This window comes from Cynocephalus volans, chromosome 9 (genome assembly GCF_027409185.1).
Source record: "Cynocephalus volans isolate mCynVol1 chromosome 9, mCynVol1.pri, whole genome shotgun sequence".
NCBI classification, from domain to species: domain Eukaryota; kingdom Metazoa; phylum Chordata; class Mammalia; order Dermoptera; family Cynocephalidae; genus Cynocephalus; species Cynocephalus volans.
In genome coordinates, this window is record NC_084468.1 from 26,608,667 (window position 1) to 26,680,755 (window position 72,089).

Below are 72,089 nucleotides of genomic sequence, written 5' to 3' on the forward strand. Positions count from 1 at the left end.
TCTCAGCCTTATCACCAGGCTAGCTGTGTGTACTTGACTAAATTGGTTACTTTTCTGAATCTTTATTTACTCCTCATTGAAAGAAATGAGTTTGTTTATAAACATCTAAGTATTTTTCAGTTCTTCCTGATCAATTCTAAGAATCATTTACATTCAAAAAATGTGTATTGTACAAGAATAATTCAGCTAGTTTCAGAGCTTTGTCTAGTTTTTTTTTTTTCCTATGGTATGTACCACTTTTAAAAAAAAATTTTGGAAAATATCGTAGTTGGTAAACAATTACTCTCCAGCAAAAAACAAATTTGAGTTTTGCAGTATAATATTTTCCATGGACTGGACGTTACATTTCTAACAGAATATTTTTATGTTGTCACTGTTATTCCTGGTACTGTAGTAAACTGGGAATTCATAGACTTTCAGTCACTATCTAAATGTGGCCTGGTCAGTAAAGTTACGCAGCACTGTGATACGGCAGAGCTGACTCGCAGGAAGTTCTGCACCTGGTCCTCACTTTAAAAAGCAACCTTCAATACCATATTGCCAGCTGCATTGGCTGGACTTTTTTATGGCAGGAAACATTTATCAATAATTTATTTTCTGGATTTATCATTCTGTATTTTATCATGAGGACTAACTGTCTTTGTCATTCCTTCTTATCGTTATAATAGCTATCATTAACGTACACATTTTCTCTTGCATAGGAATTACTCTAACCTACATCAGACCAAATACCAATTTTCTATTCATTTAAGAAGGAAAGAAATTCCTAGAGAGATTGTAAGTTGGCCAAAGCCACACAGCCCAACTCAGAGTCAAAATGACAACTGCCCATCTTCAGTGATTTCATGTGGGTTTTCAGTTATATACTGAGCCCACTTTCTAGGCCTTTTTCTTTCTCTTTCTTTCTTTCCTTCCTTCCTTCCTTCCTTCCTTCCTTCCTTCTTTTAGTGCTTTGCTACTTCCTATTGTAAAAGTATCTTTTGTAAATATGAAACTGTGATAAACTACAAAAATGGCCAAAATTCTTTATTCTTCCTTATATCTGCCCACTTTGAAATGTGACTTTAAAACTCCTTCCATTACAAGGGAGAACCTTGCACTTGAATCTAGTCTGGCCTTGTGATTGGCTCAGGCCAACAGAATTTGAAGGAAGGAATGTCATGCTCTTTCCGAGGACTCAAAGTACTTATATGCTTCTGCTCAGTATCTTGAACCCTAAGGAGCTACCATGAGAACAAACTCGAACAAGCCTGTTGGAGGGTGCAATCCCTGTTAAAGTGGAAATGAGCCATCCCAGAGTAAACCAAGCTAAACCAGCCAGCACCCAGCCCACCTAGCTAAATGAAGATTAATAGATATGCCTAGCTGCCTGCTGTTCCCACCACTACCACAAAATTGTCAACCCTTAGAATGTTAGTTGTTTTAAGTCACCAAGGATTGGGGGTGGCATATTACATATCCAGCACAAACTGGCTCTGGTTCAAGAGCATAAGTCACTCCATTGGAAAACTTTGGGGGATAATTTACATGTTGTGGAATATACTAAAAAGCATATGTACTTCACAGGGCCTGGTTTTCCAGAGACTTGAAGTTTCAAATATTGACCTTGCGCAGGACAGGAAATTTCCCTCAGGGTATAAGTCTTGGTTGCAAGATAAGAATTGTGGCACAGCAGGTTGCTGGCTCAAAGACAGACTAGTTACTGATTGTTGTGTAAAGATGCTGAGAAATTGCTATAGGAAGGAATGTTTGCTAAGATCAAACTGTTGTTGATAGGACCACTTAATTGCCTTACTGGAATGTCATCTGGCTTGTTTCACTGAAAGTTACCAGCCTATACTGTTAAACTATAACCCCACCTTTGTTCTTTTCCTGTAACTTCCTGGTCTGGAAAATAAATGCAGGAAGAGATCCCCAATTTGGCATTAATTTCCCAAGGAAGGAATGCCTCTCTCTTGAGGGTTCCAGGAGATTAACCACTTCGGGTCCTCTCACTGCTCAGTAGAGATGGGCTTTGAGTAATCCTTTGCGTCTCCATCACCCAGGGGAAGTGGGGTGACAAATCCGTGGGGGGCAAAGCAACACAAAGCAACAGGATGCATGATTTTATCTTGTTTAATACCTTAAAATCTCTAATTTTGACTGAACCATGCTGTAGGAAGTAGTCAAATAAGATGCCAGGGTAAAAACTCTGTGTACTGAAATGAGTGAAAATAATCAAAATTGCTTTAGAAGGATTTCATTCATAGCCATATTGCCTTTAATGATAGCATTAGATAGCTTCAGTAGCTGTGTAAGCTCTTTTTAAGAGGAAGGGAAAGTTATTCCAAGTCTAGAGAATATGCTTATGAGCTTCCAGTTTACAGAATAGAAAGAAAATAAAAAAAGATGACTGGTGCAGTATTCCTGACATTCAAGAGAGTAATGGATCAATACTCATCAATACAGGGAGATTTGTCAGGAATTTTGAAGGTTCTAAGGGGATCTTTGTAATGCCTCTATAAATCCCTACCAAAAAGTCTATCTTATTTTCTGCAAGACCTGTGGTAGGTTCCCACAATGCTCTTAAACTTCAATTTGGCATTGGAAACTGCTGTTTCACAGCAGAGATTGAAAGCGACCATCATAGTTATGTTGAGAAAAGTAATAATTTGCAATTCAGAGGAAGCTTAGACTTAAAAAAAAATAACTGACTTTCTCATGAGGTTTTAATTCAGATATCATTATCAAGGAGAACAGAGTACATGTTACAATAGAATTCAACAGCTTTCACACTGAGTACTGCTTTCAAGTTCTCTAGCAAATTGATACAGTCATCATTCTATCAAAATAAACATTCATTGACTAATTATACATTTCAGGACTTCACCTCAAGCTACTTTGCATAGCATAAAGTTTCCTTCTTTGAATTCTCAGAAATATTTGCTTTGTTTCATGCCTTCTGTATTCATGTCAGAGAGCTGCTAACTTTGTCTCTGGCTAAACCTGATACATCACTTGGATGTTCTTTCGTGCCTTTTGTGACACTAGAAGCATTACTGTTATTACCATATTTCTTGTGTCAGTTTCTCAGAAATTTTGAAGCCCCAAAATAATTGCCCATAAATGATATCAAATGAGTATTTTATTCCTAACTTCTGGGTTACATTTGGGACTGATCTATTTCAGAGAAAACATTTATGGATCATTAATTTACATTATATTTTGTTCATTAAGAATTTACTCATATTACAATACTGAGCACCTTAAAATAATGAAAATTCCCCTTGGAGAAAAAAAAATGTTTATAAATAAAATGAGCTCTCAAGTTATCGATGGAATTAATTCCAATTTTTTTATAATTTGATTCTGTAAAACATTGCTGGGGTGATTTATTAACTTTTTAATGATTTTCTTGGAGAAGATTGGCATTTATTTTCATGTAAAATAAGATTATTATGGCATAAATACTTATATATTAAAATAAACATGCAAAATCCACATTTTTCAGGAACAAGATAGTTCTGAAATAGTCTTTATGATGGTGTGAAATATTAGTATCATCCTTGGTAAAGTAAATTAGTTCAGTACTTTGGGCCAAATTTTGTTTATGAATATATAAGTAGAACAATTCACATGGCACCTCCTCATATTAAATTGGCTTCTCCTATTATAATTTTTATATGATATTCTTAGCATTTTAATCAACTCTTATTTTTAACTTTATCAGCCATCTTGTAGAAAATGTTTACTTCTTTTAAAATCAACTATGAATCCTTCTACTATGTTAGCTATCAGTAAAATTAAAACAAACACACACGCATAAGTGAAATATTCAAGTCATTGTTCTTTAATAGTTCAGCCTGTTTCACCCATAGTATCTGGAAAAGTGAGTTTGATGTACCAAGGTAACTTCCATCATATTCCTATTTTATAGTTAGAATTTTGGGGTCTTAGATGGGCATCCAAAGACTGTGATATTTCAAAATGACTTGGGAAAAAGAACAAATGCAAAAAAAGGGGGGGGGGACCAGAAATGGTGACTGTGTTAACTAAAGACTACATTAGCAAGGCTTGCAGAGAGCTTCAACAATGAAGACTAAGTCATTTGGTGAGAAAGCAGAACAAAGGATGACAATGAAAGGGAGAAATGCATTTGGTGCCAAAGAGAAAGACAAAAAACAGCTTCCTCATTCACTTAACATCTTGTAGGATCAAGCTCTTCTTTCCATAAGGGCCAGCTATGTTATATTACCATTAAGACCTCCTGAAGACTTCCAACAAACCCCAGTTTAAGTGAGTTCACGCAATGAACTTCTATCTCCAGGAACCAAAACCTTCTAGTGTTAAAAAAAAAAAAAATTGGCAGTATTTACTTGGGTCAGGTATTCTTATGGTAATTGGGTCATGTTGTTGAAAAGTGATTGGTTTAAAAGATAAAAAAATTATGCAGACACACACACACACACACGCACACACACAAGGGGTCTTCAAAAAGTTTGTGGAAAGATTTATGTTATCTTTTAGTTCTATTTTTCCAGGAAGTTTTTGAAGTACCCACACATGTATACATGAGTATATATATATATATGTATATGTGCATATTTACAAACAAAAAATGATTGATCTGGTGTTTCTTCGTATATTTGAGCTATCTATAACAATACCCCCTACTTTAAAGTTACTTATTGAGCATTGATTCTGTTTTCAAATACTAAACAATTTGATAATGTTGAAATAAATCAATAATTTTCATAGAAAAAAATCTCTTTCTTAGCAAAACAAGCCTGTTAAACCAAAGCAATTTTTGAAAAATGCTAACATTGCCAGCTAGAACCTCTTGTAAAATTGGAAACAGACTGGTTATAGATATATAAGTCAGTGGTGCGGTGTCAGCATTTTCTAAATCTGTATTTGTGCTTTCATTTCAAGTATAATCAAGGCCAATCCAATACCAGCCAACACATCTCGGAAATGTTGTACAAAAAACTTATGAGTATATCGATAATGCTTTTTGCCCATGCCCTTTACAGTACAAAGAATCTCTTAGGAAGCAAAATTTACAGCTGCCTCAGTGAGAGCATATAAGATTATTCAATACGAATTATGCATTTAAAAATGTGATTCTAGTTTGAAGGTGTAGATAAAAAGGGAGCAGTCATGTAGTTGTATAATAATTTATTTATTTTTGTAGTCATTGTTAAGAAAAACATATATTTATCAAGTATCTTAATCTGAGTAGTGTATTCTAAAAAGCAAATCCTGTTACTAAAACTTTTAAATCTAGTAGGAGAAACCTTTAAATACATGATGCATTGCAATTTATTTTAGAAAGTCTGAAATTACCTAAGAGAGGTACAGGCAAATAAATAGTCATGTTAGTTTAGGTAATGTTGTGATTTAAAAAAAAAAAAAACATTTAAAATATATCTGTTCTGTGAAACTCTAAAGGCTCTCAGGACCCTGTGACAGAGAAGCCACTCTTAGCACTACAGTACTATTATTTGTCATGGCAGGAAAAATAAAAAGAAAAAATTATGGAAATTCTTGAATTCTCGGACAGGTAATATGACCCAGCCAGAAAGAGGCATGGGTGTCTTCTGTGCGCATTGTGTGCAAATAGTCACATGGACCCTCCCAACTATAAGAGAGGCAGAAGCAGGAAGTTAAAGCTTGAGTGTACCCAGGAGGAAAGTGGGATTAATAACTAAGGATGAATAACTAAACAGTTAACTACAGGTAGTTGCATTGGATCTGATCTTCAAAGGTAAACAAGTATTTGTGCATGTGGACTTAGAGGAAATGTTTTTCCAGAGAGAAGGCATATCATGAATCAAAGCACAGAACGGGCATACTGCGTAGCTCTGTATAGATAACTGACTGCTAGGAGTGTCACTCAACCAGACACATGTCTGATGTCAAAGAAAAACAGAACTGGATACTTGTTGAAGGCAGCAAGACAGATTTTATTCAGACTACTGCAGTCTGGGAAAGAATCCACTGTAAACTTACCTCAATCTAAGGTAACTCCATCTAAGACAAAGGTGACTGAGGTTTTCAAAGGGAAAGCAGAGAGGAAACAAAAACGATCTACAGAAAAGTGAAAAGGAGGAAACAAGCAGGGGTGAGGGGGCTATTGGGAAATGGAAAAATACAAAATTATACAAGGTGTCAAGTGGAGAATTACTGAAAATGGTTTGGAATTGTGGTTTGGGACAACGTACACTTTGCGAATTGGCAGTATTGTATTTATTTTTTTTTTAAGCAAAACCTAAGTATTAGGGCCTGGGTCACCTTTAGGGACATGGTCTGATGCAGGTGGAAGCCAGGCTGAAGTTCTGTCAAATTTCTTGGCACAGTGTTGGGGCAAGAGCTTAGTGTCATGAGGAAGTCCATAGTTCACACTGATGAGAATTAAAAGACTACAAAAGATAGAAATCAGTTCATAAAGTGATTGTGACTAGTTACTAAAACCAGACTTTTATAAAATTTGAAGGATAGCGTAGTGGTGTGATCAGAGTTGGGATTTAGGAAAGCTGATAGGCAGACAATGGTACAATGAGAGAAATAAAACTAAAAGGAGAATGACCAATTTCGATGTTCATAAGAAAAAACATGTGAAACTATTAGGGAGTGAATGAAGTATAAACTGAGATATTATATTATTAATATGAATACGATTTGGAAGGGCAAGGAAGAGGAGAAAAACAAGGAAGACTTAAGGTTTTGGAGCCTGCAAAACTGTTAGAAATGGTTATGATATCACTGGGAGCAAAAAGGAAAGAGCAAGAAGAGCAAGGGTGATCATATTCATTCAACACTCTCTTTTTTCCCTGGTTTGTGTATGAACAGACCCACCCTTTGCCATTTTCTTGCTTTGGGTAGTTTCACAGAGAGCTGACTCTCATTTAGGCAGAGAGAGCTCTTATCTTCAGGTCTTCAGACACTGTCTCCAGTTATACCTCTTCTTGTAGCTTCGGCCCCCATCTGAAAGACCTGGAGGGTTACAGCTTTGGGTGGGTGATCCTGTCCCCCGGGCTCTGGTACTACTGCTTCTTGCTTTTGTCCTTCCAGCCTAGTGGTCAAAGCGGCTTCCTGGGATAAGTAGGTAATCAGCACATTACCTCCTTGTTGGCCTCTGAGCTTTATCAAGAGCTATGTGAACAATTCACTTCATTAAATTCTCTCAGCTTGAAATGGGTCAGACTGGTTTCTGTTTTCCTAATTGGACTATGGCTGGTACAACCTCTAAAAACAAACTCATAGGAGGCATAGATCATAAAGTGATTCATAATTTATATCTGCAGGGGTGGGGAGTAGGGTGGAATGAGTGTGTAGAGGAGATAACAGAGCCATTTTGAAGTTTAAGGACAGCTATGTACCCCTCCTACAATATATAACATGGGATGCCTGCACATACACATACATAAACACACACACACACGCATACGCATAGACTGAGAGATACATACACCAATTTCAATATAGTCAGAAAGTCTCACTAAAACAAGATCCTGGACCTTTACTTAATATTCCTTGATATAGAAGGTTTAAATGTGTTGAAGATAAGTTGGTATTTTATTTCTTATGTGTTGAATATATTACAAAATCAATATGAACTTATGTTTTATTTATATTTATTATAAAACCTGGAAGAATTTGATATTACTATTATATGATCATAGGATCAAAATGTTAGAAAGTAGAAGGAAAATTAGAGATCACCCAATTCAGGTTCACTTTCCAGAAGAGAAAATGATGTCCACACTTGTGAAGTGACACGACTTAGAACTGAGTTAGTAAGTTATTGGCAGAAATAGAGCTCATGCCAGGGTCTTCACATTTCTAGCACAAATGTCCTTGTCAAAATGTGGCATCTAACAGTGCCATGTTTTAGGAATACAATAGTGCAAAGAGTGTTCCATTATTCTGGAAGATTTCATGGGAACACAAAAGGATATGAAGGAATCCTCGACATTCTGCAGATTCATAGGTCAGGATAACAGTGTACACCTATAGCAAAACGTCATCTCATGCTTCCCCAGTGTGAGTACACTTACTCTTCACTGTATTAAATTATCTCCTCAAAGGTTATTTTGTCTCCAGTCTGGCACAAAAAGAGTGAAAGGACAACTGATTCAGTGTATGAAGATGGGTGGGTGAGGGGAGAGAAGAAAAAGAAATGTACAGAGGGAATAGATTTGTCACGTGTCTCCTATGCACAAAGGAAAAAATCAAAATATGCATCGACCTATTACCAGTTTTATTCATGATTTATTCAATTCAATATCTGCATTAATTACCTACACCGTTTAAATTTATTAGTTAGATGTGCTATAGAGGGCATCACACTGGACCAGAAGTCAAAATATCTGTGTTGTAATTAAGATAATTGGGCTGCTCAATCATTCCAGGTTATATTCATGCTGTTACTACAGACTAGGGCTCCTCTTGACCTTATCTTGGTGAACTCTTACTCAGCCTTTCAAACCTACCTTAACTCAGCTCCACTGGGAAGCATTTCTTCACCTTTCATGCTGAATCCTCCTCCCTTCCTTACATCCTCTTGACACATTGTGTGCACCTCTGTTCTTGTACTCATGAAACAGTTTTGTAGTCATCACTTTCTTGTTTGTTTTCTTACCATGATGTAAGTTATGCCAGTTCAAGAATAAGTTTTGTTCATATCTGCATTGCCAACACATTGCACTGTGCTTTCACACACAGAACTTCAGTAAGTGTATCCTAAGTGACTCAATAAATAAATAAAATGATAAAATAAAAGATTTTGAGTATGGGGACAGAATGATCTGTCCTAGTTCAATTTTATGGTTATTGAATTTAAACCTACCATTTACTTTGACGATGTACATTTACACTGAACATTTCCCCCCCCTTAATGTAGGGCCCATCTACATTTTCCATTATATAGGAGGTCTATCATAGGTAATTATTTAATTTCCTGGAAGACCCTAACTCGATTTTGTAAATTTTACCCCCAAATATCCGATCATACTTTTATATCCTTCTTACAATTTGTTTAATTCGGATTGATCCCAGGAAATATCTTGATTATTGTAAGGGCTAAAATTAATAATGTAGAAAATAGTTTTATGTGGGCAAAGGGGCATTTTTCTCAGAATGATTTTTTTTTTTTTTTTTTTACTTCAAGAGCTAATCACGTAGTTTGTTTTTGAAGATTTTTCTGTTGTTTTCTTCTTCAAGACTTCAATACTTCATGTCAGCCCTAAATACTAAAGGTGCACTTTTACACATATGCAAAGCTGCCTTGCATCTATTTATTTGTCTGCCTCTTCTGTTCTCACTAAAACTGGATCTTTGACCAGTATGTCTGTGTCTCCTGGCTTTAATCTCTCTCTCTCTCTCTCTCACTCTCTCTCTCTCTCTCTCTCTCTCTCTCTCTCTCTCTCTCTCTGTCCCTTTCTCTCCCCTATTTCTGTAGTTCTATCTTTATCTCTTTTATTTCAGGAAAGAGAGATATGCATGTATAAATACTGTTAAAAAAAGATGTAGTCAAGAAGAGGCTGATTATATGGGAAGCAGCAGGTATATCTTTCATGAAAAGTAAGTGAGAGAGTGAAAGAAATAAGTGAAAGAAACAAGACTGGAGATAGAGCCTTGGTCAGGAAAAGGGATATTTCTGACATTGAAATGAAGGAAGGAAAGAAATATGGGGATTCAGGTAAATTCGCAGATATAATGGCATAAATTTGTGGTGGCAGGGTGCATTTGAGGACGTGTGTGTGTGTGTGTGTGTGTGTGTGTGTGTGTGTGTGTGTGTGTGTGCGTGCACGTGCATGGGCATGTGTGCGTGTCCTCTCTGCCACGATGACGATCTTCTATAGAAAAAGATATGGGAAAATACTCTGTAAGAAATGCAGCAGTTGAGCATCATGTTATATAGGAGAGATTCACCCAAAATCTCTAGCTGGAAGAATTTTTGCATCATGCTCCATCACTTTTCTCTTGATTCCTCTTTACACTGTCTGTGATCACTGGGCTTCTAGGGCAGAGATGCTGAATGTTGAAATTTTTCTGCCAGTTCAATCACCCTTTAGGAAATCACAGATACCCATGACGATGCAGATTGTGGCTTAAGTATATTGTTATACATGAATTAATTTTATGGGCTTTCTGGAAAGTGTGAATATTGTGAATTCTATGGAGGTTTAAATTACTTATAGATCCTTTACCACAGTCAGGACATTAATAGGACTATTCATTGTCATAGTTTCACTAAGTAAACTTAACATAAAGCCATCTGGCTTTCACCTGTTGGGTGAAAGTTGGGGCATGATTAAAAATAACTAGGAAACATCAATATACATGTTACTTTTTTTCTTAGAATAAAACAAACTTTCAGTCACCTTTGTACGGTCAATCCAAAGGGCAGGCCAATGGAACTGAAGTACTGCATTCCCCTAGGAAGACAGTTTCTGGAAAATTTTGCCCTAACGTTTGGTTAATACTCAGAAACGAGGAATTACAGAGAATGATTTTATCATCCATGAACATCCTCAGCATTTCTGGTTTGCTAAGTTAGAATCCAGTTTTTAGCAAGCGTTCTGATTCCCATGGCATACTATTTGTCTGGAACAAAGGAATAAATATTATTGTCCTGTAACTGTTTACCTAATACAATGTTAGCTCTCAATTGTCTTCAGCGTGTTCACTGTGATACAATCAAGATTATTTTCCTTTACTCAGACTGGTTTACTCTCTGCATGCTCTTCCAGATCCTCTTAACCCTAAAATTGGGTCCATGACATCAACGTGGGGAAATCGAGGACAATTTTGTCATTGAAGAAGTCATTGATTTTGCCAAATCTAATGTGCCAGCTATTAGTGCTATCACTATCCTTCAGGGCAAATGAGGAGGACTCTGAACATTTAATACTTCACTAGCAACATATTTATAAATGCCATCATTGTTTTAATCACATAGATAACCCTATTCATTATACATGATGGATGTGCCAACAATGTGTAAGCCATTGCTCTAAGTACTAGAGGCATATAAAATAAGTAGTTATTCTTTATTTTAAGCAGTTAATAATTACTCATTAACAATTTTAACCCTAGAGTATGTTTCTCTCTCTTAATAGCCTTGAATTTCTATATAAGTGTAGCCTATTCATTATTCGTGGAGCTAAGTCAACGTGAAAAACAAGTACGACTTTAAATAAATTCTCACACGGACACACACACACACACACACATACTTTTTTTTTAAAATTGAGAAACCACTCTATCACTGTCTTCCATGTTTATATATTTTGTCCAAACACACAGGGGAACCTACAGAGTGTTCAGAGGAGAATAATATGTCTTTCCCATTGATAATCCCTCCAGAAATTATTGTAGGTAAATTTTACTGAATAAAAGTATTCATCTCATTGCATTTATGACATGATATCTTCACTATGTTTCTGTCTTTGTCACCTGGTTCTAAAGTTAAAGTTAAATGATGATAAAACCCATAGCTATTCTATTTTTTACAAACTTTCTTAAAAGACATAACACATAAATTTGCAAACTAACAAAAAAATTATTTTTAAATATGAGGTCCCCAAAATGGATCTGGTGGTAGGATCATTATAAAGCACAGTTCCCTTTGTGTCTGTCAGCTCTTGATCTATAAAAAATCACCCCAAACCTAAGAGGCATAGGAAGATAATCATTTTTTCTTACTCATTTGCTTATGGAAAACTGGCATCATACTGTTGGTTCAGCTCTACTGACCTCTGCTGGCCTTGGTTAGGTTTAGTTCCAGGCCACGGGTTCAGTTGGATGTCTACTTTAAGTGCTTTTTTTTTTTTTTTTTTCTGGGATCAGTATACTCAGCATGTCCTCCTGCTAGAGGCAGATTGACAGAGAGAAAGCCCAGTGCACATGCGCATTTCAAGCCCCCACTTGTATCATGTCTGCTGATTTCACATTTGCCAGAGCAATTTACAAGTTCAAGCCCAAAGATAAGGAGAAGAGAAATAAAATCCTTTTATAGAAATAGGTAGAATGCCAAAGATCATTCTAATATATGTCTAAACACATAATAACCAACTTTTCTGAATTCTACTCGAAAGATCCCACAAAAAATTAGAGGCTTAAGTGAAGTATAATGATCAGCAATTAAAAAAATTAGCCTTTTGTCTCAATGGCTGGTGTATCACTGACTTTCAGCATAGTGCCTGCCATATACTAGGCACTCAATAAATGATTGTTGGCTGGCTGGGTGGGTGACATGTGTAAGACACCTATGGATATCTTCAATATAGTAATATCCAACCAAAAGAAATAGTTATATTCTTTTAACAAGACATGTTTTTTTCCACACAATTCAAAGAGAAATATTCATATAATTTAGACTCATTGAAAAGCAGCAACAAAGATGATTCCCACTGACTTATCTTCCATGGACATTCTCCAATGTATTAACTTCCCTGGAAGGAGTTGCATTAATTATTAGATACTTAATTAGATTTGCATTAATGCTATAAACATAATGTAAAAATTCACTTTGATTTGTGTTGTCATTTTAGGATCACTAATGAACTGAGAGGTATGAATAATCATGGCAGGGGATTGAGATTTGATCATTGAATTTTTTTTTTAATAAATCTGTTATCATTAGATGACTATATAGCCTAAATTACAGAATGTGAAATCCTATTAAATTACCCCATATGAGTCGGTGCTCAGAGGGTAATTTCTGATCAGGGTAGAATAACTAATTTTTGAGGAACTTAGGAAAGTAAATTTCACATTTTAATCAAAGGTCCCATCATGAATCCTCTGTATTCCTTCACTGTAGTAAAAAGCAGGATCTGTTATTCAACTTCATCAAGAATAAAAGGATTCTGGAAAAATATATAAAGACTTTGAGTTTAGGAACTTAAAAAAAATTCTTTAATTTTAATGCATTTTCTGAGTGTTTATCTCCATAATTATTATTGATAAAATACTCAAAGTGAGCTGGTATGTATGTCCTATTCTTTTAGTTTCAAAGAATGAGCTAACTCTTCTGATAACACATATCCTTTCCTACAGCACACACCTGCACATGTGAGCACCTCCCCCCACACACACTGCATCCACACGTCCACTTTTGCGACTGTTTATTTTAACTTCATAAAATCTTCTAAGTTCAGAACCAGAGTAATTGTTCTGATCTCTCTGTATCTCATGAAACCACAGAAATGCTTTCTTCACTACTTCATGTTTGAAACAGTCATTACCAAATATTTATACTGCCTTATAATTGCTATGTCATTTACCATCTCAGGAGGATCACATACTCCCAAGTCAAGCACTATGTTTTTGAGTCTTGATCTATGTATAATGTCCATCACAAAGATTACTTTAGATTTGTTCAAAACATGTTTTCTGAAATAGACCCATAGAATTAACTGGAATAGCCTCTTCTAAAGTATCCTTTGATTTTTGTTTGAAATGAATTTCCTATTTCTCAGTTTGCTTTAGTAATAGCTAGGTTTTGCAAATATTTTTCCCAAATGGATTTTGAGCATACTATAATCAACATTTGTATAATTTTGAATCATTGAAATATTTGCACAATTGGTAAAATATGGATTACAGTGGTTTGGAATAAGTATTCAACTGTGCTTCAGAGGATAATAACAACAAATCAAACAAGCAGATGAAAAGTTCAGCAAGTTCTCCAGATGCTTTATTTATGAATGATATATTTACCTTATATTATCTGGGTCACTTCCTTTTTTTTCATTTGTCAAATAATAAGATTACAAAAGATAATTTTAAAAATTTGTTCCACTTCCAAGAGAAATATAGTACGACTTTAAAAATCTCCAAAGAATAGCATTTGTACTTTTCATGTTCACTTTGTAAGTTATTTTGGCCAGAAGTAGAAATTGTTGGTTTGAATGTATGTTAGTTTTCAGTGTTCATTAGCTAAACTTATAGTAAATAAATATTAAAAATAATGACTGTTAAAACCAAAAGAACTGAATTTTCTTCCAATTAATTTATATTTTTGTAAGTATTCAAAGCCACACTTACAGTTTCCTTGGTGGCCCATATGCTTTGAAGTTCTATGTAATAGAATTTGTAAGCTATGTATTTCTTTGTGTGTGTATATCATTAATATAAAATAAATGACACGTACTATCTAAGAAGTCACCAGTGAAGAGTTAGTTAACAGATGACTATTGAACTTTTTTTCATATCAAATGTGTGTACTACACTGTATAAACTTAAAATCTGTAATCTCAGACTGTAAAATAAAGGGATACAGATACAACAAGATAAGCACACACTGTTTTCAAAGTCCTCCATTTTTTAATAGTATAAAATATTTACTTACACAGATTGATTTGTTAGGGAAACCATTTTAAAATATGTTGTTGCAATTATTGTAGAAATAACAGTGACTTTTATCATGATAGTTTTCACTGTATAATCACATATTATTCCCACAACTATAATATGAAGTTCCTGAAGGAAAATCGGAGATTTTAGAAATGAGAAAATTAAAGTAGAGAAGAAATAAATTGCTTGCATCTCTCTTCTACATTGTCAACTTAGCTAAGCTAGGAATGTTACCTGGGATCCCTTATCTTGACAGTACTTGGTGAATTGGCTCTAAAGAGAAATTTTTTACGAGTTTTGGAAGGTGGAAGTGAAGCAGAAGTCTTTTCTCTCTAAAAGTGTTGTATCAGAGGCCATGAGAAACAAAGAAAGAGGCATAGGTGAATTCTAGCTTGCTCTTTTTCTCTTTAGCTCCATGTTCGTCTCTTCCTGAACACAAACTTTGCTAACCAAGATCAACCTCAGGCACATCACAGATGTAGGGGCAGCAGCTTTCTATAGTCTTCTTCTCTAGGTCTCCTTTGAAAAACTGCTTGGGCAGCTGGAAACTGTCTGGTTTCAAAAGGGCTAGTTACTGACTTTTCTCAGTTTTCCAATTGTCTCTTTTAGAACTTTATGTCCCAGCAATATACACAATTTTGGGATGTGTTTTTTCCTACAATAAACCCCTAATTCCATGATACTCATACTTCTTCTGGCTCTCTGAATCTAGTTGAGACAGGACTTTGATGGCGTCACACTGCTGTTAAATATCAGTATCAGAAATCAAATATAATTTTTTTTTTATTATTGGTCAATGTAAAAAGAAAACAAGATTTCTAAACAATGGACATGGGCATGTGTTTACTAAAGGCAAGTTCTAGGGAATGAATACAGTTTTTAAGAAACATAGAAAAAAGAAAAAGTGAGAGAATCTTGGAAAAGAGAATGAATCATTGTTAAGGGTGTTTCCATGATAATCAGTGCTGTCGACCAAGTGGCTGGTTATGTTAGAAAATACTGATATAACTGATATGTAAAACACTCAAAGCTCCATGTTGCTAGCAGGCATTAAAGAGGAAAATACATTGCTTATGTCAGGATAAGACAGGTTATTTTTTGTAACATAAAATACAAGATTTTCAGTGGATTGCAAAACAAAGATTTATAATTTATTCAAACAAAGTCTGTATCCAGTTGAGACAAAAGGAAAACTCCTGAGAGCAGCAAGTCAGTGATTCAGAATGGGGAAAGCACCACCATCTTGGAACAACTCCATCTGGAACATTCTGTATGGGCACCTTTGAGAAAGAGGCACCTGGAAAATCATTGCTGGTTTCTCCATGCTTTATAGCCATTGGCCACACTAGCCATGTGGCCCCAGTGACCTTCAGGCTGCTGAAAAACGCAGTCTTATTTGTGCACAGGAGAGAAGAAAATGAGAAAATTCTTTTCATGTAGCCTCGTATTCTAAATAATTGTTTTTTGCATTGTGCTTTATGAAACTGGGCACACTTGTTAAATTATCTGGGCCTCGATTTTCTCATTTGTAAAGTGGAAGGCAATAATATTCACCTAATAGAACAATTAGTGAGCCAAATGAGGTAATTATTGAAGGCATATGGCCCTCGATGGTATTAGTCTTTAACGTAATTATCATCATCATCATCATCATCATCATCATCATCAGTAACATTCTCTATATCACTAGCCCTTAACACCGTTTACCACTGAGGCGGATAGATTTGGACAGCTCTTACCAATATGCATAGAACATAGAATATTAGAGCGGGAAGGGATTTTAGATATTACATAATCCAGCCCCATCCTTTCATTTGTAAGATAATGGATGCCTCATCAGGTTAAGTGACTTACCCAAGCCTACATCTCTTTAGAGATGGATTTGGCCCCATACATCTAAGTCCAGTGTTTTCAGGTTAGGAAAATTGCAGCTTTCTATCAAACAGGGCAGAGAAATAAAAGTAAAACTACCCAAATATCCTTTCTATACTGCTGTACCTGTTTGATGTTACCTCTTCTCATTTTTATTCATTCATTAATTAGCATTCTGTAATTAATTAAAATCTTCCAAAGAGGTGTCACTCTCAATGACTATATGAGCATGGCAGAAATTTGTTGATGAAGTATAGCCCTGATAGCCTGAGAAAATGTATTTTCCAATTTTGAAGAACCAGTCTCTAAAGGTAATTTTGCTTATTGCGTTAAAAATCACTGGGTTTAATTGTGAAAAATATATATTTTTTAAAAAATGAAAGTACTAATAGATCAGTTTATTTACAACATTCAATAAATCACTAAAAGGAAGGTAGCATCTGGCTTTTAATGAGACAAAGAAATAAAAGATACATTATTATAATTATATGGGTCAACAAATTTACAGGACTCAAAATGGAGAATAAAACTACCTGTTGTCATGAAAGTTCTTTGTGGAAGAAATCTGTACTATCTGAAATTATATGTATATGACACCAAAGTCAAACAGCAAAAGCAAATCAAAGTGCTTCATAAATGGATGACATAAAATGCTAAATATCAAAATGTCAAAATTCCATTTTCCACTTATAAATTCTATTTTAAAAGGTTTTCAAAAGTATTTTAACACATTTTCTATAACATTGAAATGTTTTCTTTTAATTATTTATGTATAGATAAATAAGAATATGTTGGTCAGGTCTCATCCAGACTTTCACAGAAAGACAGATCAAAAATATGTTTATCATATCTACGGCATGTTGTTGAAACTGTTGAGAGAGAGAATGAGGGAGAGAGAAAGGAGTGTGTGTGTGTGTGTGTGTGTGTGTGTGTGTGTGTGTGTGTGTGTGTGTGTGTGTGTGTGTGTGTGTGTGTAGTTTGGAAAGAAAGGAGGTAAGAAAGCAAAGCAGACAGAGACAAAGAGTCTGTATTGGGTGGTTTAAGCCTATCAAGATGATGAAAATGCTGATGGAAATTCATTTAAATATGTGGCATTTCATCATGTCTTTCAGTAAGAGAACATAAATCAAAATGCATTACTTCTTATTTAAGGTTAAAGTAAAAAGACTGCTATTTAGATGCAAAATGTATAAACATGTGTTACATAAAGAAACTAGATTTAATAACTATTATCATCATTAATGTGTATTAAGAGTCACAATGAACTTATGTACGATATCTTACAAAAAAGAAAAGGGGGAAACGTAGTGGTGTACCATCAGTGCAGAAAGAACTGTTTCCAAAGCAATGGAGTTATGGAATGACCACCTCAGGTGAGATTTAATGTGTGTCTTGGATTTATCAGTCTTCAAGCCATGAATTGGAAGAGGAGTATAAGGAAGAAGGCAGTAAGTTAAGTCATGAAACTACTTAAATGCTTAGAAAAGAAAAATTTATTCAAGAAATATTAAGGAGGTAGAATTAACTAGACTTAATAATTACTTAAACGTAGGTCATGAAGTTAAGTGAAAAATCCAGATTGACCAGATTTCTTGCTTGGGTAACTATGTCAGAGGGATGACTTGCACCAAAAGAGGAAATAGAGGAAAGGTAACAAAATAAAAAATGTAATAAATTTAGTTCTGCCTGTGTTGAGTAATTTGTGCCTGGATTTTAGGAGATATGTATAGTTTGGATATATAAATGGGTAATGGTTGAAATTACAAAATTTTGATATGATTGAAAAAATGTGTGATACTCAAGATTGATACTTAAGAACAGATTAGGATAAAGGATGGGCATTTAAGGCACTGACAGAGGATGGTAAACCCAGATTATTAGGGATTTCTAAAAATTCATTTAAAAAATAGAAGAAGATTGAAAAAATTAGTGAGCTCACTATAGGAAAGAAAGGAGAATCTCTTCATTTGTTAGGCTTGCTCTAGCGATGTACACAGACTGACTGTATTAAACAATAGAAATTCATTGTTTCACAGTTCTGGGAGCTAGAAGTCCAAGATCAGCTTGTGGGCAGGCTTGGCTCCTCTGAGGGCTGAGAGGGAGAATCTGTTATACGTCTCTCCCCCAGTTTCCAGTGGTTTTCTGGCAGTCTTTTGTATTCCTAGAAGCATCACCCAAAGTTTTGCCTTTATCTTCACATGACATTCTTCCTGTATATGGTTCTGTCTGTGTCCGTATTTTCTTTCTTTTTTTTTTTTTTTGTAAGGATGTTAGTCATACTGGTTTAGGGTCTCATACTACTCCCATATGAGTATTTCCTCATCTTAACTATTCACACCTGCAATGACCCTGTTTCCAAATCTGGTCACATTCTGAAGTCACTTGGGGTTAAGACTTCAACGTATGAATTTTGAGGGGGCACAATTCAATTCATGACAGAGGTTTTTAGAAAAAGAAACTGTCAAGTAAAAAATACTTTATAGATATAGAATGCAGATACAAAGTCTGTTAAATATGGACACTAGGATGTCATTTTTACTGACCAGTTTCAGTTGTTGATAAAGCAGAAGTTTGAAATGGGTTTAAGATTGAGTGAAAAATGGTAAAGTAGAGAGAATAAATTCAAAATATTTTTTTAAAAAGGCTCTTGGATGAGAAGAAAAGGACAAATATAATACAGCATTTAGAAAGGAGTGTTCGACTCTAAATAATTAGAGTAAAATAGCAGGTGCACTATGGTCTCAATGTTTATATCCTCCCCCAAAACGATTCATATGTTCAAATTCTTACCATCAAGATGATAGTATTAGGAGGTGGGGCTACTGGGAGGCGAGTCATTCATGACTTCAGAGCCCTCATGAATGGGATTAGTGCCCTTTTGAAAGAGGCCTGAGAGACCCCTTACCCTTTTTACCATGTGAGGTTAGAGAGAAGATGGCTATCTATGAGGAAGCAGGCTCTCACCAGACACTGAATCTTGCAGAGCCTTGATTTTGGACTTTTCAGCTTTCAGAACTGTGAGCAATGAATTTCAGATTTTTTAAGCAAGAGTTGCAAGATTCCTTGATGGTTCTGAATCTGGAACCTCTAAACTGTGTTATTTTAAGCAAGTTTGTTAACATCTCTTGGACTTACTCTTCTTATCTGTAAAATATAGATAACAATACTGTTGCACCAGAATATTATGAAAATTAAATATGATTATGTTTGTAAAAGTTAATATGATTATATATATATTTTTTTATATTGCTAGCTACAATGTATCCAAAGTCTTATGTTTACCCCATATCAAGATTATTTATGGGAGCTATAAAGTATTTACAGATACTTAGAAACTGCAAAAATTAGATTTCCTCTGACTCCAAGAGCATAGGAACGATTCTGAGTATCATAATCATCTGTCTGAAATATTACATCCTTTTACCTTAAAATATTAAAGGAGTGTATGTCTATAAAAAATTTGTTGTGAAGTGGCAATAATAGCAACAAATCTTAAGAAAATTTTATGAGCAACACTAAACATACAGAGTGTGTCAAAGAGGTCAGCAAAAATAGAAACATTTTTGAACTTAATAAAATAGTAAAATTTCATTCTAGCATATGGATACCAGGAAATATTAATAGCTATTATACTCACATTTGTAATCCAATAAACTATAATTTGTTATTATGTATCAATCATTATGATGTTTAAGCCTATTATCATCTTGCATTGTTTCAAAATATTGAATGTGTGCAATCATTCCAGTTATGTCTGTGTTTCTCTGTTTCAGATGCAATGGTTGTATGTTTTTTCAATCTTTTCTTTTTAAACTGTCTATTCATGTAAAATTGATCTACTCTATGCTTTACAATAATACCTTGTGCAATTCAACTTCCATAAATTTTACTTTAAATATTCTGTTTTAAATATTTTTTCTCGTCTTACTTTGTGCCAATAGTATTCATCCTTCAAATGCCAATCAATGAGTCTTTCCTTCCCATATAAAAGAGTATCCGACCCTTTGAGTATACTGTTTCTCAGAAAAAATTACAGCATTTTGTTTGCATAATTTTCTTGAAACTTAAATATATATATACCTACTTTCTGTCTAACATTTATTCAATCATGTCTCTATGCATCTACTTTCATTTCTACCCATACATCAGCTAGTGCACAAATAATACGAATATTAATTCACAATCAGATACCACTTCACATACAATTATGGCTATAATAAAAAAGACAGACAGTGAATATTAGCAGCAAGATAGAGAAATTGGGACCATCATACACATTGGTGGTGGGAATGTAAAACGCTTTAACTACTTTGTAAAACAGTTAGTTCCTCAAAAGTTAAATACAGAATTAGCATATGAGCCAACAATTCCACTTCTAGGTATTTGCACAAGAAAAATTTTTTAAGTCCAGAAATTTGTACACAAATGTACAACATTATTTATAATAGCACTAAAGTAGAAACAAGCCAAACTCCATCAACTAATTAATATATAAAGAAAATGTGATATGACCATATAATGAATTATCATTCAGCCTTAAAAAGGAATGAAGTACGAATTCATGCCACAACATGGAAAAATCTTAAAAAACCTATGGTAAATGAAAACAGCCGTCCATAAATAGCTGCTCGTATATTATTTTATTAATATAAAATGCTCTGAATAGGCAAGTCAATAGAGAAGAAAGTAGATTAGTGGTAGCCAGGGTCTAGGAAGAGAGAAGGAAGTATAGTGAATGATTGTTAATGGGTACAAGCTTTCTTTTTGAGTAATTAAAAAGTTCTAGAATTGGATAGTGGTAATGGAATTAGATAGTTGCATAATGTTTTGACTATACTAAAAATTACTGAAGTGTACTTTGAAAAGGTAAATTTTGTAGTATGTGAATTATATCTCAATAAAAAAGAATTCATATTATGGGCAAATATTTTTTGATTTATTAGTGATACATTATGTGTCCATAGTGAATATTCAAATATTCTTGTAGTCAACTGATATGTAAATGAACAGAGGGCTGAATGAGTTAAAAGTGGTGGGGTAGAGGGGCCCTTCAAAACAATTTAACCCAATTTTTATCTTTTTTGTTTATTATTTTTTCCAGCCTTATTGTCATAAACTTTTATTTTTTATTTTTTTATTTTTATTTTTTAACAAATAACACCAACTGTAAGTGTTTAGCAGTTATGTGACTGCCAACTGCTGTGCCAGCCAAAAGAGTCATAAAAAATGTAAGTGAATCTACACTTTAAAAGTGCAAGTATCATTCTTTATTCTCAATTTCTCAAAGACACTCCCGCTGTTGTAGTTAGGGCCTTGGCTGTGTGGCAGTCTTTAAAACTGCATGGACTCAATCAATGAGTTTAATGATGTTTAACAACTGGAACTTGCAAATACAGAAGGTTGAAGTTGTCAGCTTAGTGATAAAATCTTGCATGGGTAAGCAATTGAAGGTCTCCTGTAGTCAGCTTTGCAGAGCAGTCCCTGGTAGAATGACAGAATTTCTTAGCTTTTTACCCCCAGTTTTAAGCCCAAAGTACATCAAGTACAATACCTGTGTTTGATCCACTTTAGTTACTCAAGAAAATTTACAAATTATGATGAAGAATAAAACAAAATAAACCAAAGCAAAATATAACGTCAAGCTATGGCAAAAAATGTTACACTAAAAGACATAAATATCAAAAGATAAAACCCAATATGGGAACAATTTGTCCTTTGCTTCTAAAGTTATTGAACTGAAACAGTTCAGCCTATTCCATAGAGAAATCACATCGCATTCAGATCTGGAGACATGAAGATATCTGAATCCTTCTTAAGACTTAAGTAAGCTGAGTCATCTATACAAGCAAGTAATGCTTGCATGCTGCCAAGTGCTGCACTTCTTCCTCTAAAGGCTTTTTAAAATTAGTTCATGGCAGGTAGCTGAAGTATATTTTAAATTAGTGTGTCATTTTTTCTTTCTGCTTTGCTGGTAAGGATTTCATATCCTTTCACTCATATCAATTTTTATTGAACATGCAAAAGCATTGCAGGGAAATAAGCAAGTTGTATAAATGATAGTCATTTGTTGAGATGATCAAACCTCCCTAGCCAAGCACTTCCCTTTAGTGTAGTTTAATTAGTATAGTTTAATTTTGGATTGAGAAACGAAGCTGATCTCATGTTTGTGTTGTAAAATTTGTATGTGGGCAATTTAGTGAAATAGCATAACTTCATGTACATTGTATCATCACAGCTTTTCAAAAAGAAATCTAAGAAAGTAACAATATTTATTAACAGATGTTCCATAAATAAGTGATAAAAAAAATGACATCTAGAACAGGCTTTGAAATAAACATTTTAGGAAACAATTAGACCCTTTGTCCCATTCAATCTCTTTCTTATTAATGTTAGCTACCAGTCATTGAATTTTTATTCAGAATTCTGGGTAGAAAGTATTCAAAAATATTTTTTTATACACCCATTTGTGTGTTTGTTTCTGTTTTTCCTGTTACAGATGAGGAGCAAAGAAACATTACGTCCTTAATCTTTGCTGGTATTTATAATATTTATCAGAAAAGTAGGTAAATGATCAAAACATGTAGAGGTAGAGTATTATCCTGGGATAATCAAAAAGTCAGTGGTTTAAAATTCTAGTTCTGCCTTTTATTATAGCTGTCAAGGGTGAGCACCCTCAGGGTCCTTGTCTATTGCATACGCCAATAGAAGTACAAAAGACAGCGATCTGAGCATTGAACAGAAAACAAGTTTTTATTTGGGGATTAAAAAAAAAACAGGAGCGAGGTCGGTCTCATGCCCTAAAATGAACTAAATTCCCCTAGAAGGCTGAGATAACAGTCTTTAAGGTATGGGAACTTACACTTAATTAACAAGGGCTGTTAGTTTTATGCATATTAAAATGCTGGTAAGTACACATGCACAGTACGGCATCGTGCGTGTTGCATGTGACCCATGTTATTTGGAGGTGGAGATTTAAACATTAAAATAGGGAGGTGGGGTTGTCTTTGTGTCCTCAGAAGGTGAAATTTCAGGGAGTGTTGAGACTAGTGCTCAAACTCCCTGATCCAGACAAAACTAGTTTGGATTATTTGGAAGTTCTGCCTCAGTTGCTATCACAGAGCGACTTTTTTGCCCAATCAGCTTTGTCGAATGAAAAGGAGGAAAAGAGAAAGACTGATTAGAGAGAGAAAGCAATGAAAGGGGTAGCTCTCCTTATCTATATGTTCATGAAAATTTTATTCAATCTTTCTTGAACCTTGATATCCTGACCTTGAAAAAATGAATACTAAATTCTAGGTACAGTAAAACCAGTGTTGGAAAATTAAGGAAAAAATTAAGAATTTAGTTTAGTGCCTGACACATAAGTTTGTCAGGAAGTGCTTCTTCCCTCCCCTCCTTCCTTCTTTCCTTCCTTTTTATTTCTTCCTTACTTTAGCTATCTAATTTGCTAGCTAGCAGGAACATTTTATTACCTCATTAGGCCCTAGGCACCCACATTGGCCATCTCATTCTACATTATACTAATATGATAAGCACAAATTTAGAATATTTTAAAAATAAAATATGTAATTTTTAACAAAAATAAGGTATTTTTGTTATTTTGCTCTTTAAGTTGCATAACATCTCTTGGAAGTCATTGAGTATTCTTTGTAATAATCCTTAAGTGAAATATGTAACCAGTGTAAAGCTTTTAATTGAATATTAAGTTTAAGAATGAATTGTGATAGATTTTTAGTCATTTATTAATATAAAATTTTTATAAGATTGCTGTCTTGTAGTATACTCAATATACACATTTTTTCACATATCAAAAAATTCTGTAATCCTTTGAAAAGACAGTTTCTAATGCATTGCAGATTTAATTGCATTGGTAGCTTGATCTTAAGAGGTACTAAATCTTTGTTTATACTTATGGTTTTACCAGAAGATCTAACAAACTTGATTGTTTATTGGTTTTATCACATAACAGAGAATGGATAATTGAATGCAAAAAATCCAACATTGCCACTTATCCTCTACTGAAATGTCTATGTTAACAATTACCTTCTACTTATACAATGTTTGCATTTAGTTAAATGTTGTCTTGAAATTAACATTTGGAAAATTCAAGGCTCTTGTATACTTGCAGCTCTATGAAAACTTTGTTTTCAAAATCTACGATTCTAAGAAAGTTTCTCTAAGCCTATGAGAATGAATTTGTTAAAGTTGGAGGGGAGAGGGCATCACTTTCAGGTGGTTTTCTTTTTCAAAAATGTGTAGGCTTTTTGCCAGTGATATATTCGTGTGGTTTTTGTTTTAGATTCAAGATTATAGTGCTGAATTCCTGAGCAAATTGCTTCATTCGTTTTAAAGTTATACTGACTGGAGAAAGGGTCAGGACAAGATAGATTGGTTAGATTGAACTGCATAGTTTTTTATTTTATTTTATTTTATTTTATTTCTATACTTTTGTGTGGAGATAAACAACAATACTTCAAGACAGTTAGAGTGTTTTGTTTTGCTTTTAATTTGCATTTAGAGTATATCTTATTCTAGCTGGGAAGTAGTATTTTCACTTCAGTAAGTAAAATAGGGAAACTGTTTATATGTCTGAAATTGTTACATGTTGGTATTGTGTCTCCTGAGGATCCTGAAATAAGTAAGTTTAATAATTTCATTCGATTTTGAATCTGCCAAATTTAATGACACCTAAATTGTACAGAATGATTCTCAAAGCTTTAATTAGAGGCTAATTTGGGGTCACTGAATTACTTTACATACATCAGCACATCACAGACAGGATGAAGTGATGATATGTTATACTGTTTGGGGTACGTTTACTTTGGTTTTCGCACTAGTTCAAAGGCTAGTCTCCACTCCCACCAAGGACAGAGGTACAGGAGCCCGGTAGGAAATGAAACATTTGTTGACTTCCTGCTCTGCCCACAGAACGGTGTGAGCCTCTGTTGATAAAAAAAAAGAAGTCCCTGTGTAGATTCAAGACAAGCTAGGAGAGAAAATATAAATGCAGACAATCAAGGGCAAAAGCAATATAATCTTTTAATTACTGCAAGAATGTAAACTAAAAATGAAAAAGCAAATCAGTGAAAGTTAACATATATATTGAATTGTGAAACAGACTATAATCACATAACTAAGCTGAAATACTTACAGTTGGTAAGATGTTTCTTTATCTCAAACTTTTTACTCAGAATGATCTTCCCTGTATTCTGTTAACCTGTTACTCAATGTATTTGAAAGATTTTCAGAATAGCTCAATGGCATCTTTCTTTAAGTCTTTTCTGAATTACCCACATGCAGAATTAAATGCTTCCTGCACTGTGTTCCATTAGTTCCTAGTACATGCTTTTATCATATTCAGATACTTGTTTATCTCTCCAACTTGAATTTGAGCACCTAGAAGGCAAAGGTCTGTTCCATTTATTCTGCATCTCATTACCTAGTAGAAGATCCCAGATTTTACTCTTCTACCCAAGCCCTAATATACCTAAACAGGAATTAGCTTTTCTACACTGGCTCTTTGGAAAATCTAACTTCATTCTATGATTTTACATTGCAGCCTAATACTCCTCTAGTTTTAACTCTGACTCTAATTTAAGTGCCTCCCCTGATATTTGACTTTTCAGCTATCTACCTGACATCACTTGAGCGCCATACAAGCGTCTCTATCTCCACATATGGTAAACATTTTTTTTATAAGCTATATTCCCTACCTATCTGCTGCTTGACCCAGGATATTGGAATTATCCTTGATTTTTCTCTTCTTATTCTTCACATAAAATTTATCACCAGTTCTGTATAATTATACTTCCAAAAGCCATCTCTTCTATCCTCATGGTCATTGCTACCACCTAACATTCTCTATATATTTATCTCCTCTTACTCACTGAATTTCGATTGCACTGGCCTCTATCATAAATTCAGCTTTTTGACTCTTACACACTGCAGCACTTATGCAACATGATGTTCTATCAGAAAAGCTCAAATTTGAATTTTTGGCATAGCTGGTTCCTTCTCAGCTTGATTTTGCTTCCCTAAGGTTCGTACTGAGCCACCCAATCTACACTGGACTCTACTCTTATCCAGCTATATTCTTCCATAGCTTTTGGTTTTCTCAACACTTAAATTTCATCATTTTATGTTTACTTATGCCTTTATTATTTATATTTATTTGCCCAGTATAATTTAAGAACCATGAAAACATTAGTCATCTCACCACTATTCACCAAGTACCTAGCACAAAACTGAGCCAATAGAAGCCCCATAAATATTTGTTAAAAAGATAAATGCATAGATTTAAAATTAGTCCAGAGAAATGCCACAATCAAAAGAAAAAAAATTGAATAATCTGGAATAAACATGCTATAATACAAACTTCATGGGGGCAAATACATTTTTTTAAATCTCTGTATCCCTTTGTCTAGGGCATTTTGGCATGTTGTGTGTGTCCAGTAAACATTTATTGAGGAGAGAGTATAATTTAAAATTCAATGCTTAAAGTAATTTTTAATGACAGCATAAATGTTGGGAACTCCTTTCAAGACAAATAAAAATTAAACCCTTTCTATGTTCCATATACCCTATGGATAGAAACACATTATTTTTTATAAAACTTCTGCTAAGTAGATTCACAGTCTCATAAGTCAAAGAACAAAAGGGGTATAGGTTTTTCTTTTTTTGTTTTTTTTTAGGTCACCGTATAAGATAATGTAATCAAGGTAATGAAGAAGCCTGAAATAACTTAAAAATCAAGGAATGCTGTAATGAATTTACTAACCATCAGAGTGACTGGCACAAAGGAGAAAAAAAAGAAAATCACTCACACTTTAGACTTTGATCTATATGCAAAAAAAGAAAAAATCGGGTTTCAAGATGGCGGCGGCTGCGGCGGCTGGCGCGGAGTAGCTGAGGTGGAAAAGGTGGCCACTGGGCCTCAGGCAGCCGGGAAACTTGTGGACCTTCCTCTGGCCATCTCTTAAGGGAGGACTGCTGCTGCTGGCCGGTCGTGGGGGCTCAACGCCACTTTGCCCCCGGCAGGAGAGGCTGCCTCATTTACAGGCAACAGCTTTGAAGTGTGGAGCAGGAAAAGAACTGATTCTTAGCTGCAAAAGTGAGTCTTGAAACAGGGAACACGGCGCCAGGGCTGCTATGGATGCAGCCAGGATCCCGGAGGCTGGGGCCGCACTGAAGGCGGCCAGCTGCCCTATTCAGGATTCGAGGTTTCAGGCCGGCATTAAAGAAGATTCCTGGGAGCGCCCGAGCGGCGCCACGACTGAACAGCCCGAGGCGGCAGCGCCGAGAACACGGAAGGCAACAAACCAGAGACAGAGCGAGCGCCCGACCTGGCACAGCACTGTGAGTGATCCCTGGCACAGCTCTGTTCGGGGGGTGGTTGCCCACGTGGCCCCCCGACTGCACCACCAGGCCACTCACTGCCCCGGTGCTGCCTCCATTTTCCCAGGTGCGGGCAGCTCCGCCCTGCTCGGCCATCACTGAGCCCATTTGCTTGGCCTGGCGCAGGGCTTTCCGGACCCTGCGGGCCGGCTTCCTCTCCCACTCCCTCCACGGTTCTCTGGCAGGGCTGGGGGTGTGGGGCGTCCCGACCAGTTTTGGGAGGGCTAGGAAGTACGGGCGGGCCGACTGTCACTCCACCACACCCTGGACTCCGGGCCCCGGTAAACTTCCTGTTACTGGGAGGCAGATACCATCTCTGCGACCACCAGTTTGGAAAAAAGCCTAACGAATTTCTGGTTGGGAATAGTGTGGTAGGAGAGTTCCCAGGTCCGCTTGAACCTGCCGGAGAGCAGGCTGCAGGCAGGCACTAGACTCGGTTTATACCGGGGGGATACAAAGGTGAACAAGACCCGAGAAAGATCTACACAGTGTTACAAAGGCACCCAGAGAGACCGGTCGTCTGTGCCTAGCAGAAACCTGGTAGACTTCCTGGGCGAGGCGGTGCTGAGCAGGGTCTTGAAGGCCCAGCTGATAGACGAGGGGGCAGAAGACACGCCCCAACCCAGCACAGTGTGCACAGAGGGGGGAGACGTGCGGCCAGGGAGGCGGAGACTCGACAGAAACCACACACCCGGTGGGGTCGCCACTGCACGATCTAACAGCCTGGGCCAGAGCACACGGAACGGGGAGAAGTCCTGTACAGAAAGTGAAAGCTCAACAGAGATCACACACCCTGTGGTACGTGATCCACCAGCCCAGCAGAGTACAAGCTGACCAGAAAGGTGGATCCCCGGAGAAGCCCAAGACCCGAGGCAACCACACACACAAGACACTAGAGGCCAACTGAGCAGTCACGGCGGGAGCCATACCAAATTGGCAACAACAGCAACATCCTAGTTAGTCATTAGTCTTAAACCGGTGGACTGTGAAACCCCCTGCCACAATGAATAAACACCAAAAAAAAGACACCAGAAATACAAAAAATCAAGAAAGTACACCACCAAAAGTTAATAAATCTCATACTCTAGATCCTATAGAACAAGAAGCCCTTGAAATAACTGACAAGGAATTTCGAGTGATAATTCTAAAGAAACTGAATGAGATACAAGAAAACTCAGCTAGACATCATGATGAAATGAGGAAAAGTATACAGGATCTGAAAGAGGAAATATACAAGGAAATCAATGTCCTGAAAAAAAATGTAGCAGAACTTGCTGAACTGAAGAAGTTATTCAGCGAAATAAAAAACACAACGGAGAGTTTAACCAGCAGGCTTGTCGAAGTTGAAGAGAGAACCTCTGAACTTGAAGATGGGCTGTTTGAAATAACACAAGCAGACAAAAAGAAAGAAAAAAGAATCAAGAACATGGAAGAAAATCTGAGAGAGATATCAGACAACCTCAAGCGCTCAAATATCCGAGTCATGGGTATTCCAGAAGGGGAGGAAAATGGAGATTCCATCGAAAACATATTCAACAAAATAGTGGCAGAAAACTTCCCAGGTATAGGAAAAATCACAGATCTTCAGATCCAGGAAGCTCAACGATCTCCAAACGTATTCAACCCAAAAAGGCCTTCTCCAAGACATGTCATAGTCAAATTGGCAAAACTCAGAGACAAAGAGAGAATCTTAAAAGCTGCAAGAGAGAAGCGTCAAATCACCTATAAGGGAGCCCCAATCAGGTTAACATCAGACTTTTCATCACAAACCCTAAAAGCTAGAAAGGAATGGGATGATATTTTCAAAATACTAAAAGACAAAGATTGCCAACCAAGAATACTCTACCCTGCAAGGCTATCCTTCCGAAATGAGGGGCAAATAGTATATTTCTCAGACAAACAAAAACTGCGGGAGTTCACTACCACAAGACCACCCTTACAAGAAATCCTCAAGGGAGTACTGGGTTTGGTTCCTGAAAAATAACTACCACTGCCATAAAAACGTAAGAAAAATCTAAACCCGCTAGTACAATAAAAATGGCATTCATGAAGAGAAAACAAGCTAACAAAAACACTATCTACAACCTAAGGAACCAACAAACAAAGAAACCAAACAGTAAATCAGAAAGCAAGGAACAAAAGACACCTAAGACAACCAAACAACCAATAAAATGCTAAGAATAAATCAACACCTTTCAATAACAACTCTTAATGTTAAAGGCTTAAATTCCCCAATTAAAAGACACAGACTGGCTGACTGGATCAAAAAGCAGGACCCAACTATATGCTGCCTACAAGAGACCCACCTCACCCATAAAGATTCACACAGACTAAGAGTGAAAGGATGGAAAAAGATTTACCATGCAAACAGAAAAGAAAAACGAGCTGGAGTGGCTATTCTTATATCTGACAAAATAGACTTTAAACTAAAAACCATAAAAAGAGACAATGAGGGACACTACTTAATGATAAAAGGACTGATCCATCAAGAAGACATAACAATCATAAATATGTACGCACCCAATGTTGGAGCAGCCAGATTTATAAAACAAACTCTATTAGACCTAAAGAAGGAAATAGACACTAATACCATAATAGCAGGGGACCTGAACACTCCACTGTCAATATTAGACAGATCATCTAGGCAAAGAATCAGTAGAGAAACACAAGATCTAAACAAGACTCTAGACCAATTGGAATTGGCAGATATCTACAGAACATTCCACCCAACAACCTCAGAATATTCATTCTTCTCATCAGCACATGGATCATTCTCCAAGATAGATCACATATTAGGTCACAAATCAAGTCTCAATAAATGCAAAAAAATTGGAATTATCCCATGTATCTTCTCAGACCACAATGGATTAAAACTAGAAATTAATAACAAGCGAAACTCAGGAAACTATACAAACACATGGAAATTAAACAGCATTCTACTTAATGACATATGGGTCCAAGAAGAAATCAAGCAGGAAATCAAAAAGTTTATTGAGACTAATGAAAACAATGATACATCATACCAAAACCTGTGGGATACTGCAAAAGCAGTATTGAGGGGAAAATTTATTGCATTAAATGCTCACTTCAGAAGAATGGAAAGATGGCAAGTGAACAACCTAACACTTCACCTTAAAGAACTAGAAAAACAAGAACAATCCAATCCTAAAGTTAGCAGACGGAGAGAAATTATTAAGATCAGAGCAGAACTGAATGAAATTGAAAACCAAAAAACAATTCAAAAGATCAACGAATCAAAAAGTTGGTTTTTTGAAAAGATAAATAAAATTGACAAACCATTAGCATGGCTAACAAAAAAAAGAAGAGAGAAGACTCAAATAACAAAAATTAGAAATGAAAAAGGCGATATTACAACTGATTCATCTGAAATACAAGGAATCATTCGAGACTACTATAAACAACTATACGCCAACAAATTTGAAAATCTGGAGGAAATGGATAAATTTCTGGACACACACAAGCTCCCAAAACTGAACCGTGAAGACGTAGAAAATTTGAACAGACCAATAACAATAAAGGAGATTGAAGCTGTTATCAGAAGGCTCCCAACAAAGAAAAGCCCAGGACCAGATGGATTCACAGCAGAATTTTACCAAACATTCAAACAGGAATTGACACCGATTCTTTACAAACTATTCCAAAAGATTGAAACGGACGCAAATCTCCCAAACTCATTCTATGAGGCAAACATCATCCTGATACCAAAACCAGGTAAAGATATAACCAAAAAAGAAAACTACAGGCCGATATCCTTGATGAATATAGATGCAAAAATCCTCACTAAAATACTAGCAAACAGAATACAGCAACACATACGAAAAATTATTCATCACGATCAAGTGGGATTCATCCCAGGGATGCAAGGTTGGTTCAACATACGCAAATCAATAAATGTGATACACCATATTAATAAACTCAAACACAAGGACCATATGATCATCTCTATAGATGCTGAAAAAGCATTTGATAAAGTTCAGCACTCATTCATGACAAAGACCCTCTATAAGTTAGGTATAGAGGGAAAGTATCTCAACATAATTAAAGCCATATATGACAAACCCACTGCCAATATCATCCTGAATGGGGAAAAGCTGAAAGCTTTTCCTTTAAGAACAGGAACTAGACAAGGATGCCCACTCTCACCACTCCTATTCAACATAGTGTTGGAAGTACTAGCCAGAGCAATCAGAGAAGAGAAGGAAATAAACGGCATCCAGATTGGAAAAGATGAAGTCAAACTGTCCCTGTTTGCAGATGACATGATCCTATATATCGAACAGCCTAAAACCTCTACAAAAAAACTCTTGGAATTGATAAATGATTTCAGCACAGTAGCAGGATACAAAATCAACACACAAAAATCAGTAGCATTTCTTTTCTCCAATAGTGAACATGCAGAAGGAGAAATCAAGAAAGCCTGCCCATTTACAATAGCCACCAAAAAAATAAAATACTTAGGAATTGAGTTAACCAAGGAGGTGAAAAATCTCTATAATGAGAACTACAAACCACTGCTGAGAGAAATTAGAGAGGATACAAGAAGATGGAAAGATATTCCATGCTCTTGGATTGGAAGAATCAACATAGTGAAAATGTCCATACTACCCAAAGTGATATACAAATTCAATGCAATCCCCATCAAAATTCCAAAGACATTTTTCTCAGAAATGGAAAAAACTATTCAGACATTTATATGGAACAATAAAAGACCACGAATAGCCAAAGCAATGCTCAGCAAAAAAAATAAAGCTGGAGGCATAACACTACCTGACTTTAAGCTATACTACAAAGCTATAATAACCAAAACAGTATGGTACTGGCATAAAAACAGACACACTGACCAATGGAATAGAATAGAGAATCCAGAAATCAACCCACACACTTACTGCCATCTGATCTTTGACAAAGGCACCAAGCCTATTCACTGGGGAAGGGACTGCCTCTTCAGCAAGTGGTGCTGGGATAACTGGATATCGATATGCAGGAGAATGAAACTAGATCCATACCTCTCACCGTATACTAAAATCAACTCAAAATGGATTAAGGATTTAAATATACACCCTGAGACAATAAAACTTCTTAAAGAAAACATAGGGGAAACACTTCAGGAAATAGGACTGGGCACAGACTTCATGAATACGACCCCAAAAGCACGGGCAACCAAAGGAAAAATAAACAAATGGGATTATATCAAACTAAAAAGCTTCTGCACAGCAAAAGAAACAATTAAAAGAGTTAAAAGACAACCAACAGAGTGGGAGAAAATATTTGCAAAATATACATCTGACAAAGGATTAATATCCAGAATATATAAGGAACTCAAACAACTTTACAAGAAGAAAACAAGCAACCCAATTAAAAAATGGGCAAAAGAGCTAAGTAGGCATTTCTCTAAGGAAGATATCCAAATGGCCAGCAGACATATGAAAAAATGCTCAACATCACTCAGCATCCGGGAAATGCAAATCAAAACCACATTGAGATACCATCTAACCCCAGTTAGGATGGCTAAAATCCAAAAGACTATGAACGATAAATGCTGGCGAGGCTGCGGAGAAAAAGGAACTCTCATACATTGTTGGTAGGACTGCAAAATGGTGCAGCCTCTATGGAAAATGGTCTGGAGGTTCCTTAAACAATTGCAGATAGATCTACCATACGACCCAGCCATCCCACTGTTTGGAATATATCCAGAGGAATGGAAATCATCAAGTCGAAGGTATACCTGTTCCCCAATGTTTATCGCAGCACTCTTTACAATAGCCAAGAGTTGGAACCAGCCCAAATGCCCATCATCAGATGAGTGGATACGGAAAATGTGGTACATCTACACAATGGAATACTACTCAGCTATAAAAACGAATGAAATACTGCCATTTGCAACAACATGGATGGACCTCGAGAGAATTATATTAAGTGAAACAAGTCAGGCACAGAAAGAGAAATACCACATGTTCTCACTTATTGGTGGGAGCTAAAAATTAATATATAAATTCACACACACACATACACACATACACACACAAACCGGGGGGGGGGGGGGAAGAAGATATAACAACCACAATTATTTGAAGTTGATACAACAAACAAACAGAAAGGACATGGTTGGGGGGAGGGGGGGAGGGAGAAGGGAGGGAGGTTTTGGTGATGGGGAGCATTAATCAGCTACAATGTATATCGACAAAATAAAATTAAAAAAAAAGAAAAAAAAAAGAAAAAAGAACAGTCCAATTAATTATGATTTAAAAAAAAAAAAAAAGAAAAAGAAAAAATCAAAAACTTCAAAAAAAGCAAAGTATACATTTGGTGACATAAAACTTCTACAAAGTTTAGTTTTCTGTCATTTCATACTATAGTTATCCAAACGTAAAACTTCACTACAACAGCTTTGGCATTTATTTCATATCAAAATCTATGCTTTAGGCTAGTTTCTTCCACCCCACTTAGTTTTTTTTCCACTCTCTCCATGAGATGATGGAAAAGATTTCTGTGATAACTGCAGAATTTTGAAGAATTCACTATAAAACAATAAAGTGAACAGCATGAAGAGCAAAATAATCACCTTTATTTTGGGTAAAACTTTCAAATGATGACAACTCTCAAACTGATACTATTTACAAAGATTGAGGGAAATAAATAGTAAATAATTAAATTTTCCTCCAGTTCTATATGTTTCATAAACATCATATAAATAGCCTTTGAAAATATAAATATAGTCATCATTTAGGTTATAACTTTTACAAAAAGGCGATCAAGATTAATCCTAATTAAACTATTCATATCTTAGTACCATGTTCAGTGAGGATTTCATAAAACAAGTAATTGGTTCTCCAAAAGAGAGAGAGTATTATGGTGCTTTGCCCATGTTTAATGATATTTGTTTCATGGGATGCTATGGCAGACAGAAAAATTCTCTTTAGAGGCCCCAAGACCCCTGAAAACACCATGAGATGATTCATTTTTAACTTGATTGTTAGATGGGATTCATAATCACTGATGCTCGGCTACTGTTAACAAAGTGTGCATTTCTTTGTAAAACTAAAATTGTATTATAAGGGAGAGTTTATCAAGGTAAATAATAAATTTATCATATTAAATTGTTTCATGGTATCCTGCTTTGAGGAAGTGGGTTTATTGTTTCCCTTTGAATAGTCTTCCCTAAGTCATTTCAAAATTGTAAATTATGAATAGAATAGCAGGATTTTTCTACAATAAAGTAGTTTAAATTTAGACAAAACAATTCTTTTTCCATTTTAGGACTGTGATTGAGCTTGTTTTTTTGTTGTTGTTAAATTTATTTATTTATATTTTAAGTGACAAAAATATTTTATATTTATTCTGTAGAACGTTGTTTTGAAACATGTATATGTTGTGGAATGGGTAGGTTGAGCTAATTAACATATACAGTACCTCACATACTACTTTTTTTTTTTTTGCTGAAAATGCAAAATTTATTCTCACCAATTTTTTTTTAAAGACACATTTATTCAGCATCATAATCAGATTATTACATTTAGCAACCAACAGCATGGGTGCAAAAAATATATATACATTGAAACCCTTTGTTGGAATGCCTTACACTTTCCACAAACAGAAACTAAAATAACCTTTTATACAATTAGTCACAAATACAGTCCTTGAGTTTTTGCCCGCACACATGGGTATTGCCTAAAACGTGTCTTCATTGAAGTAGGTGGGCCCTGTCACCACTGTGTTTAGCTGAGTTCACAAATCTATTGTAACTTGTAGCTTGTGTGTCACTTCTGGCTCTCCACTCCTGCTAAGATTTGTTTTCTGGAAGTTAATTAAAGTCTTCTGCTACTGACATAGCTACCGTTACTGCTGGAACTGCAATAGCCACCATGGTTTGGTGGTTTGGCAAAGTTGGCCTCCACCACCATAGGGGCCAGAGCTTCTGCCTCTAAAGTTTCCGTACTTCATGGGTCCAAAATTTGAAGACTGATCGTTGTAAATGCCGAAATCATTGTAACTTCTGCCACCTCCAAAATTGCTTCCATCATTACCAAATTCATTACAGCCTTCCCAACTGCCACTATATCCACCACCACCACGGCTGCCACCAAAACAACCACAACCACTGACGTTTCCTCCATGACCAAAGTTCTCATTCCCACCAAAACCACCTCCATGACCATCACCAAAGTTTCCAGAACCACTTTGACCTCTTTGGCTGGAGGAGGCACCAACCATCTCTTGCTTCAACAGGGCTTTCCTTACTTGACAGTTGTGGCCATTCACAATATGGTATTTCTCAATTACAGTCTTACCAACAGAATCATGGTTGTCAAAGGTCGCAAGAGCAAAACCCCTCTTCTTGCCACTGCCTTAGTCCGTCACAATTTCAATCACTTCGGTTTTCCCATACTGTTCAAAATAATCTGTGAGGAGATATTCTTCAGTGTCTTCTTTAATGCCACCAACAAAGATCTTTTTCACAGTTAAGTGGGCACACGGTCTTTGAGAATCTTATCTTGAGTCACCCCTCTTTGGTTCTACAACTCTTCCATCCACCTTGTGTGGCCTTGCATTAATGGCTGCACACACTCAGCAATTTTTAAGAATGCCACACATTTTTAAAATGTGTGGATCTCTTGAGATGATTCCTTCTAACTGAACCTTTGTATCCTTTGGCAAACATCTCCCAAACCCCCTCCTGTTCTCCGCCTCCCAACACCCTGCCTCTTGTAATCAACATTCTACTCTCCGTTTCTATAATGTCAACTTTTTACAATTCCATATATATGTGAGGTCATGTGGTATTTGTTTTCTCGTGCCTGGCTTATTGCACTTAACATGAGCCTCAACCATATTGTCGCAAATGACAGGACCTTTTCTTTTCTTTAAAGGCTGAATAGTATTCTGCTGTGTATATATACTGCATTTTCTTTATTTGCTCATCTGTTGATAGACACATAGATTGATTCCATATCTTGGATAATGTGATTGAAATGAACCTGTCAGTGCTGATCTCTCTTCATCACACAGATTTCATTTCCTTTGAATATATATGCAGTAGTGAGGTTGCTGGGTAATATGATAGCACTATTTTAATTTTTTTTCACAAATCTCCATATTGTTTTTCATAATGGCTGTACTAGTTTACATGTTGACCAATAGTATACAAGGGCTTCTTTTCTCCAAGTCATTGCCAACACTTATCTTTTGATAATAGCCATTCCAATATGTGTGAGATGATATCTCCCTGTAGTTCTAATTTGCATTTTTCAGATGAATAGTAATGTTGAGGATTTTTTCATATACCTAATGGTCATTTGTATTCCTTCTTATGAGAAGGCCTATTTGGGATCTTTGAATAGTTTTTAATTGGGTTATTTCTTTTCTTGATATTGAGGGTATTTCAGCTCCTCAATTATTTTGTATATTAACCCCTTATTAGAGGTATGGTTTACAAGTATTCTCTATCATTCTGTAGGTTGTCTCTTCACTTTGTTAGTTGCATCCATTGCTGTGCAAAAGATTTTTAATTTGATATAAATACATTTGTTTGTTCTTATTTTTGTTGCCTGTGTTTTTAGGGGTTCGTTAAAAAAAAAATCATTGTCTAGACCAATGCGTGAAGTTTATCCCCTATATTTTCTTCTAGTAGTTTTACAATTTCGAGTCTTACATTTAAATCTTTGATCCATTTTGAGTTGATTTTTGAGTATGGAGTAAATCAAGGGTATAATTTTATTCTTCTGAATGTGGATATCAAGTTTCACCAAATAATTTATTGAAGAGACTATTCCTCCCCATTGTATGTTCTTGGCACCTTTGTATAAAATTAATTGACTGCAAAAGTGCGGATTTATGTCTGGCCTTTCTGTTATCTTCTATTGGTCTATGTGTTTGTTTTTATGCCAGTACCATGCTGTTTTTCTTGCTATACCTTCATAGTATATTTGAAGTGTGGTTGTGTGATGCCTTTGGCTTTGTTTTATTTGCTCAAGATTACATTGGTTATCCCAGATCATATGTGGCTTTGTAAAAATTTTAGGATTTTTTTTCTGTATCTGTGAAAAGTATCATTGGAATTTTGATAAGGATTGCATTAAATCTGTGCATAGCTTTAGGTAGCACAGCCATTTCAACAATATTAATTCTTCCAGTCCACGTACATGAGGTATCTTTTCACTTATTTGCTTCTGCTTCAGTTTCTTTCATCAATCTTTAACAGTTTTTTAGTGCACTGGTCTTTCATACCCTTAGCGATTTTTTGTTGCTGTTGTTTTGTAGCTATTGTAAATGGGATTGTTTTCTTGATTTCTTTTTCAAGTAGTTTATTGTTAGTATATAAAATTTTACTGATTTTTGTGTGTTGGTTTTGTATCCTGCAACATTACTAAATTTATTAGATATAACAGTTTTTTTTCATGGAATATTCAAAATTTTGTACATATATGATCCTGCTATTTGCAAACAGGGAAAATGTATCTTCTTTCTTTTTGATATGGATGCCTTTTATTCCTTTCTCTTTTCGTAATTGCTTCGGCTAGGACTTCCAGTACTATATTGAAAAGAAGTGGAAAGACTAGGCATCCTTGTTTCATTCCTGTTCTTGATTGTATTAGTGTCATATATCATATTTATAGATTTACATATGTTGAAGCATCCTTGATTCCCAGGAATACATCTTACTTTATTGTGGTGAATCGTCCTTGTAATGTGCTACAGATTTTTGGTTTGCTAATATTTGGGGGGGGATTTTTACATCTATTTTAATCAGAAATATCAGCCTGTAGTTTTCCTGTCTTGTAGTGTCCTCATCTTGCTTTGATATTAAGGTAATGCTGGCCTCCTGAAATGAGTTTGAAAATTCTCCCTCCTCTTTGATTTTTTTTAGAAGAGTTTGAGAAGGATTGCTATTAATTTTTCTTTAAATGCTTGGTGGAATTCACCAGTAAAGCCATTATGTCCTAGATTTATTTTTGATAGAAGATTTCTCTTTTATTCCTCATTTAATGTCCTTATTATCATTGATGTGGTCAGATTTTCCATCTCTTCATGTTTCAGTCTTGGTAGATTCTATGCATCTAGTAATTTATCTATTTTTTCCTAAGTTATCCAATTTGTTGCTATGTAATTGTTTATAGTAGTCTATTATGATCCTTCATATTTCTGTGGCATCAGTTTTAATGTTTCCTCTTTAATTTCTGATTTCACTTATTTGTGACTTCTCTCTTTTTTCTTTCATTAGTATAGCTAAAAGTCTGTCAATTTTGTTTATATTTTCAAAATAAACCAACTCTTAGTTTTGTTGATCTTTTCTATTGATTTTGCTAGTCTTTATTTCATTTATTTCTGTTCTGATATATATTATTTCCTTCATTCTACTAACTTTGGGTTTAGTTTTAGTGTTTTTTTTGGGGGGGATTCTTTTCTTTTTCTTGTTCCTTGATGCGTAAGGCTAGATTACTTATTTTTGATATTTCTTCTTTTTGATGTAGGAGTTTATTGCTGTAAGCATCTCTCTTAAAACTGCTTTTGCTGCATCCCATACATTTTGGTATGTTGTGTGCCCATTTTTGTTTCAAGATATTTTTAATTTCTCTCTAATTTCTTCTCTGAACTATTGGTTGCTCAGGAGCTCATTGTTTAATTTCCACATATTTGTGAGTTTTCCAAAATTTCTCCTGTTACAGATTTCTAGTTTCATATCATTATGTTTGGAAAAGATACTTGGTATGATTTCAGCTTCTTAAATTTGTTAAGATTTGTTTTGAGGCCTGACATATGATCTTGACTGGAGAATGCTTCTTGTGCACTAGAGAAGAATGTGTATTCTGTTGTTATTAAAAGGAATGCTCTGTATATGTCTGTTAGGTCCATTTGATCTAAAGTATAGTTCACATGCAATATCTCCTTATTGACTTTCTTTCTGGATGATTTGTCCATTGAAAGTGAGACTTTGAAGTACCCTACTACTGCTGTATTACACTCTATACATCCCTTCAGATCTATTAATATTTGCTTTATTTATTTTGTTGCCCTAATGTGGGTACATATATATTTACAATTGTAATATCCTCTAGATAAATTAAACCCTCTTTATAATCATATAGTGATCTTCTCTGTCTCTTCTTATGATGATTGACTTAAAGTCATATTTTAATCTGTTTATTTTTAAATTTCCCTTTTAATTGAAGCAAAATTGTTTACACATGTTTATGGGGTACAGAGTTGACTATCAGTAATTGTGTACAATATGTGATGACTGAATCAATATGATTACAAATCATGCTTATTCTTCATGCCCCTTATCCATTCTCTTCCCATTCCCCTCCCCTTTACCCCTCTAATAACCATAGATTTATTCTCTCCTTCTGATAGGTGAACTGTTTCTCTGTTGATTTGTTGCTTAGATGATCTGTGCAGTACTGAGAGAGTTGCATTCTGGTTCCTGCTCTTATTATACAGCAGATGCTTCTTCTGTTACTCTGGAGTGTGCATTGTGGAGAGAGAGGACTTCTTTTTTTAATTTTTTAAAATTCTGCCAGTGACTCTCCTTGTGTCAATGCAACCAAATGTCTGGAGTGCCATCTACATGGTGACTGTGATTACTGCTATAATAACTAGCCACTTTTGCAGCAGCTGTGGCAATTGTGGTGCCTATGGTGGGCTACCCACATGGAAATGATGTTTTTGGTGTGCTCTTTACCTAGTGGCAGCAGCATGCCCAGTTGTGGCTGGGTTTGGCTTCCCCTGGCTCCATACCTCAAGACCCTGGTGGGGCTCCCCCCTCATTGAGCTTTAATGAGACTGTTTGAAAAGCTTGGATAAGTAAAAAGTACTGGAGTGTTCCAACCTATGGAGGTTTGGCAGGGTTTTTCAACCATGTCACTATTTACATTTTGGACTGCTCTGTGTGTGTGTATGTGTGTGTAGGCTGACCTGTATATTTTAGGATGTTTGCAGCATCTCCAGCTACATACCAATAGCATCACCTCCCTGGTATGAAAATCAAAAATCTTTAACAATATTAGCAAATATCCCATGAAAGAAAAGCTGCACATTGAGAAATGCTGCTTGTAAAAGATCTCTGAGTAACTCAGATAGCCAATTAAAAATATATGTCCTGAAGACCTCTTTCTTGGAAAGACTGTGGAAATAGGGCATGCTTTCTTACCAGAGTAAGGGCCTCTTCACTTCCTGGAAGTCCACAGTGAAGTTGCTGGCTTTGTCTAAAGTAACAAAGTTAGCCTACTCCCCTCAGGAGTAGTACCAAGCAGTGACTAGTGCCGTCTTTTCTACAGACATTAAAGTACCCGGTCACAAGAACTTTTTCCTTTACCCACTCCCCAAGCCTGGAGGTTGATACCTTCCCCTTCCCAACCACTAGACCTAGTAAAGGCAGGAGGTAACAATCACATCTAGTTTATTAGCCACAACATTAGAGAAATGAATCTGCTCTTTCTTCGAAACTAAAATTCCCTAGTGAAGGTCCTTGTTTGTTATAAGCCGTGCTTGCATACATTTTATGTCTATTTAAAAGATGACAGTTGTGTGTCTTTCATTGACCCAAATTATGTCTGAGAATTGTGATTGGATGTCACCACAGGTCCAAATTTTCTTTCCTAGAGAAGATAATAAATAGGAATAGTGCACATTCCCACCTTCAGATGATTCATCAGACTTGGCCGATAGAGGCAGACTCAGCTGGCATACTAACCTGCTCTCATCCATTCCCAATGATAAGCAACCACAACTCTGGGACTGTAGAATTCCAGAAAAGTGAAGAAATCCTCTTTAGGAAGAGGATTTAAGTAGTGTAATTCATATCTGGATATCACTTACTATTTAATTTGTTAAGAAAACCTTATTGAAATAATTATGTACAATCCCTGTTTATTGGTATTGCATCCATTGTTTCGTTGTGTATAAAAGAACCACACAGAAACTTAAAGAAACAAAATACAACCATTTATTTAGCTCAGTGTTTATGGAATGACTATGTGGGCTGCACGTGGCTGGGTGGTTCTTCCGCCAGTTTCAATTGGACTCACTCATGTAACTGGTCCTGCATATAGCTCATCCCTCGTATAGCTAGCTCTGCTTTGGGGGGTTGCTCTGGTTGTAAGTTGGGGTCACAAGCAACTGGGCCACATGTGTCTCATTATCCAACAAGCTACCTTTTGCTAGTTTGCATGTGAGAAAAGAAGCTTCAATAGTCCTTGAATCAGAAACTTAGAAGATCCACACATTACTTCTATTAGAGTCTCTTGGTCAAACCAAGTCACAAGACAGTCCCAGATTCAGGGCATTGAGGAATAGATTCCACCTCTTGAAGAAAGATGCTGTGAAATATTTTAGACACGTTTGTAATTTATCACAGATGTTCTGAATTTCATTCGTTTTTCAATTAAAAATAGTTAAATGAAGTAAATTGTTCTCTTTGAAAACCAGGCAAAGATGATTATATTCTGCACATTTGTAGACACTGGAAAAGGGCATTGTTTCCTGGAAAACTGACTACCAAGACTTTCCTCTACCTAATTTTTTCCCTTCTTTATTCCTTCCACCCAAATACTTGGTACTTGACTATCTTCTAATTGTAGAGGAGAAATTGCATTGTATTTTTTTAAAGTTGAATAAGTATTTTACTGTCTACTTTTACACAGTTTCTTGCAATTGTTGTCTATAGACATTTCTTTTTAGGGGGACTCATAATTCAACTAATATACCCAGAATATTTTTTAAAAATGTTTTTGGTTCATATTCAGATAACAGATGCTCTGTGGCTATGTAAACTATGTAGCTTTTTCTCTGCAGTGTGAACAATTATAAGTACTTTGCTTCTGGCTTATTTCCATAGCTTTTAAGAGAAAAACATATGAATTATATCATTTTATGTGTGGTATCTGCATACTTGAAAATATACTATTCACACAGAGATTTTGCTTAAAAGCTTAAAAATCACCAAAACATTTGTAGAGAATGATAGACTTAGGAGTCATATTAAGTTTACTATTCTATAAGCATATATTACACACTTTTCTCTTGAGGTGATAAGATATATTAACAAAATACTATACTTATAGAAGGATATGAACCAAAGGAGAAAGACTTATGTGATGGAGAAACAGGACAGTAGAAAAGAAGGCAAGGAGGAAGGAAACAATGCAGGAAATCAAAAAATAAAATAACAAAAAAACTATGTATGAATTATTTTTCTCCTTTCACAGTTTTATTTGCTTTTATTCTTCCTGGAATAAACTGCACAAAAAAATGAATAAATAAACGAACAAAATACATGATGTATTCCTGAATCCTCAAGCATACTTTGAAAGTACCCATGGTTGAAAGTGAGAAGAGCTACATGAGTGAATTGATTTGAGTTCAGATCAGCCCTACCCCACATTTACAAACTGAGATGAGTTGGGTAAGCCTCACGAATCCTCATTTTCTTCAACAGTAAACAACATAATAATAGCTTCCTATCACTGTTGATGTAAAATTTGATTTTATTAAAAAATTGAAGTATTTACTGAACAGCACATTTGTCCAATAAATGGTAGATTTTTGTTAATGTACACTTAAATATTTGTGAATTAGAGAACCATCCTCTATTCTTTCTGTAGAATACATGAAGGCTTTTTATATTTGTTTTAAACAAACAAAAAAAATATAAGTCCACTAGATACTTGAAAAGTCATATTTTTAAGTATTTTCTTAGAGGAAATATGGCTGCATTGTTTAAAACCTTAAAGATATCAATGAATTTTAACGACATCTTGCTTATATTTATGTTTTTGACAAAATTAAGAAGTTAAAAATTTATGTATAAAGTTGATTCAACTAAAGAAAAATTTAGTAAAAGCCTAATCAATATTATTGATGGCAATACAACTATACTTCTATGACTCACATAGTAATTATTTAGTAACTACCCTTATAACACAGTGAAGGAATTGAAGCAAGAGTTGCAATATATAGGACTATTAAGAATAACTTATATGTATTGACACAGATTTCTAATATTTACATGACAGCATAGGAATTTAAGAAATATTAAATTGTAGATTAAATTTGATACATTATTAATACCATGTTCTAAGAATTAATTATTCAGCTCACTGTGCAGTTTTTTTTCCAAACATGTTAAATATTTATAGAAAGTAAATAAATATAGTTCTATATCCTCCCAATTATCAAAACAATGGTTAAAGTGGGTCAAGCATCCTGATAAAGAGATAAAAGGATTGATCACAGGCTTCTGGAAGTACCTACTGTAATGCAAGAAACAATTAAGTGTCAGATAATTACAAATCATTAAAATCAATGTCCCTGTGACAAGAATCCCATACTTCAGTGCTTTTTTTTTTTCCTCTTGCTTGTTTAGGCTGAAATTATCTCCTTTCCCTTATCTCACTAAAGCTTTTAAAATTTAGTTCTCACATTGATTTATTTGGACGTCTTTCTCCAACCCTACTAAAAACATGGTGTCCTGTCTCTGTGCCCAGACACTATGATAACCTTTTTCATAGGACATAGGATCTTGGAGTAGTATGTGCACGTGTGTGTCACCCTGCCCTACTATCACAATGTCAGCAAAGAAGAGACATGAGAGAGATGCTTGTGAAGGGCAAAATTTACCTACACGATACAAATGTGTGTGTATCTGTGTTGTGTGGACATGTGTGTACAAAACTCATCTTAAATTATTTATCACATAATATCACTGCCTTGATGAAAATGATCTCCTGGCCACCAGTCACAATTAGAAAGCAATCCAAACCACTTTCACAGTCAACTTGAGCCCATGTGATATTCCCATGCCTTCCTATTAAGCTCTTCATGTTTTCTTCAGTCCCAACAACATTCTTCTTTCTTTCTTTTTTTTTTTTTTAAACTTCAAGCCACTACTCTCTTTGGAAACTTGTACCATATTTCCTTTAAGCCTGTAATGCTCTTCTTCCCATATCTTCATGGCTTGAGTGTTCATTACTCACATCTCAGTTTAAAATGTGACATCCTAAGAGAAGCCATTCAGAGCTGTTGTTCTAAAGTAACCAGTAAAACTTCCTCAAGCCACTCTCTAGCCTACTGCCCCATTTTTCTTTATTACTAACTTTTTTTTTTTCATGTTCTTAAATTACCTTATTTTTTTCTTTATTTGGAGTCTGTTTCCACCAATTACAATGTAAATTCTTAGAAGGCACATTCCCTAGCCTTTTGTTAAGAAGTAAATGCTGAATGAATATATGTATATATCTACAAATATATATATTTCTTTTGAGTGACTAACTTTTTGAATCAATAGATAAATACGTGAATATCAGACTGGAGGTGATGCAGGAGGACTCTGACTCTCTCCATTTATGCTTCTTAAAGAATGGGTAGTTTATGGCCCAGAACACCTCTAAGTCACTGTTACACTCCTATGTGTGTTGGCAGAAAGCTTATCATCACTTTACTAAAGGGCTCGCTCAATCTCCTTTTATCCTGAAAATGTGTAGATAGTTGTTGTGCTACTTACAGAAAAAGCGGTAGAAAACACTGCCACAACTTGGTTTATTATCTTCCAAGTCAGTCATACTTTTCATTTTAAATGTGAGTGGTAATCAATACACTGGGATATATTCCAGGTATGTTTTTAAGACAGCAAACTGCAAATGTTATAAGACCTAAAGCTGGAAAAAAAAAAAAAAAAAAGTACGTGTGTGTGGGAGTATCATTATATTTCGATGACATCCTGGAGCAAAGGTATCGAGATTAATTCTGAAAGGTGGGAAGGCAGCTTCTTCAGTAGATGCTTTCTAAGCTGTGGGTAGTTTCTGACATTTCTCTTCCAAAAGTATTAAGGATCTTATCAAATGCTATTCACTATATATACAATAATTTTATTTTGCTTATTTGCCATGGTTGATTCTTCTAGAGCTTGAGCTAACCCACTACAAGGAAATGATTTTGGATAAAGACATGGTAAATTACTCCAAGGTATGTGTCAAAATAGTTTCTGGAAAGAAAAGTATTGAATTTATATAGGAAACAATAGTAAGAGAATTAGAATAATTTTCCTCAGGAGAAATAAAGTGATATTTTAGTTACTTGCTCAGACTTTCCAAATAGTGAAATTTACTTTTTGAAAAATACTTTCATTATATATAGTTATGACCTACCTTTCTTCACATTTCCTAGGCTTTTTGTGAAGTATTTTCAATTTGCTTCATTATATTCTCCATTTCATTCATTCATTCATTCATTCAGCAACAAATGTTTATTATGTAACAACTAAATACAAGATACTCATCTATAGTAGTGAGTTAAACAAGTCCCAGCCTCATAGCCTTTACTTTCTATTGGAAATCATTAACTAGCTTTCAAGGGCAATCATTACATTCTAAGCATTCTTCTTAGTGCTTTACTGGTGAGGTGGACATTATTATTAATATTATTTCCCATTTTAAAGATAAGGAAACTAAGCCTCAGAACATGTATATCACTGGTCCAAGGTCACGAAGCTAGTAAGTGTTAAAAATTAAGAGCAGATTGTTTGCCCATGCCCATGTGTTAAGCATCCATACTACTTTGTCCTTTTGGCCTAGACTCTTCCAAATCTTATGTCTATGCTATTTATATGCTTTCTGTGATCTAAAATAAATTTAACATTTTTATATTTTACTTTTAAAACTAACAAATAATTTACAGGAAATCGGAAAATAGAAAAAAAATACCCATATTAACACCATGTTGTAATGGTTACTCTGTAAATATTCTCATATGCTTTAAGTGGTAAATAGTTGTGATCATAGTACTGTACATAAGCAAATCCATATCCTTCTTTCAGTGAACATTTTATTATAATGTTTGCATATTGTTACATAGAGTTTGTAATCATTATTTTTAGAGACTGAATAAATGTTTTTTGAGTTGATATACCATTATATATTTAACACTCCCCATTGATGCATATTTTACTCCTTTGAAAGGAAAAAAAAATTATCACATAAAAAAACTTTTTGGAATTTTGATTAAAATTAAATTCAACATATAGAATTCTCTCACATCTAGTGAATTTTCCATGTACTATGCCCTGTCTTTAGAAATGTACTTTGATAAGTATTCTTTGTGTCCTACCATTTACCAGTCACTGTCATAGGTCTAAAGGATGTTGAATTTGCAGGAACAGTCTCTTATACTTAAGAAGCTCCTAATCCAGGAGGAGCAGCAGAAATTCAAACTAGTGGAAGATATGAGAACATATAAACTTGGTTTATATGATACAGTACCTAATCTAGTAATGCAGAACTGATGAAGATGTGTAGGACAGCAAGGAATTCTGCACAATCTGACATATACACAGAGGAGGGTAGTGATGAGGAGTTGAAGAATGAGATGAGTAGTCCAGAAAAATGGAAGTTTCTATTTCTGTGTCTCTGTCTTTGTCTCTGTATCTTCTCTGTCTGTGTCTCTGTCTCTCTATCTATATGTATATATGTGTATACTAGTTAAGGAGGAAAAATATGAACTGTTTAGAAAACAGTTTTAAATCATTTTCTAATATACAACAGATAAAAGTATCTTGAATTATAATTTATAATATATAATTTATAATATATAATTTATAATTTATAATTTTCTACAAGATAATATTAACTCACTTATTTTCACTGGAACTTGCTGTTTCATAATTCCTATGTATAAAAACCCAACAAAATCCTAATTTTAATTTATATATTTATTCTGTTATTAAGTATTAGACAAAGAAACAACAGAACCAATAGCATTCAAAAAAAGATTTGTTATCGGTTACTAAAATTTAGATTTGTTTTCACAACATCTAAAAAATTCATGAGAGGAACAAGAAACTACTGGATTAACTGCACATTATCTAAAAGGGTATCAAATGGAAACTTTCAACAAAATTAACAATCACAACTTGAATAAGTCCCTTAAAACAAGACAGGGAATCAACTGTTTAAGAGCATTTCTAGTTTTTATATTTGCTTCTAGTAAGGATGGAATACGAATAACTCAGATTACAAATTCACTCTGAATAATATGCTTGTGATTATTTTTGGAAAGATGAAAAGGAAACCATATTTATAAAATGTGAGAGAAGAGCATATATAGAGAGAAGGAAAAATATTATTGAAAAGAAACATGCAACTCCACCCGAGGCTTCTAAAGCAAATAACCTAAAACTTTGGCATGAACAAGAGTTTACAATAAGATTATGGACTCATTCACCTTTTGGCCACTATCTGAACAAACTTGATCACATTGATATAGTGAAAAGAGTAAAAGTGGTCTTAAACTTATTATCTCATAGCGCTGTACCAATGTTTTGAAAGGTTGTTTTTCAATATATGAAATTCCTTAAAATATTTAGCTAGTTAAATTTTATAAAAGCTTCCATTGTGGACCTACAATATAGGTTGATACAACAGTTAAGTTTTTTATATACCCACAGGAAATAAAAATAATTTATTAAATACAATTTTAACACTTTGTTTTATAAGCCAGTTGGAGATGGTACCCTGTAACAAATTAATTTATTATGAATTATGAAATTATTAATACAACTCAACTTATGCATCTGTGGTTAACTGAAATTACATGGAATTATTTATTTGTGCCGTTTCTCCTTTCTGCCTTCTCTAACCACATTTGATAAATGGGGCCAGCATATCTTTGTCAATACACAAGGAATAGAGTCTGTTCCAAAACATATGGCTCAGAGTTTAAAAGTTAAATTACATGAATATTTATGAATACACTGTCCAATACAGAGAAATTTTAAATTTTCAAATAGTCAAGATTTAGTGTTCAACTTCATAGAGTAAGGAAATGTGGTATTTATATTTAAAATAAAATAACTACCATTTATGAAGTAATTATTAATTAATAGACTGTGTTAACAGCTTTAACTCCCTTATTTAATTTAACCATTCAAAACATTTTTAAAATAAGGATACTGTGTAACTCACCCAAGTTCAAATTTATGAAGCAAGAATTTGAAAACAAATGTCTTATTCAAGGTCCAAGCTTTACTTTTCATGTCTGCAAAACTGGACAAACAATCCTTGTCCTCCCTACCTCATGACATTGCTTTGAGGTTAAAATGTAAGAGTAAAACAAATTTGTAAATTGTAAATATCTATCTAGGTGTAAATCAATTTCTTTAGATGTGGCTGATTACCTATACCACTCCCTATTTAGGCTGTCCATAAAAGAAGTATAAATAGGGCTAACAAGAGGACAAACGAAAAGATAAACAAAGCAGTTTGGTTGTGGTAGGCCAGTGACACAGAATCCAAAGCTGTCAGCATGGGAACTTTTTATTCCCACCTTCCAAAATCTCTTCTTAAAAGATTTGGCCTGAAACATTTACTAAGGGGAAAGGCCCAAGAATTAATGGAACAGAAAGTTCTTTTGACACCATATAATAAAATAAAATAAAATAAAATAAATAATAATAATAATAATAATTAAGATTTCTGGCTAACTCTGATAAACCAATTAATGGTATTGTCATGGCTCATGTCATGGTTTAGAACAAGAAAAAGGGCTGGTAATGTGTTGTGGGAGACGCAAGACGTATATTTATTGAAATTAGGGGAGTTAAGGATTCTGGTCAAGATGGTGGAATAGATGGTCCCCAGCATCACTCTGACCCACAAATCAACCAATTTACAACTATAAAAATGTAACAACAGCCAAGCTGGGGCTGCTGGAGTTCAAGAAAAGAGGAAGAGAGACCTATACAGTTCCTGAAGGTGGGAGAAACTATGATGAGAGAAAGAAAAAACTGTTCAGAGTGTTTAGGGCCACGGCTACTTTAAGGCTGGAGTTGCTAAGCTCACAGAGCAGGAGCCAGCAGAAGCCATAGCTGTGCCTTTCAGATGAAGTTACTTGAGGGCAGCAGGGGAGAAGAGGGCCTTGGTGGCCCTCAGGACAGCAAGACCACTAATAGGGTTCCCAGGGACCCATGCAGGAGTGAGGAGCCAGAACAGCTGAAAAAGGGGAGCCATTCAGAGGCTGGTAAGTCATTGCAAGGGACTGGCACAGGGCCCATCCCATGGGAAGTGTTTGAAGCATGGGTGGTTGGGGAGACAGGCCCACCAGGAGAACACTGGGACACAGCAAGGACAGCCGATCTGTCCCCCAATCAGTGCAGGACCACTCAGAGGAGACTGGTTAGTAATGAAGAGTTGCATGGGGTGCAGTTTGATGAAAAAATTCATGCCTAGATCAGAGTTTCTACACAACCCAGGTGTGCCGGGTCTCTGGAGAGCCAAAAGTACCTACTTCCCACAGGAAGTCCCCCCATTTTAGAAGTAAGCAAAGGACAAAAATTTAGTTCTGTCCGAGGCACACTACCAGTACTTCAGGGCTTGCCAGGGGACCTGAGGCATGGAGTCAGGGACCAGACTCCCTGCCCACAACCATGTATACTGCCAGTGCCTTGGGGACTGCCCAGGGAACTGAGGCTTGGATCTGGGGACTGGACTCCCCCACCCACAACCAGGCACACTGCTAGCCCCTTGGGCCCCTGCCTGGGGGCCTGGGACATGGAGCCAAAGACTGGACCCTCCTACCCACAAGCAAGCACACTACCAGTACCTCAGGGCCCACTCAGATTCCTGAGGCATAAATCTTGGGATGAGACCCCCCCACAGCCAGGCATACCACCAGCACCAAGGAGCATGCCAAAAACATCACCTCCATGTGTGTGGCCCACCACAGTAACCACGGCTGCCACGAAAGCAGCTAGTTGTTACAACCACCATGCAGATGGTCCACCAGCCACTGGAGTACATTGACACAAGGAGAGTCACCAGCAGAGACCAAAGAAAAGAAGAAAATGTCTCTCTCCACAAAGTCCATTCCAAAGTGACATAAGAAGCATCTGCTCTATGATAATATTGGGGGACCTGAACACACCTCTCTCAGCATTGGTCAGATCATCTAGGCAACAAATCAATAGAGTAACCATTACTCTTTCAGAGGGAGAGACAAAATCTAGGGTTATCAGTGGTGGGAGAGGGGAGGGGAGGGGAAGGAGGAGAGATTGGACAAGGGGCATAAAAAATAAGTACAATTTGTAACAATATACATACTAGTAATATTGATTTGATCCACATATGCCAACATTGAATCCCAAAAATATTTATATTCAATTATCATTCAATAAAAAAATAAAGTTTTCAATAGCTTGACGTGACAATTGCTCACTCAGCATTCACTCAAAGCTATACATACCTTGTGAACATTTTGGGGTCTGGAAACTTGTATTTCTGTCTCTGTAGGATAATTTTGCTAACTTTCTGACATAAATCCTTAACTATGTTGACTTCCTTCTGTTTCTTGGAGTTAAATCTAGTTTGACTTACCAACTGCTGACAAACCATCACCACAAAAAAAATTCTGTATTTTTTGTGATCTCTTCCAGTTTTAGTTATTGTAATTAAATATCATATGTAATTTTAAGGATTTTTTGCACACTTACCACTTTATAATTAGTAGCAGATGTTACAAATTATCAGTAACTCACCCAGAGCCTTTAAAATTTTCAGTTTACTCTGACCAATTTCTTACTGACAGCATTTGCATTTATGAATGTGAGACCTAAATCCCAGGCATATAAATACCTTAGTTCCCTTGTCCCTTGTGTAGAAAAATTTTGAAATGTGTTTTACACCATTTCTCAGATTTAAACCACTGTGATAGTTGACTTAGTAAACAAGCATAATTGGCTCCCTTTTTTCCCAGTATCACTTTGTCACCAATACCGCTATTTCCCCCCAAATTAAGTATTTGTCCTGGAGCCTTATCTCAGAGTCAGCTTCTGGACGAATCCAAACTGAAGTATGTCCTTTTCCGTATTTCTGTGTTGTCTCCCATCCTTCTTTCATATGCTGGACACGCATCAGGTCTTCAATAAATGTTGAATGAGTGAATAAACTGTGTCATTCTCTTTGCTTCCTCTTTCAAATTCTTTTTTTCAGTCTTTTTTCATCACCATGACCTAGTTAACTACTAGTTGTCTTTCAAGTCCCAGTCACAAAGGCTAACTCCTTTTCAAGCCTCTCCACAACTGTGCCAGAGTCTTTTATCCTTCATGTAGATTTCCATGACAATTTACAAATAATATTTGACAGCTCTTAGCATTATGACTTCCTTGTCTGTACCTTTGTTGCTATTCCTTTATTTTCATGGTGTTCAATACTGGTGATAGCATATAACATGCACTTAATAATTTGAAAAAATAAAATGAGTCAAATAGGTACATGGGACATTCTCTGTATTTTAGTTTCTTTCTGATTGCACCATCACATTATGGTCTGCTCAGGGTTTCCTGGTTTAATTATTTACCCAAACCATTTGCCTGGTTGCCTTATTTTTAATTCAACATGTTTACACTGAGCATCTCTTCATAACTAGTTGAGAGTAAACATTTTACATATGAAGCATTTCTACTTCCTTTATTCTCTTCCAAGTACTCTTCATTATTTCAGATTTCTCTCTCGAAGTATTCTTGGTCCTCACTTCTCAATTCCTATAGTGACCATCATCCTGACCAGAACCTCATATTTTATTTTATTATTTTATTTTATTTTATTTTATTTTAATTAATTAATTAATTTATGTATGTATGTATGTATGTATGTACGTGTGTGATTCCCTATGTTTCTTATTTATCAGGTCAATATATATAATCCACCATGGTTATTACGGGTAATTGGCTAGGTTGCTGAGTACTAGCTGATAACAACTTAAAATTTGTCTTGTGCAAGCTAATAGTTGAATTTCAATGAAGTTCTTCAGTGGATTAAAAGAAAGAACTGATTACTGGTGATGCTTTTTTTTTTTTTTTTTAAATTTCATTAAGGCATGGAAGAAGCAATACTGAAAAGTCTTTTAAATCATATAATGAAAGTACATGCGTGATCCATTTCAAAATCAATCTCCCTCCCTCTTCTTAGATATAGCTCTGATTCCACCTCACTTTACCAATTTTTCCCAATCTTTTAAGTCTCTTCTGGATTCTTTGCTGAAGTGTCCCTATATGAAAAGCTACTCGATGTCTGTTTTATACTGTTTCCATAATTGGAATTAATTTGTTTTCACTTAGCATTTCCTATCTATATTTAATATGGCTGCTGTGTGACTGTATGTGTGGTATATGAAGCCATAGAGATCACAAACTTTATGTAAGTCACAAAGCCTTAACTAATTGTTCCACAACTAGCAAGATATGATGAAGAAGGAAGTTCTCAATATATGCTACTGGATGACAATTATTATAACTGTACCATTTTCTGAAGAGTTGACCACTGACCTGGGAATATTCTTTAATGAAAGTAGGACCCATTCATCTGTGGTTTCTCACAGTGGACCATACTGCATTCATATATAACACTGTGCAGCCTCCTCTATAACATGAAAGGTGAAGGTAAGGTAATAATTAACCTTCTCTCTCTGTATTTGGGACCAATATTCTTGGATTAGCATCCTTGAAAAATGTTTAATGGTGTATTTTGCACCTACATTGTGTCTCAAAAATGTAGGCAATAGTCTACCTTCCAGAACATCACTAAATACATATCACATATATACATTTACTATTTTTACATTCACATACAAATACACAAAAACATCCAAAAAATCCATAATGTATACATATATACATATACATATGTGTGTGTGTGTATATAAATTTACATATAAAATTTCTCTTTTTCATATGGAATATGTCCTAGTGGTATCCTATTTTGAAAACACATTATGCATCTAAGAAAGACTGCATTACAATATTTATATTTGAGAGTCTAAGGTATTATTTGTCTCTTTTTATTTTTTTGGAAATATGAGTATTACTCCATGATCTATTATCTCTAGATAATAATAACCACTTTTTAATAATATCTACTTTTCCCAACTGTCTTGTGAAGGAGAAAGTGGACTGTGTGTGTTGGTGGGGAGAGGTGGATGACAGGTGTTGGTAAATCAAAAAAAAAAGAAAATTCTTATCCTTTTGGTTCTTAGAGAGAGATGCAATATTAGCAATTTAACCACATTCACCAAAGGAAAGCATAAAGGAAAAGCTCCGGAAGGGTTCTGTACTTCTGTTTGTTGAAGATGAAACATTATAAGGTGAATTTGTATTGTTTTATGCTTTTTGTAAAATGAATATTCCTCGTAGAAGGAGTTTTCTCTGCCTTGGAAGGCAGCTTGCCATTAAAAATATACCCAGGATAGTTACAAACATGTTACATTAAAGGGAAGAACTTCATATACCAGGCCTTTGTAAATTTTCTTGGATGAAGCTAGTGAAGGGTTTGATTTATATCAGATTATACTCAACAGCAAACAGAGCAGAATTCTATTGTATGCTTCCAAGTATGCTTAGGCCCAACAATATGAAAATTTAGGGGTAGTCTGCCTTCAGTGCCGTTATTCTACGATCCTCTAATCCTTTGGTGCTTTCATTTTTCTTATCTCAGGAATTCATTTTGCATTTACAGTCGTCTAGTTGCCCAGGAGACCCCCATACTGAGTTTTCTTTGACAACTCTTTAATTCCTATATCAAACTTTACCCTTCACTCTCTGACTTTCAACACCAGCTTACCAATCATGATGGCTTCTGTGGAACGATGAAATAGTTAAAGGCTGAAGAAGAATCCTTTATAAAGAGTTTTCTCTGCCTTTGGCAAAAAGGATCAACTATGTGGGGATTTCAGGAACTCATTGGCAAGGTCGGGGGAAGCGAGGGGGACAGAGACCCCACACGCTTTCCGTAGTTTGGCCTATTCAAAGTCAACTATGCACAGCCTTTCTGTGATTTAGTTCTTTATTTTTCCTTCTCTTTCTCAAATTATTACAACTTAATACAAGAAAATAAAATTTTTCATATGCACTCATCATTTATACTTTGTATTTATGCACAAGTTATATCTGTGTGCATATCGCTATATAGAATTGAATACAAAATAAGTACAGCATAATTTATGGGTGATATAATGTATGATAACACTTATTTTGATTCCACTCAATTTATTAGCTTATGTGGTGAAGTCAGGGCTCAATCTCATTTAAGATATGGCCCTATGGGCAAGAAGTCTTCTCCAGCAGTCATGGAATAATATGTAGTAGAAATATCTTAATCTACAAAAGTCTGGTCTCCTTTGAATAATATTATTATGCCTAAGATTTAACAGGTAAACTAGGTACAAGATGAAGATATAATAAAATCTTAGAAGTGAATGCTGTGGTTCATGGTCATTCAAAAGGTGGAGGGATAAAAGCAATGTATAAAGTAGACTAACAAGGAAGAGTGCAGAGTTATGATGTTTGGAGGCCAAAAGAAGACTGAGATCCACTAGAAGGAAGTATCGACATAGTATTAAAAATCCATGGCTGTCTTTTTTCTATTACTATGCTTGTCATTTATAAGTAGCATGACCTTGGGCAGTTAACAACTAATTTATGCCTATTTCTTTGATTGTAAAATAGGGTAAAAAAATAGTACCTATCTCATAGGATTATTGGGAATACTTAATAAGATAAAATACATTGTTACGTGCCTCTAGCACTTTGTATCATTTTTATATTATTTTCATTATCAAAATCATTATCAAAATTAGGACTTATAAGTGATCATTTTCTTCACTTCTCTCTACATTAACTTCTATTATTAACTTATTTATTTTTATGTCTGTATTCAGTTCAAGCTCTCAAGCATAAAAATTAAGATTTTGCTATTATTTCAAAGGGTTAACAATAACACGTTCTCTAAATTGGAGTTAATTCAGCTGACACAAACTTCCTTACCTTCAAAAAATAACCTATCACTATAATAACCCATGAGTTACAAAGAACATCGTAAACCTAAAAGCTTACCTTGCTATCTGTTTTAATGATATAAAATTAAGAAGGATGCAAGGTTTCTCTAATCTGAAGATAAAGATGAGAGATCCATCAACACATACTTATGGTTAAAGCCAAAAATGTGAGCCATTTTGGACATCAGGAAATTTAAGTTCTGGGACATTACCTAAGAACGTAATGCTAATAAACTGGCATCAAACTACAAACACTGCTGTATAGGCTTCAAATTGCAAAGCTAGTTTTAGTAAATACCAGTGACTTCTCTCACAGTTTGGTAATTTTTTTTTTTCTAGGTTGAGATCAAGGATAGAACATTTACCAAGAGTTAGTTGCAATGAGGATCAGAACCACTTGTTTTTGAAAATTTCAACAATGACATATTATGAGCTATATCCATAACAGCTGATTTAATATTCCCTCTGTCATTTGATTGTGAATGTGGGAGTTGGGTAATAAAACTCAATAAAATTTAATTCATATAACAATGTGATACATTCAGTCACAATATTCCAAAGAGTCCATCAAAACAGATTGCCTTATAGCAAATCACTGATACATTCATGAGTTCTGCCTTTTGTTATCCTGGCAATTACAATAACCCTCAAGACCTTGAAGAAGAGATATGACTATTTTCCTGCCCCCCAAAACATGTACAAGACAGATTTATCTAAAATGTTATATATCTAGAATCAATTGCAAAATTTTTCAATAATACTAGCATTATGTAGTTTTAAAAAGAACTTAGCTATCAGAGAGAACAGTTCTTATGAGACAGAAAAATAGTATATAAAAAGAATACTTTGCATTTACTTGACATTCATTTTGCTTTGTTTAGAAAGTATTAACAAAATACAGCTTTTCAAATAACGGAAGCACAAACTCATGATCGTGGGAGAGAGGTTTTTTTTTATTACCCATTATAACCATAACTTTGACCAAGAGGCACAGATTGAAAAGCTTAACCAAGGGCAAATAAGAATTGCAAACCAAACCGTTATCTAGTTCTTGAAGCCAAAAAATTATTTTTAAAGATATTTTTAAAATTAAGTAACTCCATATGTTTTGTATTGATTTTCTTTTAAAATAGGATTGATGATTATTGTTTTTGTTTATCTGTTTGTTTTAGTTCAAATCAGCTGTTCATTTGAAGAACTCTCACAATGCATGGTTTAGGTTAACGTTTCAGATATATGCCTGATTGACAACTTCAAAGAGAGGAAGAAATGGCCACTTAGCTGAAAATAGCACAGTAACATAGCATTCCCATCTAAAGATGATTTGAAGAGCTGAACATAAGTTGTTCTGTTTTAAAATCGTTGTACTGTCAGAATTTTTAGAATGCTTATCTAATGTGTGATGACAAGGAAATCTACATTCACCGTCCTCACATAATATTCACTTTGATGTCATATTTCAAAATTATATTTTTTGCAATAACATATTTGGTTCATTACCAGTCATCTATATTACTCATTAGATGATAAAACATGAATTAGGTTTTATTTGAATGCATAAAATATCAATACATGAATCCAAATTTCTGAAACTTATGTACTAAGCTGTGTCTGCCAATCTTTATGATACTCCAATATCTCTGATACTCTGGGTTACCATGACAGCATGCAAATTGTATACTCAGTATTGAAACACTTATTTTTTTCTGTGTCTCACCTTTTTTTACATATTCAATGACAATGTTACTGCATTTGAACAATAAAGTTTTTTAGCACATTAAAATAAGTTATATAATACATTAGTATAAATTATATTAGAATGCTATAGTAAAGAACACAAATGAAAACTTTATGACAAGTATTTACTTTTATAGAATACTTTGTTATTGCTAATAATACCCATACTTCTAATAGTTGGTAATAGCTTCTGATATTTAATAATTTGGTGCACACACACACACTAATAAACAAAAATACATACTTATCAGCATTAAGTTCTCCTTCTTAAAAAGGAAATGTCATATCTAGAAATACACCATAATTCATACATTATATTATGGATAACTTTAGCCCAATTCTCAATTAATGTCAAATATTAGACATGTAGATCAGCAGTATTACCAAATAAAAAAATGGGAATTTCAACTGTCTTATTCTTTCAAAACTTTGCCATTAGTATAGGAGAATAACTTCAGTTGGATTTTCATCATTGACTTTTTAGTCTAGAAATAAACAGTTACAAAAGATGAGTTCATTTATAAAAACATAGTATAAATGATATTAAATTCATGCACTTAATAGCCAACAAGAAAATAATTCAGAAAGGATTGCTGAGCTCAAAAAGTCTCATTAATCTGAACTCTGACATTCATCTCAGGATACATCTTCATGTAAGTTCTTGGTATAAATACCATCTCCTCAGAGGGGCCTTTCCAGACTACCTTTTTGAAAATCTGTTTTCATCAGTCTCTATCCACATGACCTGCTTTATTTTTTTCATTAGATTTATAACTTCTAATAAATATATTACACATTTATTTGTCTGTTGTCTGTGTTACATATTATTACATAAACTCCATGAGGGCATGAATTTTTCCATTCTCCATCTTATTCTGTATATCCAGGGATTCAGTAATTTAATAGTTATTTTATGTATATTTTTAAATAAAATAAACCATTGAAAAAGAGTTTAACTTAGAAATTTCATTACAAAAAAATCATATATTTATTGAAATGGCTGTTTACATGTATTTAGTGATGTCATATATAATTCGCGTGAACGTACAAAGGAAAGTAGAAGAAAACACATTGGTTAAGGTATTCCTAAATCTTCTTTGCATTCAGAGTTCAACTATTCTAAATCACTTTTTTAAAATCAGAATATTCATGTCTGTGTTTTCTTCACAGAATATGGTTCTTCATTCCATCAAAAAGGTTCTTCACCATTGTCTCAACATTTTTCTTGCACTCTCTTGACCTTTATTCTGAAATTGTTGATACTGACATTTTCTGTATTTTACCAGGAAGCATCAATGTAAGCTTTTCAGATAATATCAACCAAGACCCACATTCCTTTCTCAGATGATCTTTAAATGGTTTGCTGACTGAAACATCTAGCAGTTGTAGACATTCAATCATAACACTAGAAATAACAATTCAATTTACTGATGCATAGATGACAATGATATCAACTGCTAATTAGCAAGCAGTATTGTACGGAATCAAGTAAAAGAAGCATCCCAATTTTAGACATATTAAAATGTGCAAATTTTTAGCTTACATTGATCAATTATTACAATAATAACATATGGATAGCATACATGGGTATACTTCAAAAAGTTCATGGAACGATTCGTGTTATCTTTCAATTCCATTTTTCCATGAACTTTTTGAAGTATCATGACAGTATTGTAAGAGTCGCTATAGACCTATCAGAACTATATTTGCTGCTTTATATTCATCATCTCATTAAATGCTAATGATATTCATTGGGGGGAGATGCACGTATTGTTAAGTGTACAAATAAGAAAATCAAGGCCCACAAGTTCAGGTGAATTATTGCAATATCACACAGCTAATATGATGCAGTGGAAATCAGACACCAAAATAGTTTTATTTAAAGGCCTTAACCAGTATTTAATATAAAAGTAACACTGATTTTGTGGTTATAGTGATTGTGAGGCTTCCAGTAGAAACCTTTTTTTATAAGTATACCTGTTTGTCCAACACACTCTTCTAAGGAAAATGGCTAAAGAGCAAGACTTTTTTCCTAAGATGCTTTACAAGTGATTTGTACACATTTGTTTCTATTTCTTCACTTTTTGCACACCAATTAAATTCACCAGTTATCATAATCAATTCATAATAAGCATTAAGTGCACTATGACATAGTAGGTTCCAAAATGAGTTTCCATGTGTAGTCATCAGGTTTACTCATACAAAAAACCTGCAGCAAAATCATTCCAGAGAATGATCTCTATCTTCTCACCTCCAACACCTGGGAGAGAGGGGAAAGTGATGTTAAAATAAGAGGTAAAGATTGTTGACAATAGAGCACAGTATTATGTTTAGGCTGCTAGCAATATAGGTCCTCTTAAGAACTAATCCTTAAAGTATGTGTGAAAAATACACCAAACATCAACCCTTTGATTATCTCCCAACAGCCTGTCACTTACCCTCATTTCCCTTCTAAGAGAACTCCAAATAAGTTCTAACAAAGAGTGTCAATATATTTAGGGATAGTGACACCCCAAATACAGGGATTGAGCCATATTTGGCCTAAATCGCAGTTTGCTTGTGATTGGTTTAGAAGAGAAAACATGGGAGATTTTAAGAACAATATTGCCTCTTGATGAAATAAAGTAGTAACATGAGAGATCTCTTCTCACAATCCTTCCTTGAGGCTTTTGAATGTTGGTCAGTAAGGGCAGGATGTTTGAAACACCAATACAGTCTAATAAACATGTAGAACAGCAAACACACTAAGCAAAATGATGAAAAAGACCACATTGTTTCACTGAAGTACCTTTTGCAGCATCCCCTATTTCTGGAATTTCTGTTAAAAGAAAACATTCATGTACCTACAATTTAAGCCAAAATTACTCAGATGTTCTGTAACTTGAAGGCAATGTATCCTAACTGAATCAAATGCCCACTTTGGAAATCAGATTCAGGTTTATAAATGCTTGTTGCTTCTTTCCATGTCCTCATTCTCCCAAGAATTTGTAAAATCCAGAAAAAGTTTGAAATCTTAGGAAATATGTCAATGATGGCTCTAAAGACTTTGCTTCTTCTTGTTTTGCCTAATTTTATCAGGTACTCTTTTTCTTCTTTTAGTTTGCTTTTAATCTACTTTATTTTCATATCATTCACCTTTTTATCAATGAACAGGAATTTATATCACCATATTTGGTTTTATAAGATAAGAAATATTTGCCAATGCTAATTCAAATAGCATAAAATTCAACTGCCATTGAATACACATGTATATAATATAATTCTCTTCATTAAATTTATCTTTACTATAATGTTCCATTTACCATACCATTAACATAACTTAGAATCTTTCTACCTATGTCAATTGAGGACAGCTAAAAGACAGAGGTGGATAGAAAGCATTCAGAGGAAAGCCAGGGCATATCATGAAAATACAACAATTTGCAAAGTTGGAAGGGTTACTAGGAGCTACCTACTCTAACTCCTTTATTCTGTTCAAGAGAAAACTGTAGATGAGAGAGAGAGAAAGAGATGTTAATGCCTGGTAGGAGCAGAGTCAAGAAATGAATCCACATTCCTAAGTACTAATGTGGTCTTCTCTAGATGGCATTTTATGGCATGCTTTCAAAGAAAACATTCTGGCTATCACTTGCCTTGCCTCTTTGATAAACCAATGCAAATTAGCCTTAACCAAGTAAAATATTAAATTAAGAGATGGATACATCAGTATGGTACAAAAACAGTGACACTAAAAGACCAATATGATTTAATTTGAAACAATACAAATGGATTTCCTTTTTTCAAGCCACTCTTCCCCTAATTAGTCTATTTTTGTATTTCCTCTCACTTTTATCTTCCTTAATCCTAATTATTTGTTGATTTGTTTCTTATGTCTATATGCATTTTTTTTAAATTTGGTCTTTCTCTATTCATGTGTTAATTTAGCAAGTCTATAGGCTAGACATTGTTCTAGATTCTGGGGAGAGAGCAGTAAATAAAACTGACAAATTATTCCTTCTCATGTGTCTTTCACTCTTGTGGGAGAAATAACAATAACAAATAAGTATAAAACCTAATTTTAGGAATTTCTTATGTGCCAGACACTGTTCCAAGCACTTTAGATAGAATAACATCATTTAATCCTCACAACAAGTCTATCAACAAGTCATTATTATTATCCTCGTTTTTATGGTTGAAGAAACTAAGGAACAGAGTGGCAAGGTAAAAATGCTCAAGGTCACACTGCTAATAAATAGCAAATATCTCTGCTCTAGACCACTTTGCTATGGTAACTCTCTGTGTGGTATGAGTTCTGAAAAAAAATGAAAGTAGAGATTGCAAAGAGAAAGCAGAGATGAGTGTGATGGAGGAAGGTATTTTATTTAAGGACATAAAGGACAGCCTCAATGAGAAAATGAGGGAGCTACCTGTGCAAATAGATCAGGAGCAAAGGCAAGGCCTGGCATTAGGGATATGTTTCCTGCACCCATGGAACAAAGAAAACAATATGGATGACCTGCAGTGACAGCGAGATAATACCTGAGTTAACATAGGTGTCCAGGGACTAGATGACAAGTATATCAGACTTTGGATCTCAATATATTTTTTACGTGTGATAAAAATTTTGGAGGAACTTTGAGCAAGGAAGTGAAATGCAAACTAAAATGGAAAATACACTAACAGTATTAAAAGTGGAAGTAGAAAAATCATTTATAATTTGGGGGAGGATACCTTGGGTTTTAATAGTGAAAGTAGGGAGAGGAGATTAGATTCATATACATATGTATACGTTTATGTATATATATTTGTATATTCATACATGTATATAGATATACATATACAAATTTCCTGCTCACTTCATGTGGGATATGGAGAAAGAGTGGGGTCAAGACTGACTAAGTTGTTTGACCTTGGCATATGGACAATAGTAGTGCCAGACAGTGCAATGAGGAAGCTTAGGGGAGGTGCAGAAAACAAGGCAGGCAAATATTTCAGGTTTGGATTCTATTATAACTTTGAGATACTGATCATTCCTGAACTGTCTAATGGGGTAGCTTCTCAAATTTGAAGTGTGCTAGTAGAAACAAATTTTTGCACTTTATTTAATTTACCGGATTTAAATTTATACTTAAAAACTGGTACTCAATTCAGTTATTGAAAACTTTTAGGTATGTCTGGATCCACTTGGCTTGTGAATCTACTTTTTCAACTGTAAAGTTTATGAAATGCAAATACTGATCTAGTAATTTTATGGAAATTTAGCATCCAGACTGAGATGTGTTTTAAGTTTAAAATACACAATAGCTTTCAAAGTATGAAAAAGAATGAAAGTAGTATGAAAAAGAATATAAAATATCTCATTCATAATTTTTATCTTTACAAGGGCACTCCAAAAATTTCATGGTAAATGGAATTAAAAGTTAATGAAAACACGAACTTTTTGAAGACCCCTATATTACCAGTAAAAATGATAGCTTTAAATATATTGGATTAAATAAAATGTGTTATTAAAACTAAGCTCACCTGCTGATGGATATGTTAATTAGTTTGATTGTGGTAATCATTTGTATTGGACAATGCTTTTTTAGATAATAGAGAGTTAATGCTGAGTAGAAACATAATGTTGAGTAGATGATAGGATATAATAAGTATAGAGTTTATTAAAGAGGTTGGGGTTGAAAATACAAATTTGGAAGGCATCAGGAAAAGTATGGTGTTGAAGCTTTGGGACTGAATAAGTCAATCAGAGAGTGAGTTTGCTTAGCAAGGAGCACACCTGCATGTGGGCTGGCAATCAGGTCTTAGGGAGCACCTGGCTTCTTTGAATGAGGTTTGTTTGTTTTATTGGGGGGAATCAGAGCTTTTATCTTCTTTGTTTTTATATAATCTTAGAAAAGTAAATAGATGCTTATATTTCAGTTCTTCTCACCCCCCATATATCAATATATCTAGACAAATATTTGCAATATGAATCTAGGCCCCAAAACATTTAGCAAATTTTCCAAAAGTTTCCCAGATGAGTGGTAATATATATTTTAATCAGTTTTTGTCCATTTCAACTCATAATTTAGCACTGATTCCATTATACTTGGGGTTTCTAGATGCCCAAGTCTGCCTGAGTCTGCCCTGGTAAGCGGCATCTTTTTCTGATTTAATTATCAGTAGTATCCCCTTTCACTCTAAAAAGTTTTCAAGTTGGATGATAAATTATATATTCACCCAAATTTTTCCACCTTTTTATTAGTCTAATGAAGTGCAAAGGCTTTTGTTTGTTCGGTCTGTCTTTCTGTTTTTGTTTTTATTTAGTCTGTTTTACTTTGTTCTATTTTGTTTCCTAAATATCTGCCATATTGCTCTCTCTATTCATCTCAGCCATATCACTTTATATCAGGACTTTATAATTTCTTACTTCAATTATGCAATCAGATTCTTAACTGGACTTTCTGACTCCTAATTCACCACTCTAATCCAGTCAACTTTTTACACTTTTAGTGGAGTGATCTTTCTAAAATGAATTGCTTACTAAGAACTATAAAATAAGTAAATGTGAAGAATTTGGGATGGCAGGAAGGGAAACAATTCAATGTAAACAGAATTGGAAGTAAGAGTAGCCTCTCAAGAAGCTGCTATTTGAACTGGACCTTGAATAGAGACATTGATGAAGAAGAAAACAATGGTTAAACCAAGAGAGGAATTTGTACCTCCCTGATAAACGACCATTCAGTAAATGCTTTTTTGCTAAACTTACTCCTGAACTTTTAAAAAATTTCTTCTCAGGCAATGATTACCTTTTCCTTAATTTTTTTTTTTTTTCACTCAAAAACATAGTAGGTAGATGTGCTATGTACGGTGCTATTTTGGTGATATGATCTCAAACACAGACACTCACCAATTTACTGACGGTTTCTAGTGGCACCGTTTCTAGCCTGTAGAATATCATATGGAACACTTTTAAGTTACATGCCATGTCTGGATGATTTCCAAGCAATTCACTTTCCTCTGTGCATGCCAATCAAGACAGTTAAAAATGGAGCATTTTTTGCAGCTCTTCCATCTGTTTTATACATACACTATTTCCAAATATTTTAAAGAGCATTATGGTCTAGTCTTTATTTTGTCCTAAGCATTTTTCTATGTTGTAACTATTCTTAAGGAAAATTTTTTGTCAGAACAATTATGACATCCTAATAGATTAGGGAGGAAAAAAAAAGAAAAAGAAAGAGTGTAATTTCCTAAGAATGAGCCTTTTGCTGCTGTTTTCCACCAACAAGTCATCAATTCCCTTTGGATGAATATATCAGACCAGTGTATTACAAACAAAATGTATAAATATTTAAATATTAATTTCATGTTTTAAACAACTGCTCTTAGAACAGATCCTTGGCATAAAGGCATGCTAAATGTAGCAATTTCTTCCAAAACTATGCACCAGACACGACATCAGTGAGGTCACATTCACAAGGGCGTTAAGTGCAATGACGTGGGCAGAGTAATTGGCAATTGGAAGATCTGAACTGGAATCTTACTTTTACTGAGAAGATACCTAGAAAAGGGTCTTTGTTTTATTTACAGCTGTGTTCTGGTACCTAGACCAAAGTCTGGCATGCAATAAGCACTAAATAAACATTTGTGAATAAATTCATGGATAACGAGCACAGCAGTTAACATCTCAGGTTTTTCAGTCCCTCATCTATAGTTAAGTGGTCATTTCAAGGAGATCTATGTCTCTACCACATCCTACATTTCATAATTCGGCTAACAAAACAGCATTAAATATTCTTTTTGTTGTCTGTCCTTCCCCCACCCCCCACAGCATTCTTCCTTCTCTCCTTATCCTTTCCTTCTCTTCCCTTCTTTCTTTCCTATTAACAACTGAAAGAAAGGAGCACTGAAAGAATTTCTATTTTAAGTGGCATGGGTTTTCTTTGCTTGGAGGCAGGAGATAAAGAAAGGTCTAGAAAAAAGGAAACAAGGCATCCTTCCCAATCTTTCAGAGAATGCACAGAACATAGAAAACACTTGCCGTGGCATAGGGAAGGAAAAGCTATCAGTCTTGTAACACAGGGAGGTGTTCAGATATTGCTTTCTCATCTTTGTCATCTGCTCTCTATTTTTTTGTCCCAAAAATATCTGGTAGATTTTATGCCACTGTCATGAATGTGGGCTTTTCCTCTGCCACATTTTGCTGTTTGTCTTATTCTATTACAGCAACTTCACTTTATGGAACCCTGCAGTTGAGCTTCAGATTATATTCCTATTTTAAATCTGTCTAGAATGAAATGTATAGCACACTTTCCGCACTCTATTTCCCCTGCCTCTACCAAAGTCCAGCAGTTGATGATACATACATTTAAAATAGATATTCAATTTTAAAACAATAAAGAGGAAAAATTATAATCCAAAGAGACAAATTGTTATGAGTTAAGTTTTAAAATTTTAATTGTGACCTCTATTTTTGAGAGATATTTCGAGGGTGCTCATTGTATCCCTCAAATCATGCCATAGGGTAAATGTGTGCTTCTTTATTAACTAAAGATGAATACTGTTTCTGCTAAAATTAGATATGTGGGCCTGTCTACATCTATCACAGCACTTGTTTTCTCTTTTCTTACTCATTTTGATGTGATCATGAATCCCAACTTATTTCAGGGCACTTGATCCTGAGTGTACCATCCCAGAAACAACAACAACAAAATGTTTGAACAGAAGAGAAAACAAGTAGTGAATGATTAAAGGAAGACATTAAAAACTCAAATGATGTCTCAGAATAATGGTAAGATGATTTTTTGTAAGTGCTTACATGTGACTGACAGGCTCTACACCCATTAATTTCCTGTTCTTTTATATAATGTTGAAAAATTGTATGTTTTTTCTTTCTTCCATTTTCTATCTCAGTAGAAAATTTCTCCACTGTTTTCTTAGAAATAAATTAGTAAGATGACATCACATCTCTTGTAAGTCATCAAAAGAGATGATTTTTTCTACTCTTTTATGTGATTTTTGAAAACATATATTAATAATCAATATATCAGTGTACAAATGGCCGCTCTTACAAAACCCCTAACCTTATCAAACTACTGCCAAGTCTTATTGATTATTTCCTATCTGCTGTTTTATTATTTTTTTCTTATTTTTTCCTTCTTTATTTTTGCTACTTTAACTCTGGTTTTGAAATCCTTATCACCATACTTTTACCCAATCGCAACAAATTCCAGCGTTCTTTCTTCCTCTAGCAATTCATATTTTCACTTCATTCATGAGTCAGCCTCTAGATTCAACCAAAGACACTCATATCACATCAATCTGCATTCAAAATTCTTTTATACATCCACATTGAATAGAGTTCAACTGTTTATTCTATGTGACATTGATTAAAGCTATATTTCTAACCTGTCTTAGTTGGTATGCTTAGAGGACCTTAAAACAAAGATTCCAGTGAAATATTTGGGAAATGACCAATAAAACAACAATAGGGAATGACAAGTGACAGAAGATGGAAGGCAGTCAATAAAGGGTATATTAGTAAGAAAGGTACTACTGTGTGCAACTGGAGTATATTAATCCAAGTGGATGACTTTCATAATCAGTGTAGGACATGCCTCTATGTTTTCCCACAGAAGGGACAAGAGATGAGATCCTTATTTATCTAGTGGATTAATAATAGCAATGATATTAATGATAACTGTCGCAAGTGTTTAACCTTGTAGGTTGTGTGTTATGTTCATTTACATGCATTCTTTCACTTAACACACCAAAAACCTGTAAGATTGGTATTATTACTACACCATTCTGCAAAGTTTGCAGATTTTAGCTGCCTCGTTCAAAGTTAAGGTTTACGTTCAAAAAAATTAAGTAGATATCTGCCAACTATATGTCAATATATTTTACCGCTGAACACTGTGCATTGCTTTTGGTAAGGTAGTTTCATATCCTCACTGGAATCATAGGAAATGACCATCAGTTTGGTGAATACCTGTAACATTTAATGACTGTGCCTTTGATCCATCGATCCATCAGATGACTTGTTCTGTCTTACCATCTTCTGGAATTATTCCATCAGTAAAAATTTGGAAGCTTCCTTAGGGAAGTTATAATTTTTGCTATACTATGGATACTATACAACAATTTTAGTCATGTTGTAGATGTAGAATGATTTTCTATGATATTGTTCACAATAATTTCATCTTTTGCATATTACTGACAAATCACATATAACATCATATGTTTTCCCTTCAATACAAAATTTTCTAATACTTGTTATATGTATACTATGATTCTTTTCAATTTCATGTCTATTGCATGTTTTCTAAAGCAGTTTTCAACTTAGTGACCCTAAAGTGCATGCATATATTAAAAATATGCATATATAATTTTATGCATATATTTTATTAAATATATTAAAATTAGGTTTCTTGAATCTTGGCAGTGTTAGTAAAATTTACTAATAAAAACATCTTATGTTAAGGAAATTCATATATTTTATTTTTAGTAGTAAGAATTCACTGTGTGTCTCGGTAGTAATCATTTCTACAAGGATAAAGAAACAGTGCAGTAAATGCATGAAAAAACACATAATTAAATAATTAATAGATATGTACAAAATGTTTAAAGGACTTGGATCCCTTCCTCTGTTTAACAATGCATATGTTACATATAAGATAATGCAAATATTCCCACATTAATTCACCACACTACCCTTTAAAGGAATTGTTAAATAAGAAATCGTTAAATGGGATGAAAAAATGCAAGGCATTTTAAAATTAAGCTATTATGCTAAGCATATGCAAAAATGGATATTGCTAGCTAAAATAATAATTTTTAAATGTTGCCTTTGAAATGTTCATTTCATTAGCATGCATATTCCTCTAAAAATCCTGCATTTAATATTGTTATTTTAAGATAATGTAGTGATATATATTATGTATAGTACATGATTAGTTTAATGTCAGCATATGAGACATAAGAGAAAGTTTCTCAGATTTGGAGCCATTTTTAAATAGCAATAAAATGACTATAATATAATTATTTTCTTTTGTATTTGTGGAATTTAGATGACCAGCAATATTATGATTTAAACCCTGAAAATAATTGATCATATGGGTTCACTGCACCAAACCTATTTTCAAGATTTTTTTTTTAATTAACTGCAAAACAAAATTTTTTTTGCAGTAATTTGGATATAAAATTGACTTCACTCTCATCACCAACATCTGTTCAGACAGCACAATGCTATAATCATAGTGCTGGAAAGTGAGCTCGAATATTATCACTATGAGAGCAAGGAATTTACTTATTTGTTCTTTGTTGCATCCCTAATGCCTAAAAAACTGCCTGAAATACAATAGTGCTTAATAAATATTAGTTGAGTGATTATTTCTTGAAAAAGATGAACTCAAATAAATGATTGATTAATACTACTGAATGTATTTTCTTTCAGAAGTGATAGTATCACTAAACTATTCTAGACCAGTTATTTTTTTTCCTCTCCATTCATGCATTTTTAAGCAAACGTTTGCTGAACATTTACTTCATGTAATAAAATGTAACTCCTGGAGATACAACACTGCGCTAAATTAACAAATATCCTCAGCCTCACAGAGTTTACAAAATCCATCGCAGGGATCCAGACAACCCTAAAATGATAATGATATATCTAGGAAGAAAAATAAAGCAGAGAAAGTGAGTGCAGGGACAGGAGTTTTCAATTTTAAGTTGGAAGGCTAGAGTAAGTTTCACTAACAAGGAGACCACTGAATAAATGTCTGAATTAAGTAGGCTGTGTCTGCAGCTGAAACTCCCAGAAGCTGAGAGGGTGGGACTGATGAGAGGCTAGGTCCTGAAAGCAGCACATGGGAGATTCTCTCCACACCCTCCATTTGGCCTCCTAGGCTTTGTCCTTGCCTTTTTTTCTATATTTCATTTGTGAAGAATTCAGACAGCAGAAAGCTCAAAGAATAACTATCATACTAGATATTACAAAAACCCATTATTAATAGCTAGGTGCTGAACCCCCTAAAATAGTAATTAATAAATGTGAACACAAAGTCTATCACTTAGACTAAAAAACTGAATTGCAAAATACGATTGGTTAATGGCAAAACACAAAACAAAACATTATTCTCTTTGCCCAATATCAAATCTGAAACTAGTGCCTCTGATTGAACAGGCCAGGTGTGTAAACTTTACTCAATGTCAATTTGACCAAATCACCTCCCGACAGATTTAGGACAGATTCCCTAAAATTTCTATTTGTATTCTACCACACTGATATTTTTTTACTTTGATGAGATAATATAGGCACTTTGAGAGTACTAGGGTTATATTAATTTATTTTATAATATACTCATTATTATGCTGGTATAGTATCAAAAACACATAATATTTTAATTTTGTTGGTTTGGAGGTAAGTACATGTGTTTTCTGTTTATCATTGTTCTGTAAGAAACATATGCATTATAAATACTCTTTCATATGAATATTGTATTTAATAATCAAGAAGAGAAAAAATGAAATACAAAAAAGTAGAACAAAGAAAATATAATTTCCCATAATACCAGTTTTCAGAGAACAATCACTGAATCTTTGGAATAAATTTGTGTGAGTGTATTAAAAAATACTACGTAGTATATAGACTTTCCAGCCTGCTTTTTTCCACCCCCCATTTTGTATGCCATGAACCTGACCTTATATCAACAAACATTTGTTAACAGTATTATCTAAATGACTGAAGAATATTTTACTCTATGAATTTACCATAATATATTCAATAATGGATGTACTATATATTCATTCATTACTGCTAGACATTTAACTTGTTTCAATTTTTATTTCTACTATAATGCTTTAATAGGCAATCTCAAACCTAAAGATTTTTGTGCATCCCCATTATTTCCTTAGGATACATTCTTAGGTATGTAATTGAGTAAAAGTGAATCGATGTTTTCAGGTCTTCTTTTTAACATCACTAGTTGCTGACATTGTTGCTAAAGCTTGATCACTTCTGCATTTCTAACAACATTTTAACTCACTCTTATCTAATTGAAGTCCACTTAAACTGAGAGTAAAATAACAATAACTAATACTAAATAATTCACATTCATTGAATTCTGTAGCGGGTCAAGTGCAGAACCTCCAAGATACTTCCTGCAGGACTTTAGAATTCATTCTCTCAGCTACTGAGAATGTTGCTGGTAACACCTCTCAGCTCTCAATGCATTCTGGTAATTGTTGATGGTTGTGGTATAAAATACCAACTCCTACTAATGAGGTAAGCTGAAGGCCTTTTCTGACTACTACCTTCCTTTCTTCACTCCCCGCATAAATGTTTATCCTAAAAGCACTTCCTACATGCTAATCTCTGTCTCAGAGCTGACTTCTTATGAACCCACTTGCAACAAGGACCTACCATGTGTCAGGTACAGTGCTGTTGTGTTCTGTAGCCATTATATCACTTTATCTTCTAAATAACTATGATATGGGTCATATTATTATTTTCACTTTACAGACAAATAAGACCAACTGTTTAAACCCCTTGTCCTGGATCACAAGGTATATCTAGTGGAGACAGGATTCAAAATTAGAAATTTGACCCCAAAGACTATGTTCTACAGTACACACTATACTTGCTCCAGACTCAGCCTGAACAACACAAATTGATAACCTTATTATATTATGAACAGTGAATAATGCTTATGATCTATTGTCTTCCAGGCTGATTTAGAGGCTTTCCTGGACTTTTTGTCTACCCACTTTGATTTATAGTTAACTCTTTACATAACTGTCAATCACATTCATTAGACTGAATTTCCATAAGGACAGTCAATAGTTATTTTTGTACAGGAAAAATAATTCTACGGAAGGGTCACACATGATACTTAATTGTGCTCTAAGAGTAAACTGCACTTGAATAAATGAATGAATGGGCATGCTCGCATTCACTTAGGCTTACTCATGCTGGGTCAGGCCTATGGTCTGGTCTAGACAGACTTTTATCTGATTTGGCCACCATGAAACAGCCTGTTAAGTAATCACTCTTTCTTTGATGTTAACTCAGATAAAAAAGTGTGCCATGTTATTACTAAATACATTTTATGAATAATGTTTTCTTGTGTGGCTAAGTTTTGTATAAATTAATTTTTTCTTCTTTTTAAAACTTTCCACTCTCTAGTTTTAATATAGAGTCCTTTATAAAAAATGTGTACAAACACTTTTACTGTTTTTCACTTTATATATCCATTTTCAGCATTTTTCTTTTAGCTCAGCATAACAACAAAAAGATTCCAGCAGTCTGAAATTTCCAGGCACTATATTAACTAATAGGGATTCAACATTTTAAAAATGTATACCCTTCCTATAAAATATCTTATACTTTCCCTTCTTTTTATTGTTTTCACTTTTATACAAACTATTATAACAGATTTTTAAAAGTGACAAATTATATATTGTTCTTGATATGCCACCAAATTTCGGTTTGGAGATACTTAGAATTGTACTCACATTGCTGTCTTTTTCCACAGTACATTTCAAAAATATTATGTTATAAAAAAAATAACAATAAATTAGGTCTGAACAGTTTGGCAATATATTAATTAGAGGTTAGGACTTTTAATAATGATATGTGGAAGTTAAAAAAGTGGATCTCATAGAAGTAGACAGTAGAATAGTTGATACTAGAGGCTAGAAAGGGGTGTGGATAAGTGTAGTAGATTAGATTATATCCCCTCAAAACTCACTGAAGCTTGAATTGTGTCCCCCGAGTTTTATGTGTTAGAAACTTGTGACTGTTAAGGGTTGGGAAATCCTATTATGATTACTGAAAGGTGGGGCCTTGAAGAGGTGATTGGGTTGTAGGACCATGCAGTAGTGAAGGATTAATATTGATGGTTAGGAGTGTGGTTCTGAGGGCTTTAAAAGAAGAGGAGAGTCTGTCT

General features: G+C 34.6%; 1 pseudogene; it reads right to left on the minus strand.

The window, feature by feature from the left end:
* Positions 1–35,438: 35,438 nt before the first annotated feature.
* Positions 35,439–45,188, minus strand: LOC134385679 (heterogeneous nuclear ribonucleoprotein A1-like; annotated as a pseudogene).
* Between the last annotated feature and the right edge of the window lie 26,901 nt (positions 45,189–72,089).